Raw genomic sequence first — 60948 nt, 5'->3', positions numbered from 1 at the left:
CACAGTTCATGACATATGACATATCTTCATGCCCCATCTTCAATAACTGCAGAGCAGTTATATATAGGTGCATTAAGGGACAGATTCATTCATACAGCATTAAATTAATAAGCAGAGGCATTTTAGCCTAGTATCCTTATTGGATACAAATGCAAGCAAAAGCTAATTCCTACTGTAATAACTTTCTAAACCCTTGGCTGACCACAACCAACCTTGTTTTGGGCACAGAGTACTTAAAAATTCCTCACAGTGATGAAAAACTCACTATTGCCTGCAGCAGGGAAAATGCTTCATATTTACGCCCATTTTAGACACTAAAGAGTCATAATACATGAGGTAAATTTCATTACATAAATCCATAGAAAGCCAGTCATCCCTAGCTCTGCATTCTTCAAGCGAACTTAATAAAAACCTATGTAATAAACTTTAAATAATTTATTCTGTGTTACAAACCAATGTAACTGGAAGAATTTCTAAGTAAACATTACATTATTCCTAAGTTGTTACACTAGCTACAAAACTGGCAATGTGCAACTGTACCAGCAGTTTTACATAAGAAGGTCTCAAATGTAGTGATTTTCCATCCAAAGGGATGTGCATATTGCTTCCAGTGCAGTTACAGTCTAGGACAACTGTTCATTCCTACTCCTTGTTGAAATCTGTAAGTAGTTCCTTCTTGTGATCATTCAGTTAATAACTGGTTATATAGTTAACTAATCCAATGATTTACATTCTTTACATTTTATTTATATGCCCCTGATGCCTAATGCCTGAAAATTGAACTGCTCTTGTTGTGTTGATAAGGATAATGCTATCAGTGTTAGCTGCATTCACAGAGGAGGAGGCAAACAGTCCATCATGGTAATGTTTCACAAAACTGAGTCCTCGGATTTTCAGCCCAGCTGACCACAGCTGTTAATTTAGATTATCCAGAGGAAAATTCCAGATCAGTGCTTAGAGAACACATCACTCATGTAACACGTCAGAATCTTCAAGGCAAGCAGATGAGCACATTAGCACGTATAATCTGATTGAATTCTGATCCCAGTTTCTATCCATGTGTGCTTGCATTTTGAGTGCAACGTATGTACCCTTATCAGTGATTACACAGTTAGGTAATATAATTTGCTTCATAAATTCCAAAGTAGAGGCAGATGCTTCAGAAAAAGCAAACTAAGTGCAGTTACTCTTATGAATGCAAAGTATTGGATTTTTCTTCACACAAAACTAATGATAAGGGGCAAACTTCCTTGTTTACACTTTCATAAGAGTTTGTTTTAATTAACAGAAATTGACTTTTCTACTTTCCTTCTCAGTCTTTTTTTTTATGCAAAGCAAATGACACCATCCCTGAAGTGGACTAACACAACTGACTTTAACATTTCAGAAGCAATCCGAATATGATCAAACAGCTGCAAACACACTGTTTTGTCAGAATACCAATAGTGTTTGTGAAAGACGACTCAGCAATCTGAACTCCACTTCTTAGGCAGACAACTGCTGTAGAACAGGCAACGTAAGCTGCTTCTAGATTTTCCTGCCAAGACGCTCCACCAGTAGGTCCTCTAAAATCTGGTTAGGGAAGAGAGGATCTTCTTCCCCGCCCTGTCTGTGTTGCACATGCTGTCAATAGCACTGAAAGCAATATCAGAAGTGCTAGAGGTTTTCCCTGTATTCATTCATTCAACAGAGACATTACCAAACTCTTAAGTTCATAGTTTGCCAAAACTAATCCAGAGGTCACTAGAGATCATTACATGCAAACCCATGTGACAAGATTTAGGAAGAGATACAAACACCTCCAGAACATGAAATAAGCCATTTAGGCCACCCCATCCAAGTAGATTTGGCCAGAAACTCCTGAATTTAGTGGCAGATATGTTCATATGTACCCTTATATTAGTATATTGTCAGTTTTCCCTCCTTTTGAAAATTACTGCACTGATGGATAAGAGCTTCCAGCCTTGTATCCCTTCTGTGTATAAATCCACTGCTAGGATTTGTTAGAAATAAATCCATTTATAAATGAATAAAATTCATCTGAAAAAAAATATAGAAGGACAGGTCGCTCCACAAGCAGCAAAATTAGCTGTTTGGCTTCCTATGGATTTAAAAATACCCCTCTGCAGGCCACAGTAATCCCAAGTACCCATCCTTTCATGGTTTTCCTTTCTCATCCCTCTTACCAAATGCTGCAGCTTTCAGAAGTAGGAATGCACCATTCAGCCCCAAAAGCCTCAAAGAAAATACTCAGCTTGCCCTGAAACTTTTTTCCCAAAGGATATTTTCATCTGAGTTCTGTCACTCAACAACTGCCAGCTTTCCTGAAGAACTTGAATTGTTGTTGAGCTTTCTACCTCTGGGCCCATTTTTCTGAAACTGAACGGTGGGCTTGAAGTGGGTCTGACAGATAGACGGACAGAGCACACAACAGTTTAAATCTTGTTTCCTTTGCAAAAGAGGCTTGAAATTCTGCAGCATGGAAGGAACTGTCTATAAGAAGCTCTGAGACAGAAAATAAGGCAACTGGTTACAGAGAAATTAAAGCTGTAAGAAAATTGTTTATTATTCAGACACAGATATTGTTGCTCTGGCCACCTTAAAAAGACAACCTTTACATTTCTAGAACCAAGTTAATATATTACATATGAGCATACCTGCAGTCTTGAGAAACAATGAATTTTAGTACAATGAGACTAAATAGAATAAATAAAGTATTAGGATCTCAAGAGTAAAAATTTATACCATAAATATGTCTGCACATACATGTATTTATATGTCCTCTATTACCACAGTATCTAGACTTTTCAAAATAGTTAAACATCTCTTCCTCTTCTCAGCTTTTAAGACATAGCTTCATATTTAAGAGTGTGTGTGTGCACATAAGCCTGTGTGTTTGTGTTTATACTTGCGTATATATGTAAAAATCCTGGGAACAGGCAGATGAAAAGGTTTTGTTTATTTGCGAATGATCACAAGCCTTGTCCCTCATGCTTTCGGGGTGCGTGCAAATGACAACGCTTAACTCCTGTCTCTGCTAAAGTTCATTACAGCTGTCCAGGAATGCTCTTTTGCCCAGAATTTTACAGCTGCAGCAGAATTTAGAGGGATATAATGACAATCAGGTGCTTAAATCCCATTTCACAAAAGGCTTTGATTATCAGGACAGACTTTGAAATCAAACTCTGCATTCAGTGCATGGCCAGCTGAACTCCAGGGCAGAGTTATCACCATGACCTGTTGCTAAATACATACGGCTGCTGTGTTTTACAGCTGCTGAAGTTTTTATAACACAGGGCTTTGTTCCCGAGTATGAGTTGCTGCAATGAAATATGAAGGTCAGTGATGCAAATATTGTGGAGGTCAGGAGTGAAGCTGATTGAAAGGGACAAAATGTACAACTAGTTATGGAAAGCACATTTTTGCTGTCAGCAGATTGAAGAGTGAAAGAGAATCCCAGTGCTTACTGTTTGACACAGGTGCTCTGTTGTGAAGCATTCCCCTTTTTCTGAAGAAAAAAATTCAGTCCCACTTAAGCTTACTGTCACCCACATGTCAAACAAGTGCTGATTTTGGCAGCCTATTTAGGATTCAGGGTAATCCAGATGCTAGTTCAACTTCACCTGGATGCTAATCTTGACTGAACACTGAGAATTCTGGAAGAAACTGGTATTCTTCCAACTCCACTTATATGTTCAGATGGGAAGACTGAATTCTAATTTGACTCTTCAGGTGTGATGCAGCTTTTAAGACTGATAAATGATTACAATTACCTTGGTTAAAAAGACTTCAAGATACTTCAGAACAGTGTTTCATCTCTCAGGATGACAAATAACATTTGCTAACCAACAATACACAAGGCAGGAGAGAGTTGCAGCAGAATGATTACAGACATATTTTCTTTATCTTTTGACAGAATGAACAGAAAGCACAAAACATAAATAGCGTTTGTGCTGGGCACAGGCTTATGAATGGTGTGGCAAGTCTTCACTCACAGAGGGCATTACAGCAAATTGATGTTTCTGATTCCTCATAAGAATGGTTAAGTAATGGTTAAGGCAATAGTTTGCGGAATCAATTTTAAAGAGTGACTAAGTCTTTGGCACTGTTGGAATTATTACGCATGTTAGGATGTGTAATATATTAAAATATTTGAAGGAATGATGCTGTTTAGGGATAACTAGAGCTTAGGCAGATGTAATCTCTGATAATTTCACACATTTAAGAGAAGTTTTAATGGAGATATCTGGTTATACTGTACAGGAATTTATTTGTGTCTACCAAGTGGACGATTAACTGTGCAAGAGCTTTTTTTGCATGACTGAAAAGGTGTTCCTGTGTGCAAGTACATACAATTTTAGATCAAAACCCTCATATGAACCTTAGAACTGGCTTGCAGATCTTCATGGTGAGTTATCCCAGTGCTTAGGTCTGTAAAAGGCCAACTGTGGTTCTTTGACCTTTAGCAAAATTCCACAATCAGTATACAAGTCCAGGTATTTTCAAAACAGAAAAAAACCTGTTTTGAAGGCTCATTTCTATAGGCCTTGGTCATGCTAAACTGCCACTCCCCATTCCATTTGTATGTGCTTACAAACAGAATGCTGAATGTTACCACACAATTTTAAATAAATGTTTTCAGTGAAGTCCAATTTAAAGTTTTCCAAATGTATTTTTAAACAACAGAGGAAAGTAACAAATATCCTTCATGTATATTATTACTTCATGGTTATGTGGTCTTATCCATCAATATGATGAATAAATATTTATTCCCTGTGAAACTCCTTACTTCAATAATACATCTAAATAGATTTAATTCTAAAATCTGAAGCCTTTGTAACACTTCTTGAATACTGGAAACCATTGTGTCATTCACGATATTGTTTAGTGGTGGAGTTGTCCATGCGGGGTTTATGGTTGGACTTCATTATTTTAGAGGTCTTTTCCAACCTAAACGATTCTGTGATTCTGTGATCTCAGTGCAAAGCCGCCTGACTGGCATTGTCAAAAGTGCATCTCAAGTTCTTTCTCAATATGTTAAACATAAGGCGTCCCTAAAATTAATCTTTACTTGAAGGTCATAAAGCAAAATGCATCTGATTTTGTCCCTCCAGAAGCTGATGAGTCAGCTTAGACATCTTAGGAAGATGAGTTCCCAGCCGTGCTGTTACAATTCTGGGAGGTGTCATGAGCAGACTACAGACTGCCCGCGGTTCCATCTAGAATGATCTGAAAAAGAATTTTTAAAAAATCTTGCTTACTTTAGTGTATTCTTGTTTTGAAACAATCCAGCATTTCATAATGCCAGATCAGTAGGTTAAAGTCTGGATATGATCAGTTCCTGGTTTAGGTAAATATCTAACAAGATAACACAGGATTATTCACAAATATTTGAGCATGTGAATAGTGGATGAAGCCTGTGACCCCCCCATGTCAATAAGGACAAGTACATAAGCACTACGGAGTCAGATATCTAGATACAACAGTGTGTCTGGGATGCAAATCATCTCACTCTGTATGGGGAACATTGTCTTAACACTTCATAACAGATGCTCAGTTGCTGAGAAATCCAACATATCTCCAAATAACTCATTAGTCATGACAAAGTACCAGGGGTGGTTTTGGTGCATTACTTCTAGGACTATGACTAATCTGCAAAAAAGTAGAAACAGCTGACTAATGCCAGACACATAATACTGCTATCTCAGTATCTGCTTAAAAATTGCTGCTACTATCTGGCCACTGCTAAGTACTTTCTAAAAGTTTTAAACCTCTTACAGGTGAAATGAAAGGCCTTCAGTTTGTCAGAACATTAAGTCTGATCCCTCCACTCCTCCACCCCATTTCTTATTATGTCAGCATTTAAAGCCAATCAGACAGTTGTCTTTTCTTCTCTGCTTTAGAAGCCACTGAGACCTGCTGGTAAGAATATATAAGTTTAAGACTCCAACAAAGAAGTTAATTCTTCACTTTTGCTCAGTTTTATTTACCATCAGGTATATGTGTGTGAGTGTTTGTTAGATTTATGACTGGAATTTCTTAACTATAGGCAAAAATTTAAATTAAATTGACAAGAAATGTCAAATAAAGATAGCAGTTTTTTAGGAGTTGCAATAGTGTTGCTGAAGAGTAGTTCCTTTAAGGACTTTATAAGTACTTTGCTTAAAAATAAAAAACACCTCTTGTAATATTTTAACATCTTGATAAACACCAGAAGATGACAGAGCCCTAATGAGGCCAACATGGGAGGTGTGTGTTTGAGGGTTTAGAAACCGTCTTTAGAATAAAACAAAGGTTGTGCTTCTGTGATATGATGCTTTCCGGCTCTCAACACCAGTAGTCTCCAACATCCATGTAATTCTTTGTGGACCCACACGAGACACATTACATCTTTGCACACTGTGGTTTTCTCTTTAACCAGAGGGACTTCTTGAAACTTACCTAGTCCTAGACTCCAGCATCTTTGAATTCACCCTAACACCTCCTAAAAGAAAATTCCATGCCAGGAGAGAGGACACCTCAATCAAAAGAGAAGAGCCCTCAATCAGGATAAAGTTAGGAGTAAGTTTTAGAGAGTTATTGGTGAGGTGCAGTAAAAGAAATAATGCATAAACCACTTATTTGCCTAGTGACACTGTCATCCTTGCCCCTCACATGTACTTTTCCAGCATCTCTGTTACCCCTTGGGGATAAAAATAATAAAATTCATAAAATAAATAAAATCATAGAAAGGAAAACTGTGGTAATCATAGGAACTGTCCTACCTATAGCCCTATGCTAGCCTATTGCTGTGACTGGCATTTCATGCTCCCCTATGAAAGAAATGCCTTATGCCTCTAAGGAGTAACAGTTCTTTCTAAATACTAACAGATTAAGGGCCTTCAGCTATTTCTGATGATTGTGATTGAAACAGCAGTGGCCTCTACATGTAAACAAAAATTCTTTTGGACTAAGGACAGAATCTCCTTATGGCTATGAAGAAAACATGGAAAAACCTCTTAGAAGTGTTGGAAGCAAGAAGTAACTTTTTCAGAGACATCTTCATCCCTTAGGCGTCTAAGTAGTGACTTCAATCACCTGCTACCAATGTCAAGCTTAGGTGTTGCAGCTCTAGAAGGTCCACATACTGGCAGGGTTATTTTTTGAGCCTGACATAGATACCTTCTTTGTGCCAGCAGTGGAAAGAGATGGGCGCCCTGCAAGAGCTGCATAGTGTCTGCATTAGAAAACTCTCTATCCAATGGAATTTATGGAAGTTATGCATATTAGGAGTGCAAGTCAGTACTCCCATGTGCTGAATTTGTAACTGCTTGTAGTCAAGGTACTATTTAAAGAGGAATTGTTCTGGTTTTCTCCACTTAGATTTACAGAGCAATTTGTTGGTAAAAATATCCAGGCAGTAAATGGTGAAATATGATCTAATTAAAAATATCAGGTACAGTAACTAGATGAAATTAGTATCTCTGCATGAAAGTAAAGCAATTCAATTAAGAATTTAAAATATGTTGGAGTAAATGTCTATACTGAATTTGAAAAAATGGTAGAAATATCTCTTACTACCTCATACACTGTCCTTCTGCAGCATTAGCATCCCATGGATGTTCTAGTGAAGAATTCTGTGCAAAAAATTCTTACAAAAATGTCTTGCAAATATAGAGAATCACTTTAATGTTCATAATACTTCACTTATTACATATATCATATTTGTCTTCTTTTTCAGTCTTCAGCACTAAAAATAATTGCCATCTAGTTTTTCATGTCTTTTACAGTGTTATGAAATATATAGCATAATCTAGGGAACCATGTTAGTTCAGTTTAACAAGAAAGAAGTCGCCTGTTTTAAGAAAAGAAAGAACTATCAGATTTTTTGAGACAAAATGGGTAGATGGAATTAAATAAAATGCAGGCATACTTTCTAATTGTATTTCTTGAGACCTTCTTAACGTTTATGTAGTCTTAAGTAGAGGTAATCTCTGAAACATTCATCAATAAAAAGATGACAAATTATTGATGCACATCCTCCAATGAAAACAAAAGCATAAAACTAGAAGATTTAAACAAATGCTCTTAAATACACCAGATCCGATCCCTTGCATCTAAATGGACATTTCTATCCTAGTACTTAAAACTGACCTCAACCTACTCAAAATCCATGAAGTGTATTTTTCTTCCTGTTTTGGAAATGGGAGTTTCAAGAACAGGCATGTGTTAAGTCTAAATGTTTGCATGCAAAGTGGGATTTGGATACCAGTAACAGGAATCTGTGCAAAATTACAGACCTCACGGCTCTGAGAATAATAGAAGAGATTAAGATAAGCAGGAAATGGCAGAAGTTATCAAAAAAGTACTTGAAAGGGATCATCAGAAATGCAGTCAATAACTAGACATAAATGACAGACAGATGCTTGAACTAAAAGGTCAAGAAAAACACAGCAGCTGACACTTATATCTCAGAATCTGTTTGCTGGCTGCCATCTGCATATTTGTATCAGAAGCTTATGCAAATCAAAATAAATATTTAACCTGTTAATCTGTTCTTACACTGCTCTGACATTCCCTTTCCCCTCTTTTTTAATTTCCTTAAAAGAACAAAGAGTTCTTATCGTCATTAATTCTGGAAAAGAATCAAGCACCATACAGAGTTTTTAAGTTTCCAGAAACTCTCTGTAAAGTCAGTAGAGTTTATTTAGGAATTACAGAGGCAACATTTGATTATCTGGGAACAATCCAAGTTGATCTCACAGCTAAGAATTTTTCTATTTCCTAAACAGAAAAAAAAGTACCTGTGAAAAAATGTATAAATGCATCATGCTTTCTTTAAAGCACTAAGTGCTGCTGGAACGTAGTTAAACAACGATTAGTAACAGGAACAAGCACTGTAAACTGGGGAAAAAAAGACTTGTTTCCTTAAGGAAACAGTCATAGCTGTTGCTGGTACATGGTGCAATTCCTGTTGAATAGTTGTTCAGAGTAAGAGTTTATATTATAAAGGGCAATATGTTAGTTGTAATGCTGTGAGCAACAACTCAAACACGCCTCCTGTAGGCCTTCTGTTACAAAACAACGCAAATGTGAGCTACTCTATCCACTTTAGCAGTTTACCACAAGGAAATTAATTTGCCCCAGAAACATGACTTGTTTTTTGCTAAGATAGAAGTTTTAAGTCTGCCTTGCTTTCTGCAAACGGGACCCCAGACTTGTTGTGAACTCCATTAACAGCTTCTCGAGTAGGATTAAGCAGCTTCTTCGTTTTAGTTGCATTCTTCACTTTGACCAGCCTACATTTTTGTTATGTTGAAGAAAGCTAGCAAAACTGGGGTGTAAATCTTTGGCTGGAAATTTTCCAGAGAGGTAATTGTTACAGCTGATCAAGAACCAGTGTTTTAAATGAAGTTAACCACTGCAAAATCAATACCTTAGTAAACACATTCATTACGCTTCAAGCCATCAGTAACTACCTAAGTGATGATATGAAAGGACTCAGCTTTCGCTTACTCAAGTGACAACTAGTATCTCAATACCTCTAGTCATCTATGCTGAAATATAATGAAGTAACATTCAGGCAAAGCTTGACAATTCAAAAACTTCCCAGCCTTTTGTTAAAAAAGCATTCCACTGCTACAAAGATGTGTAGGTACTACATCTGGCAAAATCTTAACAGTAATAAGTCAAAATACTAAAATTAATTACTCTTTTCTATCTGAGAAGGGGTGTCTGCAACAGATGAAAGTTATAGTTAGCATGGGGGGGAAAAAAAAGGTACAATTTTCATTGCTTACAAGAAAATACCCTCAAAGGATTACAGCATTCTCCGGAAAACTTCTGCTTACCAGATCCACTGCTGCTCACTTGAGTTATTTTTTCATCATCTTCATCATCACTGTCACAGTTAAACAGCTGAAACGCTATTTCTGACTCCATGTCTACTTGATTAGTATCTGGCTCTTGCTCAGCAAAGCTTCGCAATGCCACAAGGCGGTGATGTATTGCTGCATATAGGCATCCAGTGTCTTTTGAGCCTGCCTGCAGAATATAAAATGTATACAACTTCTAACTGAGAAAACCCTCCTATTTTTCACAGAGAAGCTAAGAAATTTTCACAAGTATAGAAAGAGCTGTGTTTTGTCATGGGTAATCAAACAATCAGTTAAAGATTCACAATTAAAAATTCATTTCAGAAAATAAATCCAAATACAAGAGCTGAGACACTTCAGTCTGAACAGAAAGATGAGGAAGGTTTTCAAAACTGTAAAAGTGTGGGATGAAGAAGTGATGGATGAACTGAATATGGTTCGGCTGTTCATCAGACCACACAATAAACGCACTGGGAAACGCTTCATGAAAGCAATAGAGGATTAGTGTAACAGAGAAAGAACTAGAATCTGCTGCCTCAGGAGACAGGGGGCCAGACAGTATAAACTGAAAAGAACAGGCCAAGAACATGGTAACAGAAGTTTTTTTAAAAGGAATTAGTATAATTCAGGGACAATTACTTCATAGAACAGATAGCAAAGGAAACAAGTATGAGTGCATTTTCTCACAGCCTAATGCAACACTGAGGGCTGATGAGCTGAACAGACCATACAAAGTGGCCATGCTTGCCTGTGCTTCCTAAAAGCACTGCATTTCAGCACTGTCAGAAGTGCCAGCAGAGTACTTCTGAAGTTCTTATGGAGCAAATAATCTTCCAGAGGGTAACTGAATTTACTTGGTCTTCTGTAGCCCAGCTCTCCAGTTCTATGCATCCTGTGGAGTATCTGTATGACTTGGTAATAGAAAGAAATGTGTCTTGCTTGGACTGGAAAAACACATTTCAGTGTGTATAGGTGGAAAAGCTATGTGGGAAGCAGTAGCAGATTTAGGTTGCCTTTTGTGCAAACAATTCCATCCCTACAGCCAGGCAAAGAAGAAAGCAGTTCAGAGGTGCAATTCTCAGTGGAAAAATCCAAGCTCTTAGGTTAACACAGGTTTTCAGGAAAAGTATGGTCATAAATATGAAAAAGACATCTATTCAGTATGATCATTTTTAACTGTAGACTTACACTGATTCATTCAAAAGCCAGAGTTCCTCTGTCACTTTAATCTGATACGGCCAAGTGCAAGGTCCTGCACCTGGGTCAGGGCAATCCCAAGCACAAATACAGGCTGAGTTGAGAATGGACTGAGAGCAGCCTTGAAGGATGTGCAGGTGGACACTTTCACTTTCCAACCTAGTACATACACATTATTTATTTGCAAATAAGTCCACCACATTTCCATCCTCAACTTATCAGCCTTTGCTAGACAAAACCAGGATTCTCAGGACTACTGTCTAAGACATGTCTGTTCTCCTCAACTGAGAATTGGAGGTGGTACACTGGATGGATTATTGGAAGATGGATTATTGGTCCTGTGTTGAGGACCACGGCAGAATGCTGCTGCCTTGTACCAAAGTAACTTAGGAACACGTATCTCTCTGTTTAGAGATTCTTTCAGTGTTGCTTCTGTAAGAAAGATTAATTGCTGCGTTTGACTCTGGAATGATATCCATTTCATCAGTAGTATGTGAAACAGAGTCTAGAGATGTCTGTGCTAAGGCCATATCCAACCTTCACACCGTTTTTTTTAAATATCAAGGGATAATACATCTGACTAATTTCATAGTAAATGCCGTGTAACAGCTAAGCACAGCCTGACAAAGCATAAAAGGCCATTTGCTAAAAACAAAGCCTCAGTAACTATTCAGAATCCTAAATGAAATGGGGATTTGGGTGTAGGTTTTACCTCTTGCTTACCTGAATTAGAAATACTTGAACAGAGTGGTCCTCTTGGTTTGTTGCAGTGAAGCACAGGCTCTTGCTGTTTGCTCTTTTAATAACCATTTGATCCCAGAGTCGGGTGTTGAGAATCAATCTCAAGCTGCCTTGATTTCGCATAACTAAAATAATAAGGTTTATATTACAGGTCATTGGAACCATTTTCTTTTTTACTGCAGCAGTTTTTTTCTACCACTCATATACAACTAATATTTTCATTAATTACTCTTTTACAGTGGGCCTAAAACCTGACATGGTGAGATATTTTTAAAATTCTTTTTTAAAATACAAAAATATATTTGTTTATTTTAATACAGCTGGCATACAAGGCAAATAATCTGCTGAAATGGTGCAATACAGCATCAGAAAATGACAATACAGTAAAAACAACATTCCAGAAGTGACCTGAAACAGTGCTCCTGGAAAAGCAGAATCAACAAAGATTAAACTGTGAGACTAGTGACTGAACTAAAGATACACTGCAGTAAGAATGCTTGGAACCTAACAAGACAAGCAGGCATGTGTGTACTGAGTGAAAAATGCCCAGTGCTTCAGTCTGTAATGCAGCTAACTTCATCAAGCAACATTAAAAAGACGCTTGGCAGCGTGACTGAAATAGAGCTAGCTACTCACTTCAAATGTTCTGAAACAAAGTTATTCTGACCAGCAATAGCACAAGTCAGTTAGCATTTTGTGTATGAGTTGCTTTGTTATTTAATTCTTACTCAGCCTTGACTGCAGCATTCCACATTTATTGCTAGAAGTGTCATTAAGCCTCAGGGATCCTCTGCCTCTTTCAATCCAGGTTAAAGAAAGCTTATTAAATACAAAGAGCTTGCAGTTGATCTGAAAGAGAAATACATGATAGAAACTGCCATTCAATGTTAATTTTAGTGATTCTAAAACTTTGTGTTTTTAAACCTTTTTGTATGGCTTTTAATACATTCGTGCACATTTACAAATATAGATACACCACGATTACTACTTAAAATGAAATTGCTCCCAGATCTGTGCTAAGCTTTCTGTGAGCCATTTAAAACATTCAGTATAAACCCTAGTTTATGTTGTCAATTATTTCATCTTCAATAACTCTTCAGCTGTGATATCCACTAGCACAGCTGAATCTGTTGCAAGTGTTGTACAATCTTATTCCCTTGCGTATTAGGAACATTATGCAGCCCAGGATACCAGTACCACTACTAGGAGAGTACTACTCCAAAGAGAGCAAAAAATCCATGTTCTGACAAGAGAGAATATTTATTAAATTACACAATAATGTAACTTCCAATGTTAAGATTTTTAAAATCATATACACAGTTGCTATTTTCTGGGAAAATAACAGTTTGAAGATGAAGAATAGCAAGATACATCCTGCAGGGCCAGGAAGATAATTGATATTTTAGATGAACCATAAAATTAATTACTTTGAAAACACATGCCTTTTTCCTCCCTCAAAAAGCCTTTGTAATTAAAAAATTTTTACTCAAATCACTTCCAATTTGAAGTTTTAGTTACAACTTGTATATGTGTAGATGCTTACAAAATACAATTGTAGAATGAAGTTCTGAAGCAGTTATTTACTGATGGGGACTATAAAATAAAGAAATATGGTATGAAAAAGAAAATATCAGCCTACAGTAAAATGGGTTAGCAGAGACATATCCTTTAAAACTGAAAATTTAAAACGTAAACTGAAGCTGTTTGCAGATTACTGCAATTTGTGATAAATCTAGATTTCTCTTCAACAACAAAACTGTTCTTTATCAAGGCTTTATGAAATACACACCTGTAATACATTGTGCTCTGCTTCTTCTCCAGTTATAACTTCAACTTTATCTAGCAGAATTTTCTCCACTGGTTTGGAAATACAAGCAGCTGCCGATTCAATCAGTGTTGCATTCCCCAACAAAGCTGTTTCTGTAGAAAAAAAAAAAAAGTAAGTCAGGAAATCCTTTCTGTACAGAGAATACTTTCAGGACAACAACACTAGCACACAGGATGGCCTGTGACCTCAGTAATCCCTGTAGTTTCTCATATGATTTAGTGTTATTAGTAAGTTTTTGGCCGAAGTATTGCATAGAAGAGAAAAAGAAAAAGGCTGGCATACTGTGAAATGTCTCACCCGTTCTGTCTCATTTTTAATTTAACAGGTCTCTCTGCAGTTGCAGAGCTTTGCCAAAAGGAATAACTTGTAGAAACAAGCCCTAAGTAATTAGAAGTTGATTTTCTAAATTAAACCGGTGCCTCATATTGAGGTGCAGACCAAAAAATACTGAAAAGCACATGTCCTAATATTTGAATAGTAGCACATATAAAATGATTTGACAGGAACAACATTGAACAACAAGGAACAACATTGATACAAAATTTTGTATATTTGCGTAATTGACATACATTTTCCATATGCTTTAATGACTTTTGTTTTCATTTGTAAGAATGTTCATACAAAGTACAAGGATGCAATACCTCTATTAGTAGAGAGGGATGCAAAGACAGGTGCCTACTTGGGATTCCCTCACAATCTAAGGTTATGTGACTTGCATAGTAGAAAAGTTCATGCCAGAATCACTAACAACCCCTGGACTCAGTCTGTATGAGTTTCAGTTCTACAGTTAGCATACAAATTCGGCAAAGTAATTTATAGGAGCAGTCACAAAATACAAGGAGTCAACAGGTTAAAACTGCAGTTAAAAACAGTCCAAAAGGCATTCACAAAATTCACTGCATTTTTTTTTTCAAATAATAAGCAATAACCTGTAAAGCTCTATCATTTCCCGAGTACCTTAGATCATTCATTCTGAAGTTAGTCCCGTTCAAATGTCATAACCAGTAGCTAATTTCTGAATGCAGATTTTGGCACATACTGCAAGTGTACTAGTGACTGGATAACTTGAGAATAGATGACAATTACTGACCACCACTCATTTAACATCCTCCAAGATAACAGTAAAACATGTAATAACAAAGCTAGCTATAGTGGTTTGCTGAGTGTTCTTACTTGTTTGAGGACTGATATGAGAAGATTCTGTGCACATGGATGTTATTTGTCCTTTATACAAATTGGCTTCATTACATGGCTTGGGATGTCTTTCATGACCCTAGAAAAAAACAGGAAATAAAAATTCCTATTTAAATAAAATGGCTAAGTTACTTCATATCAAGCAGAACACTGATCATTTAGTGCATGATAGGCTGAAGATTAGCAATTGTAATATCTTAAAAGTAAAAACTGCGCCAGATGATACTGTTTCAGTCTCCAATGGAAGTATCTTTATTATCATAAAATCACTACATCATTCTTCCACCAAGAAGAATGGCCTCTTTGTATGGATCCTGGACTAGGATTTAAACACGCTGAAAGACTTAGATGTTTAATTACCAGTTAATTTCCAGTTTAAGCACTTAAGCCCCAGAAAAATAGCTTAAAGTTCCCAGACATCACAAACTTAACCATGACCTTCAGGTTTTGCACATGTCTAAATAAATGCTTCTGGCTCCTAACAATGCTCAGTGGCTCAAATCCTACTTTGTAATTAAATCCTGGTCAGAAGTCATAAACCTAGACCTACGGTGGCCAAACTGTTTCACTGGCAGATATTCAAGCTGTTTTCATTCAACTGCTCCTAGAAACTGAATTTCAATTCCATTTTAAATGGGAATTAACTTGGGAACTACCTTTTTGTCTGAGTTTCCTTCAGGACTTCAACCATTAAGCTGTCTCACAGCATGCACAATGTAGTTTCACATGGACAATATCTACGATGAGTGTTCAATTTTTCCCTCATACTAGTTTCTCCCATCTCATAACAGTTACGATAGGAACTACTAGAGCAGTGGGGACCACGTTCTTTTACCTTCTATTGTGGCTGTCCCACTTAGCATAGAATATTTAAAAAATATTTTTCACATCAAAAAATGAGCTAAAGGATAGTGCATATTGGTATGGGTTAGTAATTTGAGCACTCATCTAAGATGGGGAAGAAAGGGATGCCTATCCCTCCTACGGCAAATACTCAGATATTTTCTCTGAAACAGTCATTGGAATCATATATACTCACATCTTTAGAAGAAGAGGAGGAGCTAAATAAAGCAATCTCTGAAAAAATATACTCATAAGTACATTAACCTTGATAAAAGGTTTACCAGCATTTATAGATCTTACCAAAACTCTCTCGACCATGTTTTCTCCAAACACAAAGTCAGAATTCCTGCTGTTTTGTAGACTTCTGTCTTCAAAAAACGGACTTCTGTGGGAACAAAATAACATAAAAATGTGATTTAGAACTACTTACAACTTTGTGAAGAATAAGTTAATGCATCTGCGTTATCACACCTTACATTAAACAAAAAATGATCATTGAAATAATTCAGTTCTTCAACAGAATCTGAGACTATTTCCTGCATAACATTTCTCACAAGGAGTTGAGAGTGTCACACTGTATTTCATGAATTTTACTGAGAATGTTCCTTAAAAGCAAAGACAAAGAAGAAAAACAAGATCCCTCCTTCTCCTCAGGGAAGAGTATTACTCCAGAAATTTTCACGAGATATTTTTGTTTCCCTGTCACCTTTTGCTACACCAGTATACTACCAACAACTAACAATCATCCCTTCCTGTTAGTGCAGTACTAGCACCCACCAGAATAATGTACTCCCCAGTGCCTTACAGGCACTCTGTGATCATCCACCTCACATCTTGGAAAGGCAGAGAGGTGGTGTATTCTAATGCACACACTTCAAATTCACATAAATACTGCAAATATGTTAAGGCATGAGAGCAGATGGCTGATGATGACATGTAACTAAAACAGGAAAGCAAGGTCGTCTTCTCATTTTTCAGTGACTTGTTTCACAAATACACTTGAAGTCAGAAGTAAAGAAAACTAAATACTTGCAGTCATTTGGTACTGGCCAAATACAGTTCGGTGATACAGATTCGAGAAAATTTCACACAGTAGGTGAAACCCTTTACGTTTAGGATCTGGAGTTCTTTGAGTATGACTGGGTTTGGCAGAAACCTTATTAAAACAGCGCTTGTCCTTCTTCTCTGCTGTGCCTTTTTCCTTCTTAGTGACACAGGTTTTCCAGATAAAAGTTTGTTTGTTCGTTTGTTTTTATATTGGCACCATAACGGCTCTAAGAAGGTAGATGCATGACATAGTCACATCTTGTAATAAGTATTCTATTTGTGTATTATATTCAAGAATATTCTAATACAAGTAGACTTGCAAATGTGACCCGCTAATTATATAGCCACGTTAAATTAACAGATTCCATTTTTTTATAAAAGTCACTAGAAAGTCCTTGTATACTTCTTTGTGTGGAAGCTGTTCCTGCTGTTGTGGTTTTGGGGTTTTTTGGAGAGTTTTGGTTTTTTGTTTGTTTTTTGGTGGTTGTTTTTTTTTTACAAAAGGCTTATAGGTTGTTCATGCTTTCTGTAGAGCTTAATTATTAGATCTCTTGCTGGCATTGGCAAAACAACTGAAGTTCTTGTCTCTTTCTGTTCCAGAAGAAGAAATTAGCAGGAAGATGATTTGATGTTCTGCCACAAGCTGTATCCTTCAGCACCACTTATCTGCTCTTCCGTATAATTTATGACCCATGGGAGGGCTACATGGCATTTAAATCATGCAGAGGATATTCCTGTTAATAAGCTGAGTTTCTTGCCAGAACTTTGATGATTGCTTTGAAAACTGAAGTGCTTAGGGATATGATTTAGTAGTGTACGGGTACAGTCAGACTCAAAGATCCTTTCCAACCAAGGGATTCGATGATTCTATGATTCTGTGTTCACAGCTTACAATATTCTTAAAATCCCTTCATGTAGAATGAAGGAATTCCCAAGTACAACCTCCATTTCACACTTAAGGAAAAAAGCATTCCTTAACATTCTCATGCTTGATGTGTTGCTAGGACTAAGAGCAAATAAGAAAGAGGCTATTAGGAAAAAAACTTCTCTTTTCAGCCTTTAAACCTTCCACACATGTGTTGGGCCATGAACAGGGAATCTGAAGTGTCTTTAAACTAATAAGTTTCTTATCTTTAAGAAAACTACCCACTAAAATTCACTGAATTGTGATCAGTTTCCAGCCTGAAATTTCATCTGCTGATTCTAGGCTGCTCTGAATGGTAGCAGCAAATCAGTAAAGTAGCACTCCAGAAGAGGTAAAACCCAGAAACTAGAGCTCTGAAGAAATAATGTGGGAAATGGATTTTTATTATTTTCAGAAGCATAAGGAAAAAGTAATCAGTGCAGGATCATTCTTTTTCCAGACAGTTAACTGTAAGTGCCAACTAACCTCAAAACCCATTTGTTGCCGCAGGGCAATAACAGAGTGTGCCAGGGATGGCATTGCCATGGTGATGCAAAACAGAAGTATTGAATTTAGAGAATGACCACGAAGAAGAAAGGATGGGAGAAGGAGAAATGTGGATAACATACTGGAAAAGGACTGGAAAAGGAGTAGATCCAGGTACTGTCCTCCTCAGAGTGTTCAGAACGGTCTGAGTAGATGCCAGTTCCAGTGCTGGCCTTGAACCACTGCAGTTTTCTAAGCAGACCCCTGTGAAAAGCTGAACACATGAACAGAAACCTGTCTTTTCCCAGCATTATGTTTCTGTCACGACACAATCTCCTTTCCAAGCTTCTATTCAGACTCAAGAAAGTGCAAGTTCCTTCTTTTCAGTGCATTGCTACTGCCAGTTCAGGAAATGGAACTGTTGGTGGTTTCCTGGGACATGGACAGCTGCAGCAACTGCAGAGGGCTAACATGCCATTTTCATTATCTCTACACAGAACTATATCACACATAGAAGAAGAGGTGGAGGAAGCAAAGTAAGAGCGAAGTTTGCAGGCAGCAGCAACCCCCGCTGATGAATCTCTCTGAATTTTGTGAACAAATGTCAATAGCTACACCATGACTGATAATTAAAAACAAATCTAAAAAATTGTTTTCCTAGCAATGAACAGGTCTGGCTACACTCTTCCCTACTGTTCAGCAACTACGAGGTTCGACACAAAGAAACGCCTGAGAGTATCCCTTTAGCTCAGCAACCAAAAGTTGAGGGGAAGAGACAAGGAGACAGTTGTAGAACTTGTTCTAACCTGTCACAGTAAGACACGGCACAACTCAATCACTTCAGTCAGTGTGAGTACATGCATGTTCAAACAGACATGTTTCCTTACCCTCAGTTGGAAAATGTTGTTGTGCAAGGGTGAACAGCAAATTAGCACAAAGTTTCTGGTGAAACTGAAGAAATCTGTGATGGAAACTCTTCAGTTACTGACTGAGGCTTACAGTGAGGAGATCCCAAAGATCCAGTCCATGCTCAAAGTTACCCATTTTTTTGTCTGTAGAAGATGTGAAAGCAAAAATGACAGAGATCCTCAAACACCCTTTCAGAAAGTGATGTCCAGAATTGCTTTGAAAGTTAGCATGATTGTGTGCAGCTGTGTGTCAACTCAGAAGGGAACTATTTTGAAGGTGATTGTAGTGGGTATTCTTAATTAGTTAAATAAAGAGTTAGAAGTGCAGTCTCAGGTTTTCTTGTGTTGGACCTCATATATGGAGTGTTTATCTTGTTAGTTTGAATACTTACTGTCTAGTAATCTATGAGAAAACATTTATGCCAAAAAAAAATGTTACTGAAGTGTTTTAAAGCACCAGTCAATATGGATCAGAAGAGTGGCACTTGCACTCTCCTGCAGTTTCTGAAGAGCAGTATGTGCAGTAAGCACCTAGTTGCATTTATTTTCATTTTCAACTTGTCAGATAAACCAAAATTTACTACAGCTGTGATACACAGAACTACGGAGGCACAAATACCACAAGCAGATTAGCAATTCCTCTTTAAAAAAAAATGCCATAAACACTTTTAAACCTTGTAACTTGTCAGCATTGAAATGCTGCACTACATTTCTCTGAATACCTCCTTTGCAAGAGAAAGCCATTCACCTAACTTTTCCTAGGTATTGTGCAGATGACGGAAGGTTACATGAGTTGGAATATTGATACCAACTGATTTTGAACTTAGTACTATCTTCCCTTTGGCTTTTCCAGTTTATGCATCACCACCACTCTGAATATGCTAAAAATCCAGTGTGCTGTGTGGTACCATGTTGTCCCCACAGGCTGTCAACACAGCATTATGTGTGATAGAAAAGGACAGGCTGGCTCTTCCAAAGTGCTGTGAGCATCTACCTTCTAATAATGCTCCTGTTGTTGATAAGGATTAAGAATCTAAGTTGTTTGTACATGTAAAATACATCATATTTTTAGAACCCCAACACTGTGCATCCCAAATGTTGCATGCAGGAACCTTTATCTGTGGCCCGTCCAGGCCTGAAGAGGATTGTATTAGACTCCTTTGCAGCTAACATGTTCTCTGCTCTTCAGGGGTGAGGAAGAAAGGAGGCAACATCACAAATGAGTTGTCTGTGGCCCTAGCAATTACGGAATGTCATTCTCTCATCCTAACTACTCTCCGTTCTATTCCTGATGCTCCAGTTTCCAGCTAAATAACCGTCATCAGCCATCAGCAAGCAGTACTAATATCCACAAGACAGTCTGCTGACACTAGGCTGGCTACCTACAGACTGAACATTCTCAGCATCCAGAGAGGGGCAATAACATGCTTTCCACCAGATGAGCTCTTTCAGCCAGATACAGGGGCAAGGGCATGGGACAATGCCCTACTCCAAAGAAGTCATCTTCCTTATGCAGAAATACTGAAGTCCACACTGCTCAACCCATATCTGCACTAAGAAGCCACGCTGTCACAATCATCACTGCTAGTTGCTCATACCAGAAATTCTGGAGTGTGTGCAGAAGTAGAGCTTCAGTTGCAGCATTCACCTTGTCTTCCAAATCAGTCCTGTATGGTTTTCTTCATGTCTCCTGTGTCCAACATGATGACACATTTTGGTAATTCCTGAGTTTCCCTGCATCCATTTCTGAGACAGCAGCTACACAATCAGAAGAGAGTTCTCCAAAGGGACACAAAAATGACTGTAAACATTCAAAACTGGGGCATATTTTGAGCTACCAAAGCTTCAGGAGACGGCAAACCAAAACAGTTTCTGGCGTGGGGGTTGCAAATGAGAAATAAACAGTCCTACAGAGATTAATTCACGTCAGGAGTCCATTTCTTATAGTGTACGGAGCTCATGTTGGCAGCCACAAATCCTAGCAGCACATGCAAACACCAGTGAGCACTGTGTGGGTGTAGATAGCATGGACTTAGTACCATGTTACAAATGTTGGACAAAAGGGCATGCCACAGGCCAAGTGACAAAATTGTGTATAAATATAATAAATGAAAACTTACGGTATTGTTTTACAGCTAGAAAGATTCGTGGTAGTAGGTAACCTCACAGCTGTTTTGGACCTTACTGAATTCTCAGCTGAGGAGTAACAGCTGTCTTCAGATGGCTATGAACAATAAAACCAGATTACTTAATTAGAGCAAGCTTATCTTCTACTATAAACAGGTTTGCTATAAGTCCAGAGTCACTGAGGTACGTGGACGTATAGCTATACGGGGTAGTTGGCAGGACTTCCTCTGGCTGTGTACTAAGCTGGTGCCCTTAATCAAACTGCTAAAATGTCACTTTTCAAATAAACAAAATCTAGAAGACCCCCTAAAACTGATTTTCACATGGAAACTTCATATCTGAAAGTTCAGACAGGCTGCAATTATGAGACATTTTTTCAAACACAGTCAGCATCAGTTTAACAGTTCACACCATGTCAGTGATCCATCAATTCCACTGAAACTGATACGGGAACTTTCTAGAAAATCATGCAGTAGAATAATTAAGTGCTTTCAAACAGCACTGTTTGTTGACTTGGTTTTTTTTAAATTTGAGCTCCAAACACATATTAGACAGTAAAATTACTTTTCTTTTTACCTGAACACGTGCTTCTTTCTTAGTCACAAGAGATACTACAGGATTTTCAGGACAGGTCAGAGCTTGTGGGGGTTGTAAAATGGCAGGTCTAAGGACACTCCGCAACTGACTTTGTGACAAGGATCCTTGGAAAAAACAAAGACAAAATGTTTAATGAGATTTTTTCTTCACATTATCAATAGTCGTCTGAATGTGAGATGTCAGTGCGCCCAGATGGCCAACAAGGCCAACAGCATCCTGGCTTGTATCAGAAATGGTGTGACCAGCAGGACCAGGCAAGTGATTGACCCCCAGTACTCAGCACCAGCAAGTCCACACCTCAAATCCTTTGTTAAGTTTTGCATCCCTCACTGCAAGACAGACAATGAGGGGCTTGAGCGTGTCCAAAGAGGAGCAACAAAGCTGGCGAAGGGGCTGGAACACAAGTCTTATGAGGAGTGGCAGAGGGAACTGGGATTGTTTAGTCTGGAGAAAAGGATAATGAAAGGAAACCTTATCACTCTCTACAAATCCTAGAAAGGAGGTTGTAGCTAGTCTGTACTGGTCTCTTCTCTCAAGCAGTAAGTGGGACGAAATGGCCTTAAGATGTTTCAGGAGAGGTTTAGAGTGGATATTAGGAAAAATTTCTTCACTGAAAGGGTTGTCAAGAACTGTAAAAGGCTGCCCAGGGAAGTGGTAGAGTTGCCATCCTTGGAGGTATTTAGCAGATGCGTAAATGTGGTGCTTGGGGACATGGTTTAGTGGTGGAGTTGGCAGTGTTAGGTTTATGGTTGGTCTTGATGATCTTAAACAATTTTTCCAACCTAAACATTTCTGTGATTCTGTGATATAATTCATACCCATATGTCTTGTTGCTTTAATGGAAAGTGTCAAAACATATTTAAATTACTGTTATTGTTTACTTACTACATATTCTGATAAACTTTAATCCCTTCTAAACTACAGAACACTTTAAGGACATCAACCCATTCACCTATCAGAATAAGCATGTAATGAATTACATACATAAATATACATATTTATAAAATACATTTGTATTTCCATATTTAACTATATCTTTGTATTTATACTTAAATTTAATGCTTTATGTTAAATCTGTCTTCTGATATTCCAAATTTAATGGTGCACCTGCAGACACCAAGAAAGTTCCTCATTGCCTTCTCCAGGAGCAGCGTTATTCAGTTAGAAATGTGAAATGTCACTATTCAAGGTTATATTCAATCTACTCAGGAAAGTGGTCAAGGCAGAGGCTCAGAACAGAGCTCACACAATATTTGCACTGTCAAACAAATAACTTATGTATTTCATAAAAATACTTAGTGTATCATTCAGCACAGAAAGGAGTTGTCATTTTTATGCCTTATGTATCTGTTAAGAACATCTTTGTGGAACAAATAATGCAATGACAGTTACCTTCTTTTGAACTTTTGATCAAGTCAGTGTTTCTCTGAAGATGGGCTGAGGTCATGAATATGTTATTCTTCATTACTACAGAAGAAGGAATTTAAAACTTAGTAATGAGTAATGCAAACTTCTATTATTAATTCATGTTTCTGTAAACCCTTCCTATTCTGGTAGTACCTGATCAATACTCCAACCTATCCACCTAAACAGATCTCTGAGATAATTATTACTATCTCCATTTTATGGGTGGATAGACGTAGACACAGAAAACACCACGGGTTTTCTGGTATGTCAGAGACAGAAGTCTTTTCAATATTAATGGATGTTTTAAGCTCAAAAAATCCTTCTTCAGCTTTGAAAATCAGGTGCTGCTGATTTGCAAAAGCTGTTGAAATGGCAATGCTGGTCCAATTTTAGACATTTTTAAGACGACTAAATGAGGCCCAAGAACATGGGAATAAACTAATGTGCCCTGCCCTGTTCTGGTAAAAAGGCTTTCATAACTTACAAGAGTGACAGCAGCACACTACTGATGCTTTCTCTGTTTTAATAAAGATACCAAACAAGAGCCAGAAAGTGACGGCAACCATATACCACATCCTGTAAAATGAGATAACTGATGCTCTACACACAATCACAGCTTTTCATTGCAGAAAGAGTGTGGTTTGTTCCTTTAACAATGTTGTGTCTTCTTAATATTGTTTAGAAATCCTTCATGCCAACATCTGTCAAGGAATTGTCTCTGGTAGGAGACACACACTAGGCTTCAAGGCCATCATTCCCTTTAGTTTTAAGTGGGAGAATTCTTCCAGGGTCTCTAGTTAGGTGGAAGACAGGCTCCTAGGGCAGAAAAACATATTTCTGTAGGACCTATCACTATTAAATTGCAAGCAAACTGATTAATGTAAATTCCTTAATTCTATTCTGTTTTTTTCAAGTATAATTTATACCACACTTGTTTGTTTGCACGTTTGCAAATTATTCAAAGATTCCACCCCAGCACTGCAGGATTCCCTAACAACAAATGCAAAGAACATTTCTTGTATTCAACTGCTGGTCCTTCTCTTAAAACATTCCTTTACCCTGTCCAAATACCAGCCTAGTCCAATGCACCCCAGCACTGGCCTGTAGAAAAAGTACTGACATACACCTATCTATTTTAGCTAATATCTGCTTTCCTACATAAATATTTATTGGCTTTGTAGATTTTTAAATTACCTGGCTGGGAAGGAGGGAAGGTAGGAAGGACAGTAAAGGAAGATGATCTCCCTCTTTTCTGAATAAGAGTTAGACCTGAAAGAATAAAAAGCTGAAATTATCATTTGTTTGGAGAAAAAAAAAAAAAAGATTAATTTTCAGGTTAGCCTATTTGATGTCATGCCTTCATTTGCAGCAGAATAAATTATTACCTGCTAACTACCAGCTTCCTGAAGTAGCCCATTAGGTTATGCCTGTACTGCTGAATCGGAAGCATCTCTGAGGCCAGCAGGCACAGCCTGGCTCAGACACACTGCTTATTGCTAGCCCACTCTGTAACAGTCCTGCCCTGGAGACCAGCAGTTGGAAAGGTTCACACATAGCCAGGGAGCGGGCTATCTGTTAAGTAGCATGGACGATCAAGAGGCCAAACACTCAAGATTCCTCCTGCATCCTGCTTTATTTTTATGGCATAGTCATACCTTTAAATTTCTACTACATCCGTGATTCTTCTGTTTATGATATCAGTATAATTTACAGAGAAAACCCAACTTAGCTTATCTTAAATCCTTTTGGCTACATTCAGATTTGTCACAGGACTATATAAAACAAAATATAATGTACACATACTAATGCCTAAATTCAGAAGTAACTTTCTGGTTTCATCTGTTTGTTAAAGAAACACTGTAAAAGCCAGTCATCCATCCTCTTACACAGCAGCCTCAGTGTCTTATATGCATTTCCCATGGAATCAACACACAGTCCTTAAGAAGCCTTCCCAGTCAGCTGTCAGCTGGATGGAAGGAGGGACCCTTCTGCAAACCGCTTCGCATTTTCAGGGATTGCTCAGGGAACACTTGATCTCTTACACAAACCAGGGAGCCTCATTCCTTTCCAGCCCTCCTCCTCCCTTGACTGTGTGAGCAATTCAAGGAAGCAGTATGTTACATACAGATCTTCCATGGCTTTATGTAAGTATTGAAAAATATATTTTTTTTCCTAAAAAGGGATCTTTTGGAAAATACCAGCAAGTTTCTATCAGTGTTTATTTTTTCATGACTTGCAGCATTTCTACAGTGCAGAAATGTTTCTTAGACCGGAAAATTCCCTCTCTTTTTTCCATATGAGAATACAGAACTACAATAATTAAAACATGACTGGAGCTAAACACCATACCTATGTTAGACCAAGAGTCAGACTTCTGGAAAGTAAAAGATGATGATCTTGCACGCTTCCTGGAACAACTAATGATATCTAGAGGAAAGTAAATACAATGTTTTGCAGGGACAGATTGGCAGGAGATTTCAGCACGATGTTATGAAACAGAATTAAAACCTGAACATGATATATTCTAGGAATGACTTACAGGAATAGTTTTAAGGCAGAACCTAAGAGCACGAGGGCTTCAGAATCTCAGTCAACACCTGGTACAAAGCCTTAGGGACTCTTCTTTATTTCTACTAAGTTCAGGGAACCTAAATGAAGCACTTACATTTTATTCAGAGCCCAGAGGATCAGAAGACACTAAGGTTGATAAGTTCCATTATAATATATCCAAAACAAACAGAAAGGGGCAACTAGGAGCTCATACAGATGTTAAATATACTTGGCCACTTTTCAGGGCTTCTGGACCTTGGTGTTCAGGTAAATATAAGAGGTAAGATTGAATGGACTTAGGTATTAAGGCACAGTAGGTGGCTCTACACCCACATAGTCTTAGGCTACTAACAGCGATTTGTCCCTGCTCAAACAAAGTGAGGGATGAAACACTATTTTTACAGGCAACAGTCAGACCAATGAACAGTCCAGTGTATTATCATACTGTTTCAAATGAGGTGGTTATTACCATTTTCAGCTTTGCAAACTGGGTCTTCTGCAGGCCGCTGGAAAAAAAATATGTGTGGAAAGGTCAAGGAGAATATAACAGTCATTTTCTAGACCAGGACACAAAGTATTTAAATCCACATTTATGCATTAAAAGCAGTCTTGTTTCTAGTTTCTGCTTTTCCTTGCTCTATTTTGAGATCATGTATTACAAACTTTACCCTGGGAAAAAATTCTTCACTACTGCTAGGATCATGATCTACAGATTCTTCATTTCTTAGCATTCTTTATCAAATATGAAAAAATAAGCTTTTTACCTTCAAGGGATGGTCCTTCTTTCCAAAAACAAATGTTGGTTGGGCAAGCATTGATCTCTCTGTAACAGAGAAGTGATCATTTTTACTAATAATTCTGTAATAACACTTCTCAACTACAGTTCTCGAAGTAACATGTAATAACAAACAGGACTTCATTTTTTATTTACAAAGGATGAAAATATAGAGCTGCAATGATATACAGCACAGTCCATAAATGAAAAAAAAAACCAACAAAGTTAGAGTTCACAAATCCCACTGTGAATTTTGTCTAACTGGATGCCAAAGGTTTTTGCCTCATTCTTTTTTTACTGCCAACTTCAGTTGACAATAAATGGAACAATTAAATAGCAAAGAAGCAGAGACAAATAGATTATTTTAGACCACTACATACAGAATTCATCTTATGTTTCCTTGAGATGTCTGTAACACGCAGTTAATCGAAACAATGAGCACCTGAGAATGAGCATCTTTTAGTTGTGGGAGATTATAAATAGAGACCTGAATCATACAATCACAGAATTGTTTGGTTTGGAAGGGACCTTAAAGATCTTCTAGTTTCAAATGCGATGCCATGGACAGGGAGACTTCCCACTACATCAGATAGCTCACATCCAGCTTGGCTTTGAATACTTCCAGGATGAGGCATCCACAACTTCCCTGGGCAGCTTGCTCAAGCATCTTACTCCCCTCACAGTGTAGAATTTCTTCCTGATATCTAACCTAAATCTACCTCTTCCAGTTCAAAGCCATTATCCCTTGTCCTGTCAACACATGGCCTTGTACAAAGTCCCACCCCAGCTGTCTTGTAGCTCCCTTTAGGCACTGGAAGGCCACAATAACATCTTCCTAAAGCCTCTTCTCCTCCAGGCTGAACAACCCCAAATCTCTCAGTCTGTCTTCACAGGAGAGATGCTCCTTCCCTATGATTATTTTTGTAACTTTCCTCAGGACCTGCACCAGCAGGTCCATGTCCTTCCTGTAATGAGGACTCTGGATGCAGTACTCCAGTAGAGTCTCACAAGAGCGGAAACAGGAAGAATCACTTCCCTTGAGCTAGTGGTCGTGCTTCTTTTGAAGCAGCCCAAGACACTGTTAACATTCTGGGCTGTGATCGCACATTGCTGGGTCACATTGAGCTTCTCATCCACTAACACTCTCAAGTCCTTCTCAGGGCTACTTTCAATCTATTCTGTACCCAGCTCGTATTTGTGCTTGCGATTGCCCCAACCCAGGACCTTGTACTTGACCTTCTTGAACCTGATGAGGTTTGCACAGGACCCCCTCTCAAGCCTGTCATGGTCACCCTGGATGGCATCCCATCCCTCCAGTGTGTTGACCACTGGAGGTTTGGTGCCATCAGCGAACTTGCTGAGGATGCACTCAATCCCACTGTCCATGTCAATGACAAAGATGCTAAATAACACCAGCCCCAATAGAATCATAGAATCATAGAATAACCAGGTTGGAAGAGACCCACTGGATCATCGAGTCCAACCATTCCTATCAAACACTAAACCATGCCCCTTAGCACCTTGGCCACCCGTGCCTTAAACACCTCCAGGGAAGGTGAATCAACCATCTCCCTGGGCAGCCTCTGCCAGTGCCCAATGACCCTTTCTGTGAAGAATTTTTTCCTAATGTCCAGTCTAAATCTCCCCTGGTGGAGCTTGAGGCCGTTCCCTATTGTCCTGTCCCCTGTCACCTGGGAGAAGAGGCCAGCTCCCTCCTCTCTACAACCTCCTTTCAGGTAGTTGTAGAGAGCAATGAGGTCTCCCCTCAGCTTCCTCTTCTCCAGGCTAAACAACCCCAGCTCTCTCAGCCGCTCCTCGTAAGACCTGTTCTCCAGCCCCTTCACCAGCTTCATTGCTCTTCTCTGGACTCACTCCAGAGCCTCAACATCCTTCTTGTGGTGAGGGGCCCAGAACTCAACACAGGATTCGAGGAGTGGTCTCACCAGTGCTGAGTACAGAGGAAGAAGAACCTCCCTGGACCTGCTGGTCACACTGTTTCTGATACAAGCCAAGATGCCATTGGCCTTCTTGGCCACCTGGGCACACTGCTGGCTCATGTTCAGTCACTGTCAACCAACACCCCCAGGTCCCTCTCCTCCAGGCAGCTTTCTAGACAGACTTCTCCTAGTCTGTAGCTGCACAGGGTTGTTGTGCCCCAAGTGCAGGACCCGGCATTTGGCCTTGTTAAACCTCATGCCGTTGGACTCAGCCCAGCGGTCCTGCCTGTCCAGATCCCTTTGCAGAGCCTCCCGACCCTCCAGCAGATCCACACTTCCACCCAGCTTAGTGTCGTCCGCAAACTTGCTCAGGGTACACTCGATGCCTTCATCCAGGTCATTGATAAAGACATTGAACAGGGCTGGACCCAGCACTGAGCCCTGGGGACACCACTTGTCACTGGCCTCCAGCTGGATTTCACACCATTTCCCACCACTCTCTGGGCCCGGCCAGCCAACCAGTTTTCCACCCAGGAGAGTGTGCGCCCGTCCAGGCCAGAGGCTGACAGTTTCCTGAGCAGAATCCTGTGAGAAACTGTGTCAAAGGCTTTACTGAAGTCCAGGAAGATACATCCACAGCCTTTCCCTCATCCAGCAGCCGAGTCACTTTGTCATAGAAGGCGATCAGGTTAGTCTGGCAAGACCTGCCTTTTGTGAACCCGTGTTGACTGGGCCTGATCACCCGGTTCTCTTGCATGTGCTTCATGACAGCACTCAAGATCACCTGCTCCATGACTTTCCCTGGCACTGAGGTCAGACTGACAGGCCTGGAGTTCCCTGGATCCTCCCTGTGACCCTTCTTGTAGATGGGCACAACATCCCCCAGCCTCCAGTCCAGTGGGACTTCCCCAGTCTTCCAGGACTGTTGGAAGATGATGGAAAGGGGTTTGGCCAGCACATCCGCCAGCTCCTTCAATACCCTAGGGTGAATCCCATCCAGCCCCATAGACTTGTGACTGTCCAGTCGGGCTAGCAAGGCTCTGACCACCTCCTCTTGGATCACAGGAGCCTCATTATGCTCCTCTAGCTCCTGGGTTTGTACACGGAACAACTTTCTTTACAGTTAAAGACTGAGGCAAAGAAGGCATTACGTACCTCAGCCTTTTCCTCATCCCCTGTCACTGTTGTTCCTTCTGTGTCCAATAGGGACTGTATGGTCTCCCTAGTCCTCCTTTTATTATTTATATATTTATAGAAAGATTTTTTGTTATCTTTCACAGACTTTGCCAATCTGATTTCTAGTTGAGCCTTAGCCCTTCTGATATTTTCTCTACACAATCTCACTTCCCTCCTGTAGTCCACCCAAGAGGCCTGTCCCCTCTTCCAGAGCCCATAAATGTTTCTCTTCTTCTTGATATCACTCAAGATCTCTCTGTTCAACCAAGCTAGTTTTCTCCCCTGCCGGCTTTTTTTCTGGAAGATGGGGATGGCTTTCTCCTGAGCTGCTAGGATTTCCTTTTTGAAGAGCTCCCAGCCCTCATGGGCTCCCTTGCCCTTAAGTACTATCTCCCATGAGACTTTGCCAACCAGCCTTCTGAAGAGTTCAAAGTCTGCCCTCTGGAAATTTAACGCTATTGTCCTGCTAACCACCCTCTTCACTTCACCTAGAACAGAAAACCCTATCATCTCACTATCACTTTGTCCTAGGCGTCCTCCTACTGCCACATCCCCCACAAGGCCTTCTCTATTCTCAAACAGCAGGTCCAGGAGGGCACCTTCCCTTGTTGGTTCATTCACCAGCTGTGCAAGGAAGTTGTCTTCCACGCACTCCAGGAACCTCCTAGACTGCTTCCTTTCTGCTCTATTGTACTTCGAGCAGATATCAGGCAGATTGAAGTCTCCCACAAGAATGAGAGGCATCTATCTAGAGATTAACCCCAGCTGTTTGTAGAAGAGCTCATCAGCTGCTTCTCCTTGGCTGGGTGGTCTGTAACAGACTCCCATCACAAAATCTACCTTCTGGTGGGCTCCTCTGATTTTAACCCACAGGCACTCAACCTCCTCATCGCCACAATCCATCTCAATGGTGTCCAAGTCCTTCCTTACAAAGAGGGCTACCCCGCCTCCTCTCCTACCCTTCCTGTCCCGCCTGAAGAGTTTGTACCCCACCATAGCTGCACTCCAGTTATATGAGTTGTCCCACCACGTTTCCATGATGGCAACGACATCATAGGCTCCTTGCCCTACGACAGCTTCCAGCTCTTCCTTCTTATTCACCATGCTGTGTGCATTGGTGTAAATGCACTTCAGCTGAGCTGCTGAGCCTTCAGCCCTCTTAGAGGGAACAGAGTTCGTTCCCAACTGCCTGGTAACTGGAGTAGCTAGCTCCAGAGTGCCCATATCTCCCTTAGCACCCTCCGGTGTGTTCACCCCTACTTTCTGTGTGGTGAGGTACTGGTGGCCCACACCAACACCCACTCTCCAAATCACAATTGCCCCATGTCCAGGCTCGTTCCTGTCTAGCCTCGGCTCAACCCCCTCCCCCTTCACATCTAGTTTAAAGCTCGATTTATGAGCTTAGCTAGGTTTTTAGCAAGGGCTTTAGCCCCCCTAGGAGACACACGTGTCCCATCCTTAGCAAGAAAGCATGGGGGTGCGTGAGCCACCCCATGATCAAAGAAGCCAAAGCACCTCTCCTCACACCAGGCTCGGAGCCAGGCATTAATGGAATTCTTCTTCCTGACTTCCCGCTCCAACCTCTGACAAACACCATTTGTGAGTGGTTGTCATTTGGACACAGAGCTGTTAACCGCTATTCTTTGAGTGCAACCCTCCAGCAGATTCTTTACCCAAGGAGTGGTCCAGCTGCCAAACTCATGTCTCCCCAATGCAGAGAAAATAATGTTATGTGGAACAGTGTTGAACACCTTGCACAATGCAGGTAGAGGACATCAGTTCCTCTTCCCACATGCACCAGCCCTGTAGCCCTGTTGCAGAAGGCAATAAAACTTATCAGGCATGATTTGCCCTTAATCAATCTATGCTGGCTGTCACAAATCACCTCCTTATTTCACATCAGCAGAGTGCCTTAGCAGAGTTTCCAGGATGATCTGTTCCATGATCTTGCCAGATGCAGAGGTGAGACTGACTGCCCTGTAGTTTCCCAGATCTTCCTTTTTTTCCTTTTCTAAAAACAGGGGTTATGTTTCCCCTCTTCCAGTCAGTAGGAACTTCACCAGACTGCCACTGCATGTATTTTTCTCCATGGGTGATAAGGACAGACTAGGATAACTAATGAGCTATATGTCTGCCCTTTAGCCAGAGAAATCCCACACTTGTTATCTTGTTAATTGACACTTGTCAGAGTATGTTTTATGTGCACACTATTTTTATATCATTGGCGTCCTCTGTTATCTGCTTAGAAAAAAAAGCCCATGTGAAAATACACAGATCATTATTTTTATCTTGGCTTGAACACTTACCTGTGACCAAACCACTCTAGCACTGTTGTTGCTTACTCAAAGGTTTACTAAAGCAAACATAAACCTATCGTGCATAAGTTAAAATTACTAAATAAATACATGCTCAACAATCAAGAAAAAATTAAACATTGTTAAAATAAATGCTGCATGTATGTAAACAGGGACAAGAAGCACAAAACTATTACTCAAACCCAGTGATACACAAACACAGCAGTAACAACTAACACAGTTTTGCCGTTGCTTAATTTAATTTTATATTTACTCAGGTGTGCAAAGTACTGAATTTAGCAGATTTGACAGGCTTTGCAATGGTTTGGTTTGTCCTTAATAGGAAAAGCAGAATAAAAGTTCACACTGTTCAACTTCAAAAAAGATAGCTCTCTGTCACTGAAAGCTGAAGAAAATTTCCATCATCTGGTTATAACTAGGGGTCCATGGCACGGCATGAGTCGTAGCAATTCCACTTCTATTCACTGGAGGGGAGTAACACACATAAATGATAATATTTTGCTAAAATACAAGGTCTGACAGAAAAAAACCCTGAGACTAGCTGTACAGCTCAGAACTAAGAATGAGAGAGGAGAGACAAAGAGATGGTTATATGGTATATTTTAACCTGTCACACTGAGACAAGGCTCAACTCGATCTCTTCACTCAGTGCGAGTGCATGCGTGTTCAAACAGAGGCATTTTCTTACCCTCAGTCGGTAAATGTTGCTGTGCAAGGGTGAACTCTGAGTTGACATCAAGACAACACACCAACCCACAATGCTTTGTCTGTGAAGCAGTATTTAGCTCCTAACGATGTCACTGTGCTTGAGCACCCTCTCAGCTTCCGTGCTCAAAGGAACCCATTCTTTGATGGCTGAAGATGTGAAAGCAAAACTTACAGAGATCCTCAACAGCCTTTCAGAAAATCACGTCTGGAATTGCACTGAACGTTAGCAGCACTGTATGCAGCTGTGTGTCAACTCAGAATGGAAATATTCTGATGGCAATCATAATAGATTTTCTTAATTTGTTAAATAAAAAGAATTACAAGCACAGCCTCAGGTGTTTTTTGTGATGGACCTTGTATATTTTAGAACTAGTAGGCTTTTTTCCTGTCTTTTTTTTTTAAAAGGTGACTTTTATTCTTATTGAATGAAGGTAAAATGCAAAAATTAAAACACGGCTACATAAACTTTTATATTCTCTACAGTACCTCTCAAAGCTCAGAAGCTAGCAATATTTTTAAACGTACACTTACTACTTCAAAGCATGGAACTAATAAAGAGTAAATCGCAGTGAAAATGGAACTGACTTTCTATCAGAGCTAACTTTTGTGGGAGCTAAAAGGCTGTAGGGAGTTTGAAGGAATTAGGAAAGTTCACTATAATATAAACAACAAGAAAATTCCAGTAATAGCTTAAAATCCAGAAGTTTCTGAAGAAAAATTCTTAACTGGTTGATTACCAACAGAAACATGCAAAGCTAGGGTATAATCACACCTCTTAAAGACAAATATTCATATCTTGATGCTGCAGTAAATATAAAAGACATATCCCATCAACTCCTTTTGAGACAAAGGGAAAAATTCCTTGCTGTCAGTAGATTTAATCAGAGTTTGCAGATGCTGTTCTGGTTATTTATTATTTTTATAGTTCTGTGCTGCCTGTACCCAAATCAAGAAAGCTTTTTTGTAATTCCTCAAAAGTATTCCACGTTGCTCATCAGTAAGATCCTCACTCATCAATCAGGCCATTCATAGCAGAGTTTTAAATATATATTTGTGTTAACTAGACATGCATCCTATGCATCAGCTTCCGATTTTAAACTTCTCAGATATGTAAGCACAAAATATCTGCAGCTGATCTTCACAGAAAAAGCAATACAGAATTACTTTTGTATGTAAGACAAGGCCATGAAGAAGTTACCACAATTATGTCAACATGCGAATTTTAATACTGGGAAGCAACTTTGGATTTCACCCCTTCCTTTTCTGCCACTAAATTGCACCTGACTCTGTCCCAAGAAAGCAGCAGCAGCAGAAACTGGGGGTAAGCAGACGCAGAGGGACTGGAGTGGGGTGGGCTGGGACCACCAAAGGGACAGTCATACACAGCCTGGCTAGTGTCTAGTTAAGAGTGGGACACTCCAGCCTTCAGCAGCTTGGTACTTGTGGATAAAGGAGGCTGTTGGAAAAGATACCAGAAGAACCTGCCAAATGGGCTGCTTCTGGCTCCAAAGACTAGAATAATCCACCAGTCTCAGTCAAGAGCCCAGACAGAACCTGTCAGTCAGCCCATGAATAATCATCATGGATCAGACTCTCTTCCTCACTACAGTCACCCTTGAAGCTGCTGAATTAGAGAGGTCTTGGTCTAACGTTTGCTGCATTCAGAGTTCAAAATAAGCCTGGAAGAGACACTGGAAGTGTGCGATTCCCTTGTCTGAGATCTGCATGGCTCACTGGCTCCAGCTTTCTGTCCTGCACAGAAGCACCATCAAACATGCTCTGACTGGAGCTTCCTGACATGGAAGGCAACCGGATCTCAGACCTGTCTTCTCTGCTCTGATCTACTCATCCAGTGCGGGCATCCCCCCACGTCACCCTGCTCGGCACCCTGCCTAGCACTTGTACAGACAGGCTATTGGCAAGTTACAGCCATTCATATGCCCAGATGGAAACCGCATTTATAAGAGTTCCATTTGGAAGAAAATACAGAGATGCAGTTTGGGGGAAATAATTGCTGGCTGGTGCCTAAGCCTAGAAAGCACTATTCAGAATGACACACAGCAGTAACGTAAAATTGCTCTCACTGGCTTTGCTGGTATCCCTAAAGCCAGCACTGTCCTTGAGGTGTAAGGGTCCTTCAGCCTTTGCTGAAGAAACTCAACAACTGTAGAAACTTAACAGCTGTAGAAACTTAACAAAATAGATACATTAAAAAACAAGCCAGACACTGATGGATTTGAAAACTGTAGAGATGTTGTTATTACTGCTCCATCTTGTCCAGATAACATCTAAATGATCCTTAACCTTTGAGGATGTAAGACCAAATCTCTCTCCAATTTTCAGTCACATGCCTGATGTCATAAGTGGCTGACAGAGCGGTGGCTCTCATCTGGAGAATTCATGTTCTCACTGTAGTACTTTATTTCTGACCTTTAAACAGTTATTTTTTACCCTTTCAGATTTCAAATGAAAATAAATTCTGTTGCATCTTCACTTGTCAGAAGTCTGAAAACACTTTACTTCATAGTCATGCCAAATACTTTCATATTTTTTTATGTGAAATTAGGAAACAAGCTTGTAAAAATGTTACATTTTCCTCATAATTCCTTAAATTAAAATAACAACTTATACTTCTTTGGTTGTTCTAATAAAGTCACTTGTACCTCACAGGAAAACTTTTAATTCTAAAACAGAAACTACAATTTTTATTTCACATACTAAAAAAAATAAAATCTTAATCATGATTCCCAAATAATGTCACTGACTTACATAACCTCTAAGTGGATCCAGCTTTCCCTCACAACATCCAAGTAACCATTACACAACACACAAAAACTACTACTTGAAAATATATAAGTAGATCATAATTTTATCCTCTGTCATGGTTTAACCTCAGCCAGCAACAAAGCATCAGACATTTGCTCACTCCACATTCCCATCAGGATGGCAGGAGGAGAATCAGACAGGTGAAAGTCAGACAACTCCTAGATTGAGATAATATCAGTTAATAATAAAAATGAATGAATGAAAACAGTTGTTCACCACCACCCTACTGATGCCCAGCCAGTCCCCACGCAGTGACACCAGGTGCCAACCTTCCCTCCACCTCTAGGGGCTGAACATGATGTCTATGGCTTGGAATATCCCTTTGGCCAGTTGGGGTCAGTTGTCTTGGCTGTCTCTCACAACAACTTTTTGTGCAGCCCTAGCCTAGTCGCTGGCAGGGCAGGCAGCCCAAGGAGCAGAAAAGGCCTTGACTCTGTGTGAGCACTGCTCAGCATTAACTAAGATTTCCTCTTATCAACAGTGTTTTCAACAGAAATCCAAAACATAGCCCCACATCAGCTGTTTTGAGGAAAATTAAGGCTATCTCAGCCAAACCCAGCACATTGTATCAAGAGATATATAAAAAAAAGAGACCTTTGCCTCTGTCGCTCTAAAAACTCTAAAACAAAATATTGTGGCTATATGCATGAAGAAAAAAAAAAAGAAGGCAACAATGGACTAACATGTAAGTGGAAGCCATGGATCCAGAAATTAGTATACTTCCATTCAAAAAAAGAATCAGAATTAAACTATGTACTAATATAACCATTTTTTGTTCATTATGCTGTAAAAAAAACCACAGAAAACTGCCTGTATTTAGATAATAAAAGCACAAGGCATAAGAGAAATACATATAGTGAAAATATACAGTATGATAAATTCGTAAATACTTATCCAATCTCAGAATCATATTTAAGTACTGTTTCTGGGTTTTGACACAAAAAGACATTTGTTTGTATTTCCAGAGATGGATGTTTGTATTTCCAGAGGTGAAAAAATAATAAAACCCTTCTGGTTAAGAACAGGATTTGCCAAACCTGCAGTTGAAGCTCAATTTCTGTTTTATACTCACTGAACTTTGCAACATAGAGCCCTTCACAGCCAAGCAAGAGTGCAACGAGGCTGCCAGCCAGCATCCCAGGGCCCTCAGTGACCTCACTACGTAAGCCAGGCTTTCCTCTGCCAAAACTCATCTAAGGAAGAGGGTACAAGGCAAAACAGGGATGCCATAGCACAGTACATCAGGGACCTAACATAATGAAATTGATCAGCACTCAGGTGTATTGAAAAAGCTTTTAAGAATTTCACATTGCTGAGTAACAGCTCTGTTTCTCAAAGCACGAAGCAGATGTGAACTCCACTGGAATTCAAACGCACAGCTGGCTGTCCAGCACCTCTGACAAATCAGGTCACTTACTTAAGACTCTAAATATGGACCTGGAAACCTACTTTCAAATTTCCATTTGTTATCCTTCACACTTTTGACTTCTGCTTATGAAGCATATTCAGCACTCCCTAGGACCCTTAAAAATTAAGATCAGTATTAAAGCCAAGATTTTTGAGAAAGCCTTTAATTTTTTTGAGAAACGATGTTGTTGAGAACTTTATTTCTAGAGAACTTGAGCATGTAAAACAGACATTTTGGCTACCTCGCCATGCCTGCACATAAACGACTGTACTTCAGTGGCCCATGGAGAGATTGCTGAACACAGCACAGCACACAGTTCAAACACCCCATATTAAATGCAAAGTGTATATTCCTTATCTTTAGTTCAGACAGCACCCTGTAAATACAGCTTGGGGAACTGATAAATGATTTCCCACTCCCACATCCCTGTTTGGATCAACAGAGAGTACATCGTCAAAGCACTGAGCTTCTGTTTTGTTGTACTCAGAAAGAGGAAAAGTTCATCCAACTGACTATTGTGAAATAAAACTTCTGGAAGAAGCTCTACTGTACTGTCAAGACTTCAATCTTGTACATTCTTTGATATACAAATACTTCATAAATATGGGAAATATTTATGGGAAATACTTCCCATAAGTCATTTCTGTGTCTTCATTGATGCCAGAGATGAGAGCAAGGATTCTTCTTACGGGCACAGTTGCACAGAATCAGGCTCTGCCTTTTTAAGGCATGTTCACCCGCTCTTCAGTCACTCTCCTCAATGCAACAGATTCTAAATAGTGTGGAAAGGGTTCTTTTACACAATGATTCCATCTACTACTCCTAGCTTCCACTGCGGGTTTATAGCATGCCATATGAGATTTGAAAATTAACATACTTCTTTTCAACCGTGGAAACTCAGCCTGCAAAAGTGTTTATAAATACAGCATATGTCACACCCATTCAACTTGGTACAGCATAGTCCTCATCTTTATGTGAGCAAGACATAAATAGGCATTAACCCCAAACCCTTATGCCAGCAATCCTTTAACATGATTTCTGTGAGTTGGCTTTATTTCAAACACTAGAGTGAAGAAAATATTTTTGGGGCTCTCATCACTACAATGTAATTCTACCAATGATGCAACGCCAGAAGCGACAGTGTCACTAGACTAGCAGGACTGTGCCAAAGTATGCAACCAAAAATTGTTTTATAAACATAGAAACTTCCAACATCCCAGCATTTTTAATCTGTCGTAAAAGCCTCTAAAATACTCACTGTAAGTGCAATTAAATTCTTAGGCATATAAAGCTTTACCATTTTCAGGCTATTTTACCAATATTCAATTCAATAAATCTCTACAAAGTAGCCAAGAAGTAAAATTCTGGGGAGTTTTGTGCAGAAATAAAACTGTAAAGGTAATAAGGGTATGATGTGAAAACACACACACATCCTTAAATTTTAGGCATGCAAGTATATTGGATACTTTGTGCTCAACACTTAAGCACAAACTGAAAGGCTGGTTGACTGCTAAGTCAGCCCAGTGACTCTAACCTGCATCAGTCACAGCATCAGCTAGAGACCTTGAAAGCAAATGCTCTCTCTCGCTGCTTTGGGTTTGTTCACCAACCTGAGCTGCAGAAAATGTTCGGTGTTATTAATATCAGCACCGTTTCTTTATGCACCCTCTTAAAATAACGTTACTATCACATTTTGTGTACGTCACTCTCAGTTCTTGGCCCATCTTGCTACCCAGATGATGAAGATTTGGCTGTCGGTGTCTGCAGGGAGGCATCTCTCTGAAGAAATAGACTGAGACAGTTTTTCCCTCCGTGCCCAGACGCACAGGGCAGGGCAGGAACGGCCAGGAAAGCACGAGCTGCGCCCAGGGCTGTCGGGGATGGCATTTTGTAAAGCTACACAAAGTTTAGCCGGTTCCAGGGGAGCAAACGCTCTCAGGAGCTCACGGGGGCGGCTTTGGGGTGCCCTGCAAGCGAACCCCCAGCCACACACCGCCTGGCAACGTCTTTTCCTTGCCTAAAACACAAACTGGAGATCCCTGGAGGTTTACAACTAGCGCTGAAGACACTGGAACCAGCCAAGCCCTCGCTCCGCGCCACCTCCCGCTCCCCAACCAACCCCCTCGCAAAAGCAGCAAAACGCACCTGCGCAGCGCCCCGCGCCGGGGTCCAGCGAGCCGGGGCAGGGCCCCCGGGTGCTCTGCCCTCGGGACAGAGCCCTGGAGCCGCGGGGACAGCCTCTCGCTGCAGCCTCAGCCCCGACCCCCGCGGAGAAAACCTCCGCTCCGCCAGCGGGGACCGGCCGCTGCCTCATCGCCAGGTCCTCGGAACTACCTTTATATATGTACATGTCACCACACAGACATCACATACTATACAGAACCCGCTTGCACGCTATATAAAAGCCGGCCACCGCTCGGCCGCAGCAGCCGCTCCCCGTCGCCCTCGAGCAGCCCGGGGGCGGCGCTCCGGGCGAGGGGCGGCACGGACAGACACCGCACCCCGCACCTCCCCTCGGCCCGCACAAACCTCTCTCCCCTACACACACGCCTTCCTCTCTCTCTGCTCACAGCCCCTTCGCTGCGCGCACCGCCTTGTCCGCGCATGCCTCGCTCGCCTCGCGTTTCTCCCTCCCTCCCTCTCCATCTCCCTCTCCGGGCTAACCTCCCTCTCTCCATCTCCCTCTCCGGGCCAACCTCCCTCTCTCCATCTCCGTCTCCCTCTCCGGGCTAACCTCCCTCTCTCCATCTCTCTCTCTGGGCTAACCTCCCTCCCTCCCTGTCCATCTCCCTCTCCGGGCTAACCTCCCTCTCTCCACCTCCCTCTCCAGGCTAACCTCCCTCTCCATCTCCCTCTCCAGGCTAACCTCTGTCCATTTCCCTCTCCGGGCTAACCTCCCTCCCTCACTCTCCGTCTCCCTCTCCAGGCTAACCTCCCTCCCTCCCTCTCCATCTCTCTCTCTGGGCTAACGTCCATCCCTCCCTCCCTCTCCAGGCTAACCTCTCTCCCTCTCCATCTCGCTCTCCAGGCTAACCTCCCTCCCTCCCTCTCCAATGGCCTAATCTGTCTACATCTGTCTGCAAGACATCTTTTCCATCAACAGGACTTGCCATTTTGGATCATCAGCAAACTTGCCAATGGTGCATTCAACTCCTGCATTCAGGCCATTCATTAATACATTGAACAGAACTGGCCCTAGAATTGAGACCTGAGGAACACCTCTGGTGACCGTTCACTAACCAGATGTAGCCCCATTCACTGCAACCCTTTGAACCCTACCTACAGCCAATTTTTCATTCAGTGCACTGTGTTCCTGCTCATCCCACAGTTGGACAACTTTTCCAGAAAGATGATGTGAGAGACAGTATCAAAAGCTTCACAAAAATCCTGAAAAACTGCATCCACCTCCTTCCCTTCATCCACTAGGCAGCTGACCTTATCAGAGAAGGATATCACATAAACTGAATAGGACTTCCCCTCTGTGAACTCTTGTCAATTGTGCCTGATGACTGTATTGTTCTTTAAATGTCTTTCTTCCCCCTCTCTACCCCCAATATGCTACAGACTAGGTAGGAGAAGTCTGTATAGAAAGCTGCCTGGAGGAGAGGGACCTGGGGGTGTTGGGTGACAGCAACTAAACATGAGCCAGCAGTGTGCCCAGGTGGCCAAGAAGGCCAGTGGTCTCTTGGCTTGTATCAGAAACAGTGTGACCAGCAGGTCCAGGGAGGTGATTCTCCCTCTGTACTCGGCACTGGTGAGGCCACACCTTGAATCCTGTGTTCAGTTCTGGGCCCCTCACCACAAGAAGGACCTTGAGGTCCTGGAGTATGTCCAGAAAAAGGCAACAAAGATGGTGTAGGAGTTGGAGGACAGGTCTTCTGGGAGGTGGCTGAGAGAGCTGGGGTTGTTTAGCCTAGAGAAGAGGAGCCTGAGGGGAGACCTTATCACTGTCTACTGAGAGGAGGTTGTTGTGAGGTGGGTGTTTGACGGAAGAAAATACGGGACAACACACACCGATCAATGTGATCCAAGTGAAGCCGTTTTATTTAGGGTTCGTTCTGCTTTTATAAAACTGTTTAACTTTAGCCCGCCTTCAACAGTTACCTTCCTAATTTGCATAACACAACAGAGTCGTTGTAACCTTTTATAACCTTGAGGACCCTGGCTATGGCTTCCCAGCTCCTCCCAGCCACAGTGCTTGGGTTGCTCATTGTGTGTTGCTACCCAACAATTCCCCCGTTTTCTTTTTGAGCAACCAAGCACTACAATACTGGCAATCAAGATAAACAATCCTTGCTTTAAGGCTCCAACAAGCCACTTCCTTGACTTGTGACACAGCTTCAAGAGCTGCAACTCCTGGGGCTAATAAACCGGCAAAAACTTTTTCCTCAAAACTCCAAAACCGAAAAATTTTTCCTCAAAACTCCAAAACCGAAAAATTTTTCCTCAAAACTCCAAAAACATATTGTATCCTTGGTGTAAACAACGTTAACTTTCCCAAATAACAAGGTCCACCAACTGGTTTGCTGGGTATTCTGCCCCCATGCTCTGTCACCACAGATTAGAAAATATCCGGGTTGAAGAGCCTTTTCAGAACCGTTATTCCAAATTCCCTTTTCTGTCAAAAGACCACCCCAGTTTCTTCTTCCGATGCGAGGTCCTCTTGCTCAGTCGTCTTCCTTTCTTTCCAGGGCTTGATCCACTTTTGTGGCACCCAGCGAGGTCCAGTATCTGTTAGGACACAAGCATAACCTCTTCCTGTCATTTTTAGTTCAACAGGTCCTTTCCATTCACCTGAGTCCCAGTCTTTGTATTGTACCTTGATACCTTGCTGGTCCTGGTTATTCAATCCTGATTCTAGTGATCGATGATGAATTACAATTGGAGGGCTATTCCTAGTTCCAGTAAGGCGCAAAAAATTTAACACATAAGTCGCTTTTGCAATTCTTTCACTAGGGGGTAATACATCTCCTCCCCCTTTTTGTTTTTGCAAAAGGGACTTCAAGGTTGCATGAGAACGTTCAATGATTGCCTGACCCGTTGGAGAATGTGGGATACCCGTGTTATGACGGATTCCCCATTGAACACAAAAATGTTTAAATTTTTGAGAGACATAAGCTGGCCCATTGTCTGTTTTTATCATTTGAGGTATCCCTAGTGCCATTATGGCAGCATACATGTGTTTAATTACATGTTTTGCAGATTCCCCAGTCTGTGCCGTGGCCCATATGGCCATAGAAAAAGTATCTACTGAGACATGCACATATTTCAATCGCCCAAACTCTGGAATATGGGTCACATCCATTTGCCATAATTGTAAGGCTTGAAGCCCTCTGGGTTTTATTCCAAATCCTAATCCCATACCTTGTTTTTGACAATCTGGACAAGAATTGATTATACCTTGTGCATCAGACAGAGGAATATTAAATTGGCGTTTAAGTACTTTAGCACTTTGGTGAAAAAATTCGTGCTTGCAAAAAGAGATTTGTTCGAGGATCATTCCAAACTGCAGCAACAAGGCGATCGGCACGATTATTCCCGATTGCCAGGCCAAAATTAGGTTGATGGCTTCGTATGAGTAATAAAATACTTATGCTCTCGTTGTTCCAACAGGTACAGCAATTGTAACAGTAAGGCATACAAAACTGCATTTTTAACTTCTTTTATCATAGCCCTTTCTATTCTACAAACAGTACCTACAACATATAATGAATCAGAAACTATATTAATAGGCTGTGATGTATATTGTTGAAATACCCAAACCACTGCTCGTAGCTCCATAGTTTGTAGTGAATCACCTGGATGTGTAAATATTAACTTCTGGTTCCATTGCCCTCGCTTTTGCCAGGTGATAGCAGCCCTACCAGATTTCTTTCCTGCATCTGTAAAAAATGTAATGCCTTTCACTGGCGTTTCAGATCGCATCGGTATCTGTTCAAAGGTTTGGTCTTGTATCAAAGGAATCAATTTGCTAATTGGATATGTGTTGCTAATTTCTCCCATAAAATCTGCTAATGCGATCCCAATAGGTTCCGAATGTTCCATAAGCCAATCCAAATATCCCGTATTAATTGGCAGGTAAATTCGTGAAGGTTCAGTCCCAGACAATTCCAAAGATCTTTTCCTGCCTTTCATAATCAATTGACCAAACAGCTCAAGTCTAGTGGTTATAGTATTTTTCGGTTGATACGGTAAAAATATCCATTCTATGATTTGAAATTTTTGTTCTGTCTGTCCCAAAAGGCCAAAGGATGTTTTCGATCTTGAGCAGAGTTAACCAATACTAGCTCCAAGGGCTTATCTGCCACATAACGAGTTACATTAGCTTTTAAAATTTTTTCTATGATTTTGTCCAGCTGCCCATCAGCGGTCGCTCCCCAAAATTTGATACCAATCCTGTCCCCATTTGAGACAACACGTCTTGTCCTAATAACGCTCTGCTGAGGGAGAAAGTAGCCAATAAATCCCCCTGTTTGTTTTTTGTGAGCAGTGCAAAGTAAGCCCAGTGGCTGCTTTTTGGCTAGGCTAACGATAGCTCCACTGGTTTTCTCAGCCTGGGGGGGCTGGTCCTCTTTCCAACAGGCGCTATGGTAGCAGCTATTACTCCCTTTGTCCAAGCGGCTGCAGGCATTTTCTTTTCTCGAATGGGGGGGGCAGCTTTTGTCTGGGGGCTGCCGCTTTTTTGCCAACCAACGTAGGTCAGATAGGGGCAGGCCAGGCATTAAATATCGGGGAAGCTCCTCTGCTATTCCAGGAATAGGGATTTCAATCTCATCATTCTGCTCCCAAAATCTATTTCCTCCACCCCAGCAGAATCCTGCTTGAATCACAAAGCACAGTGCTCCCTCAAGCTCCTGCAATCCAGCCAGCTCCCTTAGGGCACATGCATTTGCTTTCCCTACAGGAGAGGTTTCAGACTTCGCCCCCTTATCAATAACAATTGGGGGTTGGAGTTTGAAATCAGGATCTGCATCAAGAGCAAGACCAGGTTCTGCCACCCCGTCATTAATAATGATCAGGGGCTGGAGTTCGGGATCAGAATCGGGAATAGGATCCGATTTCATCACCCCGTCCTCCCAAAAACAATGAGCCTCAAGCTGCGAACTAGAAAAACCCGTCTGACAACACTCCCCACCGCCGTTAGAAAGCGGCGATGTGATGCCTTCTGTTTCACCAACAGGACCCGCTCGAGCCACCCGCTCGGACTCTGGGGCTGCATCCAACGGACTGTAAGGTCCCTCAAGTTCTTGCTGAGAAACTCTAATCCTGTCCTCTCCCTCATAAGCAACCTCTGTTTCAAACAGGGGTCGGAGCTCAGGGTCACGATGAGGCCGCACCCTCTCACCCCAACAATCAGTGGCCGCTTCCTGATCACACAAATGTTCCCAAGCTTGATAACAGGCAAGGCGCTGAGATGGGGATAACGTTAACATAACTAATTGCCGAATATCTGCAGGACAAAGGGTATGACCCATAAATATAAAATCTAATAAACCCCGTGTAAATGGTGATTGCAAACCATATTGTGTACAAGCAGCCTTGACTTCTTTTAGTAATTTCCAATCGAATGGTTCCCATTCACTCGCTCCTGTCTGTGTATTTAACACTACAGGATACGCTTCCACAGTTACCCCTTCTAAAACCGCGTCCCTAATTACCCCCTGCCAACGCGCTCCCGGCCCCCGCCACCTGGTCCCCCCAGTCCCGGTATCAAACCCCATCGGTGGTAGAGCCGGTGCAGTCGGTTCAGGCCGTGACTGCATTCCTGGGTGATCGGGCGGAGGTGGTTGGCTCTCCTTTTCATGGCGAAGTCGAATTTCTTCCAGCTTTGCCAGCAGTTTATCAAATTCTTGTCTGAAATTGGAGCACTCAGGAGAGGGTGACACAGGACGTTCAGAGTCCTCACTAAACGAATCCTCAAAGGAATTAATTGAAGGACTTTCTGGAGGAGGAGGCCGAGGAGGAGGCCAAGGAGGACCTTTACGTCCTTCACCTTCGGTAGCGTGAACCTCCTCATGTTCTTCCACTGGGGGAAATGGAAGAGAAGGCCAATCTTTGGAAGGTGGTGGTGGTGGTGCCTTCGTGGGTAAATTACTTTCACGGAACGATAATGCAGATGCAAATGAACCACCACTGTTCTCTTGATTCCTATGCATAGCAGCATAAGCCGATGCCGCAACTTCTCGCTCGACTTTCATATCACACAATGTCTCTTTAACTAACCGCCAAAGAGTAAGATACTGCCAAAGGCTCTTATTTCCTTTCGAGCATTCATCAAACAGTCTTTGTCCCATTCTCTCCCAAGTTTCTTCTTCGAATAGGGCAGTGGTCGTTGTTACAACGCCGCTTTTATAAGCCCATGTTAACATAGACTGCATCGCAGCTTTTTCATAAGTAATTCCTCTCATTGAGAGCATATGTTGGAGGAGCTTCTGCGCAGATTCTATCCGAGCCTTGTCCTCGGAAGAAAGCGCCTGCCCCATCTCCTCCCCGACCGCTCGCCTGGCCAGTGGCGAGTTTCCTCAATTCCTTAAGCTGCGCAGCTCTGCCAAATTTTTTCCCGAGTGCCGGGGACAGCACTCACCTACGGGCGGCTTTTCCGTACCCCCTGCTCTGCGTCTTCAGTCGTTCAAGGCAACTTCGGCAGGCCATCTGAGGGTCCCTGTTCGGGCGCCATTCGACGGAAGAAAATACGGGACAACACACACCGATCAATGTGATCCAAGTGAAGCCGTTTTATTTAGGGTTCGTTCTGCTTTTATAAAACTGTTTAACTTTAGCCCGCCTTCAACAGTTACCTTCCTAATTTGCATAACACAACAGAGTCGTTGTAACCTTTTATAACCTTGAGGACCCTGGCTATGGCTTCCCAGCTCCTCCCAGCCACAGTGCTTGGGTTGCTCATTGTGTGTTGCTACCCAACAGGTGTTTGTCTCTTCTCCCAAGTGGTAGGTGATGGGATGAGAGGGAATGGCCTCAAGTTGTGCCAGTGGAGGTTTCAGATTAGACATCCCGAAAAATTTCTTCACCAAAAGGGTTACCAGACACTGGCAGAGGCTGCCCAGGGAGGTGGTTGAGTCACCATTCCTGGAGGTATTTAAAAGATGGGTAGGTGAAGTGCTCAGTTACATGGTTTAGTAGTAGGCAGGTACAGTTGGACTCAATGATATCCAAGGTCTTTTCCAACCAAACGGTTCTGTGATACCAAGCGATATCATCAGGGTTTGTTAATGAAAATCCATTTTGCCTCTGGAATATCTATAAATGCGACGATAACATATAGAGATTAATTTCTTGTTATTTTTCATCTATATACCTCATCCAACTAATCTATATTACACTATGTTGACAGCATCATGGCATTACAAAGCATGAAATCAGACTGTGTGACACTGTGCTGAATTGTTGCTGTTTCAATACTGTCTTCTGGTGTAGGCCACGTGATGAAATAAGTTCAATTCAATGCCCTGGAAACTTTCCAGTGCTTCTGTAATAGATATTCTAGGACACTGGTAACATTACTTAATGTATGTACAACAGGCTTGGTTTTAATTAACCTGCCTCTGGTAATTATTGAAAGAAAATTGAAGGAGCAATGAGAGAAAAAATATCCTGCTGTGCTCTGTGGGACAGGATCAGCACAAATGGTCTTGTTTGCTCTTCCAGAGAAGAAGACAACTTGAAAATGTCATCTGTCTGCTCTATCAGCTGACCTTAAGCCACAGTAACAGTCATCTAAAAGATTTCTATAGGAGTCCAGAGATGGAACTTAAAGAATGAAAAGCAATGAAGAAATATTTAGGAAACCAAGAGAAAACTGGTTAAAATGGAAGTTAAATGAGTATGTCATAAGTCTAGTAATAAACAGAAGTCTCTGAGATTGATTATAAAGTGCTTTTCATTAGTAATAGCCAGTATTTGCCTTGCTGCTAACAAGTCCTGTGTTATTTGTTGGTATCTGGGTCTGCTTAATACACTGCTCTTTCACTGAGTTTTCATTCTCTTCTCTATTCATACTGCACTCTCTTTCCTCCTGGAATAGGAAATAGGCTCATTACCATCACACCTCTTATCAAATACAGATGCACAATGACCTAGAAGACCCACATGTATGTCTATAATGCTGTAATTTATACAATAAATGTAAGTTTATGCTGTAATTTATTTATTTGAGATCTCTGTAAAATTTTAAATTCTAGGTAACGTTTCTTTTGAGTAGCAGAAAATTCACTAATTTAACAGGACACTTAAGACTACCATGAAGAACATGTCTTAAAGTGAAACCATATCACTGTTTGCAGTAGGTTTGTGACTTTTCTTCTTGTCTAGAAAAGAATTTTGGAGGCTTTTTTAGGTCATTTGCAAATGAAAAATATTAAAGGCCAGGATTGAAACCCTTAAGTCTTTGAACAATCTATGCTATTATTTAAAAAACTGTGAATTAAAATGAAATTTTCCCTATCACTTATGTCCCCTTGCTATAGTCCAGAAATCAAAACTGCTTCAGAGTGAAAACTTCTATAGCTCCTCCCTCAGTGCTCTTAGTGCACTACAGGTACTTCAAACTCTGATTTGAATTGTTTAAATACTACCATTGTCAACCATATTATTTCAATACCTTATACCTAAGCATCCTTTGCTGTCAAATTGATGTAGATTAAATGCACAAGCTGTTTTGCTGTAGCCTTAATGTTATAGAGTTTATGTTAGAAAATTAGCATCATCTATGCTTGATCAGTAAGTAAAAGTCGCTATATTAAGTGTTTTGTGGCTTTTATTAAACACAGTATACCAAGATATTAATCTATGTATTTAGCCAGCAAAACAGGAGCAGAAGTACAGACTGGTTGTAGTAGTGATGGTGTTAGAAACTTGTTTGACTGCCTAGTCAATTCCTTATTCAATAAATGGTCCATCTACCACATCACCTCTCTCCAATTTAGAGAGAAGGATGTTGTGTAGGACTGTGTAGGATGTGTATGGGTTGTATATTTCGATGCCAATCAAAAGTTTCACAGATAACAAATATCTAACAATTACTGCCTCTGAAAATCAATTACAAATGCACTATTTCATTTTTTTAATAAAATATCCTAAGTTTTACTGATGTAAAGAACACAGATCATGTGTACTGCACAGGTGTCGATGCTGAGTATTGCATGCATTATAAACAGTAGCACCGTGCAAAACGAAAGATCTATCTCTTAATAGCTCAGATGTATTACAGCTGCAGGAATATGCATAGGCAGATACATTCTACTTCTCTACAGGTTAAAGCTTCCTTGGGTGTTTTTGTACACTTCACACAACTGGGAGATGCTTTCTTAATACTTCAGTGAGTGGTTGTATTGCTACTTACACAACCTAATGCTAGAAAAAAATTGCTTCCACTGCTGATCAAGGGAATTCAGGAGGAAACTGCCATGGGTGTCTTAGAATTATATATGCTGATTTGAGGAAATGCGAAGGGCCAACAAGGCTTAGTTTAGCTTCAAACAAAATAATGTTGATAAATAATGGATTTTATTATACTGCTAATATAATTATGCCTTGAAAATGAAGACATTTAGGGACAAGAACACGCAGAGTAGACATCCTATCATCTCAGTTATCTGTCAAGACAAAAGCAAATGGATGAATTTGGTAGAAACAATTATTTTCTATTTTACCATTTTATTATGTCAGAGGAGTAATTTCCCAAGAGAACCACTCCCATCACTGAAAGACAATTACACCCTTCCTATTTTCTGAAAAAAAAAAAAAAAGAAAGAAAGGCTAGAGCCCTCTGTGGTCCTGGAAGGATTTCCATGTGGCAACTCAGCTACCAAGAGAAATCAGGAGATTATAACTCAGTGGAATGGAGACTTTTGTTGATTACTTCATACTTCAGGCAAAACTAGGGTTTATTATCAGTTGCTTTCTCTTTCAAACATCTGCAAATTAAATGACTGAATTGTAAGAATTATTCAATTGTTTTGTGGTGTCATACTAATGCAGTTTTATGTGATTTCTTTTGGTTCTTTGCAACTACAAAGTGACTTCCTGGATCACAAGGAAAGAATGACTGAAATTTTTTGCCTGCACTATGCAGGAGGTCATGAAATGTTCAGAATGATCCCTTTTAGCAATATAATCTCTAAATCATTGAATAGCAAAATCTGCTCCAGCTGTCAAGACTCCTCTGCTTGTAGCACATGCAGAACAATCACATCTCACTTTGCTTCTGGAAACATTCAGAGGAATTTCCCAAGTACTCTTCTGAGTAACAAAAATTGTATTACTTTGATTATTCAAATATGCTAAAAGTAGTACTGCTTCCCTGGTAGGAAGATAGATGTATTCTTCCACTCAGTCCTCATTTACTCGTGAATAGAATCGCAGAATCACAGAATGGTTTGGATTGGAAGGGCCCCTAAAGTTCATCTACGTTTCAACCCCCATGCCATGGGCAGGAACACCTCCCACTGGACCAGGTTGCTCAAAGCCACATCCAGCATGATCTTGAGCACCTCCACTGATGGGGTATCGACAACTTCTCTGAACAACCTGTTCCAGTGCCTCACCACCCTCACAGTCAAAAATTTCTTCCTAATATCTAATATAAATATATCCTCTTTCAGCTTAAAAGTATTCCCCCTCATCCTGTCACTGCACTCACTGATACGAGTCCCTCCCCAGCTTTCCTGGAAGAGGAATAAGCTGTAAGGTCCTCGTCTACTAGTGCAATGAAGTCAAATCTGGATATGATCAAACCAACAACGTATAGTGCCCTTGACTAAGTCTGATGCTATGTTTCAAAATCTGGGTATAAAAAGAGTCTTGATTTGACAGTACTACAGAATGGCCAAATAAATGAAACTATTTCTTTAAAGGTGTTGGAATAACACTTACCCACTTCAAAGGTGATTACTCAGTTATTTTACAAAAGCACAAGAATTACATGTCAGAAACACAGAAAGCAAAATCAGCCAGCTAGCCATGATCAAAAGCTGATGCTTCACAGGAATTTATACTTGGATCTGAGGCATTTAAGAACCAGGACCATGTAAGTTCTATTAAAGTCAGGGAGATACATTTCAACCAGAGCCAGTTCAAACCCTTATTAAATTCCATTAAACTTATTAAACTGTACTTCACTGTAGCAGGTAACCAGACTGTTTGTGATGTGAAATATGAGGTTTTATTAATATTTCTTTCTTACCTTGCTTCAATAGTTTCACTACCTACTGCTTTAAAAATAAAACATATATACACTGGTTTTTGATGAATTGCTGCATCACTGAATTCATCAGGCCTATCTTGTGCAATTGATTTCCTTATATATAATTCATATTTCTATATTTTTGGACCCTGTACCCTTTGGAGTCCATTTGAAGCTGATACTCGAAGTAAAATTTGGGCTGTTTAAGCCTAAATTGAAAGACATGCAAAAAAGAGCTTAAACAAGCCATGTGGAATGCAAGTGTTGTATTACACACTGATAAATACTGATATACACCCATTTTCTTCCCGTTTTGGGGTAATTTCAGGAATGTGTTGTATGCTACAGTAGTGTGAACAGTAAGCAAATGGGCAGGTTCCAGAAAGAGGAAACAGAATTTCAGTCATTGCTGCACTACATTCATATGCGCTAAAAGTGAGAAAGTTTCCTTTGCAGTCCCTGTCATGCAAGTGTCAGATGTGGCACAGGACTGGCTGGTTTTAAGCCCAGCTCCTCTGCCTGTCTGTGAAGGGTTTCTTAATGTTCAACATGAAGGAGAGTAAGAAAGTCACTTCCCACATCCTGCAGTGGATGATGGATGTTGCTGACGCAGAGACATGGCAGGGCTGCGTTTTGGTGCTCTGAGCTTCCTTCTAATGAACTAACATTTATGAGGAGCATCTGAGAGAGCTGGGGTTGTTTAGCCTTGAGAAGAGGAGGCTGAGGGAAGACCTTATTGCTCTCTACAACTACCAGAAAGGAGGTTGTAGAGAGCAAGGAGTTGGCCTCTTCTCCCAAGTGACAGGGGACAGGACAAGAGGGAATGGCCTCAAGCTCCACCAGGGGAGGTTCAGGCTTGACATCAGGAAAAAAATTTTCACAGAATGGGTCAGTGGGCATTGGAACAGGCTGTTCACGGAGGTGTTTGATTCACCTTCCCTGGAGTTGTTTAAAAGACAGCTGGATGAGGTGCTGAGGGGCATGGTTTAGTGGTTGATAGGAATGGTTGAACTCGATGTTCTAGTGGGTCTTTTCCAACCTTGTGATTCTGTGGGCAAGGAAACTTCATCAAGCCCCACAAAAGCTACTGTGCTGGTATAATCTCCCCAACAATGAGTAACTTGTTTTGGTTTTCATTTTATTATCAACATCTTTATATTAGTTTACATTTGTTTGTACTAGTATATAGTTGACAAAGCAGCTAACCATTCAGAGCTTCCAGTTCATAGTATATTATGGTAAGCAAGACCCTAAAGGAAGTAGCCCCGCGTATATTTTTGTGTGATAGATTGTCATATAATACATTAAAATTACTATAATTTACATTGCTGCAGTGGAAGCTGTTAAGGTGAGGTTTTCATCATTAGACAAACACTAACAGGAATGAAGTTACTGTTGCTAACTTTTTATCATCATTTATTCCAGGAAAATCAGAAAGCAAAGAAGGCTTATGCACAAAGTAAGGGCTGAAAACAAAAGCTACGGCTCAAGGTTAGAGTAAATGTAAAATCTGGAAGCCTGAAGTGCATCACTGAGTCTGATGGCAAATGCAGCGACTGAGAGAATTTCTTTGGATTTTGTGTAAGAAACCAGCAAGTTAAAAGAAAATCAGGGAGAAAGAGAAGCATCTGTACTCTTTTGAGGGGAAATGAGACAGAACAAGTTCAAAGTAAGTTGTTTTATGTCTCGTCATCAGAGATGTTTTATCTATTTAATCCTTGCTTAATTAGAGTTAATAAGAACAAGAATAGTGGGTACTGACAGACTTCAGTATTGTCCATAGAAGTTTAATTCATTATAGTGATTGCAGAGCTCCTTAGTGTGACTGGAGATAAGTTGCCAGAGAAATTAAAATTATAAAAACACAGTTTCTGAGGCTGAATAAAAAGAAAGCATTGTTAAATATATAATTGTGGCCTTTGCTGCAGGAAATGTAATGACAGACACCTCCCTTTTGTGTTTGGTCTGTGAAATAAAACATGCTTTCATACTCTCAAAACACAAGTAATTACATGAGTTTGCCTCCCTATAACTGGATTTAACTTCATTGAAAACAATTATAGAGATAATTTTCTTGTGTCAAAGTAGTGAGAAATGAGAACTAGCCAGTGTTATACCTTTTTGTGCTACTACATTAAAGTAGTTCAACCAGTAAATTGACTATTCAATCAAATGGGAAAGTCACCCAAGTCAGAATAATAGCTGTGTACAATACAGAGCTGACAGTTCATGCACCAAGCCCAGCTCAGGTAACAGCTCCTTATCCTGAAACTGCACAATAAAAAACTTAAAGCTGAGAAAAAATGTTCTTGACAGAATGGACAAAGAGAATTCTCTGCCACAAGAACTATTTTTAGCAATGTATTAATAAGAGTGTAAAATATACTATATACAGGAATAACACATTATATAGACTGATGAAAGTAAGGGGTAAATTCTCATGACCCAATATATAAACCATGCAATTACAAGAGGTAGGAAGAAATTCCCCATTGAGATATCATGAAGTTGCACCTTCCTCTGAAGTTAAGTCAAGCCATTTTCATGGACAGAATAACAAACCATTGATCTCATGTGTGTCTAAACATCTTTAGTATGTGTCTAACAGCTTTAATACAGGATCTAGTTTCTTTAAAGTCCTGCATTTGTGTGATGCATGTTGGGAAACACTGGACTTCTTTTGATTTGTAAATCTGTGTAACTTGCCCACCTGATGTTAAGAACAGGAACATGGTAGTCAAACAATGTCTTTCCTCATAAAGAAACTATTTCTGCTTCTTAGCAAAACATGGATTCTCTGATACCATGAATTTGTTACTATTTATTTCCTGATTTCATTTTCCAGTTGACTTTTACTAAACACCTGAGTGCACTCACTTAGGTAAAAGGATTAAATAACAAGGTGGGAAGGTGGGAAGAGTGGGAAACAAGTCAACTGATGAAACCATCTGCACAAACGTACCTCCTCAAAAGCAATTCTCCCATAAGAGAAGGAGAAAAGCAAAAGGATGCTGAAATAAAGGAAAGATTTGGAAGAAGAAAGAAAAACAAGTCAAGATACGACAATGGAATGAAAACTAGAAGTTTATAAGCAAAGAACCCAGGTCAAGGTCACAAGTCCAAGTACTAGGGACCACTGCTTCACTCTACTCGCACTCTACTAGAGAACAATGTCATATAAGAAGCCCTGAATTTGTGCTCCATCAGCTGGCAAGGTTGCCAGAGAAATAAATGGAACTTTAGAATTCCCAAAGGCTTATATGGTGTAACTATTTGAAAAAAGTACACATGGAATCCCAGTAAGAACCCAGGCAGGTAAGTTCTGCATCAGCATGGTTCAAAGAATTTGTACCCTTTTGCTATGTCTCTTTAGGTGTGCATCCAATTCCACTTTTGTGGGAAACAGTTCAGGTTCCACAATGAGTATAGAATATGGACTCATTCTTTCCTGGTTCCTTCTCTGTCCTTTTTCACACCTCCTTCTCAGAGAGAGAAATGGACCTGTACTCAGAACTCAAAGTCTTACTTCTTCAAAGGAAGTAAAGTTGACTGATTGATTTCACGTCTGGACACAGCATTACAAACCTGAATTAAACAAAGAGCTCAGTCTAGGAGCTATAAGAATATCATTAGAGACCTGCTAGGCAAATTAGATATTTATAAGTCTGTGGAGGTGGATGGGATTCATCCGAGAGTATTAAGAGAGTTAGAGGAGGTGCTTGCCAAACCTCTTTCCATCATCTACCAGCAGTCCTGGCTGACTGGGAAAGTTCTACTTGGCTGAAGGCTGGCAGATGTTACACCCATTTACAAGAAAGGTCGGAGAGAGGGTCCAGGAAATTACAGACCTGTCAGTCTGACCTCAGTGTCCGGGAAGGTCATGGAACAAGTCATCTTGGGTTCCATCTCACAGCACACACAGGACAGGCCCAGTCAGCATAGGTTTATGGAATGCAGGTCCTGCCAAACTAACCTGATTGCCTTCTGTGACAGAGTGACCCGCTTGATGGATGAGGGGAAGGCTGTGGATATAGTGGATCTGGACTTTACTAAAGCCTTTGACAGCGTTTCTCACAGTAGTCTACTTGAGAAACTGTCTGCCTCTGGCCTGGACAGGTGCACCCTCTGGTGGGTTAAATACTGGCTGGATAGCTGGACCCAAAGAGTGGTGGTAAATGGAGTTAAAGCCAGCTGGAGGCTGGTCACAAGTGGTGGTTTAGCTTTACTCCTGCATTAAGTACAACAGCAAACCACTGGCTTTGTGAACCTGTTTTGAGAGTGCCTACGTGCATGTTGAAGTGTATTGCTGGTATATTCCAGTGAGATGGAAACAACAGTGAAGATCTATGCTATGGCTAAACAGCTTTCACAACACAATTGCGATTATGTAGAATCTGCTTGGGCTTCTCTAGAGTGTGGTAGTTCATAGAGATAAAGCCTATAACTATATTTTCTTTCCCATCAGTGTTAATGATCTGAAATTTTTCCATAGCAAAACAAGCATATCCTCTAAAATGCATTCTCATTCAAAGTTACTACACCAATCATGCTGTAGTCTCATCAGTTACTCTCTTCTTTCCATTGAAAAGGAATTGCCTATGAATACAAATTATGCAGTTTCTGTATTAACACAAATACCTGGAGAGTCAAGATCACAAGAAAAAAATGAAATAGATTGGTAGTTTCCCAGACAGGTAATAAGTTAGCATAGCACATAATTTCTTGCAATTCATGTGAGCCAGGGAAATCCAACTAGCATTGCCAACTTCCACTGCCTAGAAAAAGTGACTGTTCAAATATTCTGAGATATTAAAAAGGATGTTTAGGATCCTTTATTTTTAATATTTGACTTTTATCTTTTAAAAATTAATGTATTTAGTTTTATTATGTATTTTATAATCTATATTCACTGTGTTGCTGAAAGGCCAGGAAAGATTTATTTGAATTTTCTGTAGCATTATGCATTTTGTTTTATTTATATATTGTGTTAAAAGATTTCAAACTATTTTCACATGAATATTTTTAAAGGTAGCTAGGAGAGCTCCTTGTCTTCTTTGAGTAACTTCTTAGCTCCCCAATGAAATATTAAAAGCATCAGATTGATTAATCATTCAGTTTCATCAGAAAACTCACTTCTGGTGAACAATAAATATTCTGTATTTCTAAATCTGCCTGGAACAAGACCCTTCTTATTTCTGCTGTGACAAAGAGACCCACTGTTTCTACTTTTCAAGATGTGCTCGTGTTCCCTTTAGGAACCTCTGAAATCCATTGGGTCGTACACATTTAAATGGGTTAGGCTCCTTTGAAATCCAAGCCTCTGATTATGAAACAATGACTTGAACAACTCTTTGGAGAAATAATTAACTACTATATCTACTGCTCAGTCTTGGTGTTTACAGTGAGACTACAGGTAGTCCTAGGATGTAAAGATATTTACTGGGAATTAAAACTGTAAGCTTCATTAATTTTATTCAGCTCAGGAGTTCCCTAATTTTGAATTCAGATACATATATTTGATTTTACACTAGCTGGTTTTTTATTTGGTTTGTGTTTCATTTTTAGGAATCAGAAATAAGACTATGCTTATCCCAGTACATGTATGAGACACCTTTCCACTAGAGTTTACAAAGCAATATCTAGTCTGTACTTTTTAAATGCTACACAAAACTGTTCATTTTAATTTAAATTTCATAAAGTGAAATCTAAAAACCACATTTCTTAAGGTCTTGGTCCTAATGAAATTTCTGTTACCTCATCAAATGGCATAAAAATCTACTGAATGTCGAACAAATTTGTATTGGGAGTTTACCTTAAAAAGAAGAAGATGAGTAAAAACTACGTAGAGGCTTCAGAAATCTGCAAAAGATTTCTTTACCCAGAGAACAGACTAGTAGACCTGGTTAAAAAACCAACCAACTAAAACTAAACTACCCAAGAGGCTGGTATGTAGTCATACGGTTTGAAAAATATCACAGTGATCCAGAGTTGAATGTGTTATGTATCCTCTAAAACTGAAAAATCTGTTCAGATTATTTTGTCATTATTTTCATAAATATGTTCTCATTTAAACTGGTAGTTGTTTTTCCTAAGTAAAAGTTGACAAGGTAGGCAGGCTTACAGGAAAAATGGGTATGGAGGCGGAAGGAGAGAATTGAAGAGGCATGAAGGAGTGTGCTTGTTTTGGCTGGGATACAGTTGATTTTCTTCATAATAGCTGATATGGGGCCGCATTTTGGATTTGTGCTGAAAGCTATGTTGATAAAAGGCATGTTTTTGTTATTGTTAAGCACTGCATGCACAGGGACAAGGCCTTTTCTGCTTCTCACACCACCCTGCCAGACAGCAGGCCGGGGATGCATAAAAAGTTGGGAGGGGACACAACTGGGGCACCTGACCCCAGCTGACCATGGCATATTCTATACCATATGATGTCATACTCAGCAATAAATTAAGGGGAAGTTTGGCTGGGGGTGTGTGCTGTTCAGGGACTGGTTGGGCCTTGGTTGGTTGGTGGTAAGCAATTATTTTCATTTGTGTCACTTGTCTCCCTTGAGTTTTATTTCTCTCTGTTATTTCCCTTTTCATAGTTTTTGTTATTATTACTGTATTTCAGTTATTAAGCTGTTCATATCTCAACCCACGAGCTTTTTCACTTTACCTTCCAATTCTCTTTTGCCCATCCTGCTGGGGGGACAGCTGTCTGGTGCTTAATTACCTGCTGCAGTTAAACCATGACAATGCTTTTTGACACCCAGTATGGGCCTTGAAAGATTTGAGATAATAACAGATTGACCAGATTGTATAAGAAGGGATAAACATCTGTTAACTGTTGTGGACATGATCTTGGTTCGTCTGTTCTTGCTATCAGTTCATCTGATCTGCACCAAGATTTTTATTTTATTTTTTTGCTGTGTATGTTAAAGAGTGGTGTTGGCTTTTTCAGTCTGCTGTGCTCTGTAGTGTTAAGTGCAGAGTCCTGCACCAAGGGAGGAAGGATCCCATGCACTGGTTCAGGTTAGGGGTTGACCTGCTGGAAAGCAGCTCTGTGGAGTAGGATCTGGAAGTCCTGGTAGACAACAAGTTGATGATGAGCCTGCAATGTGCCCTTGTGGCCAAGAAGACCAATAGTGTCCTGGGGTTCATTAAGAAGAGAATGGCCGACAAGTTGAGGGAGGTTCTCCTCCCCCTCTAATCTGCCCTAGTGAGGCTCCATCTCAAGTCCTTTGTCCAGTTCTGGTCTCCCCAGGTCAAGATGAGTAGCTACTGGAGAGAGACCGGTGGAGGCCATGGAAAAGGTTAGGGAACTGGAGCACCTCTCACAAGGAAAGGCTGAGAGACCTTGGTCTGTTTAGCCTAGAGAAGAGAAGACTGATTATAATATAAATATCTAAAGGGCAGTTGTCAAGAGGATGGGGCCAGACTTTTCTGTGGTGCCCAGCAAAAGGCCAAGGGGCAGGATGTGCAAACTGGAGCACAGGAGGATCCATCTTAACATGAGGAAAAACTTCTTAACTATGAGGGTGATAGAGCACTGGAACATGCTGTCCAGAGAGGTTGGGAAATGTCCTTCTCTGGAGGCATTTAAAACTCACCTGGACACATTGCTGTACAACCTGCTGTAGATGACCCTGCTTTAGCAGGGGAGTTGGAGTGGATGATCTCCAGAGGTCCCTTCCAACTTCGACCATTCTCTGATTCTGTAACTGTGATATTTTGCGTGGGAGGTTTGTTATTAAAAAAAATTGAGCTTGGACTTAGTCTAGTATTTGGGCTCTGTACTGACCCCATTACTGTACTTCAGGTACCAGCTTATGGAGACAATTCATAATTATACTTCTTCCTCTGAGAGATTCTTCATGGAGGAAATACAGAATGGCGCCTTCTAACTTCTTCTGTAATGTTTTGTCCCTTGTTCAGTACTTTCTTAGTACCTTGAACATCATAGGGTAGTTCAAATATTTCTATTGGTATTTCTTAGGAATATTGCTCTGGTTTTTGTCAAAAGTTAACAAACAGTTGAGGAATATGGCCCGAGCTCTGTGAGAATATGGTCTTGGTTGGCACAGCATGTGGGACAATATGGGCAGGTATCTAGAGAACTTCTTACTTCCCGTGGTCAGGAACTTTGAAACAACTACCACATAGTGATAGAATGTTTGAAAAAAGAGTCATTCATATTCCATAAAGACACAACTTACCACACTGTGCTGGGCTTTACTCAATATTGTGGAGCAATCCCAGGGAAAAGAGAGGGAGAACAAACCAGCAGACTCTATAGCTAAACTAGACACCATGTCAGATATCCCTATAACTTAAAAAGAGCAATAGAAGCAGAAATCAACTTGTTTAGTAAGGGATCGAGGAGTTTCTCCTAAGAGGGAGGAAGAGAAAGAATCAGAAGAGTCAGCCAGTTCTTCACCAGGGCAGTCACAAGATCAGTAGGAGGAAGAAACATGTCCAGTTTTCACTAAAGGTTGAAAGCAATTTAAAAAATCTGTAACTAATTCTGTAACCAATAAAGTATTCCATACCATATACATCACACTTAGTAGAAAGCTGAGGGATCATAAGATCCAAGCCCTCTTATTGATTGCTGTCCACTGAGGTCCTCATCCATCTGCCTGCTCCCGATTGCAATCTATGCATTCCTGGATACAGTTACTGAATCCAGCTCCTGCCTTCCACTGAGTCCAGTCCACAACCTTCCCTGTGCCTGTCCTTCAGCATCAGCAGTCATGTAGTCATAGGGGGAGTTTGATTTGGGTTTGCATATATTTTATTATTTTCTTATTAATATTATTATTTTCTTCATATAGTTATTGTTTCCTGACAGTTATCTTACTTTTAGTTTCCAGCCCATGCATCTCTCTCTCTCGTTTCCTTTTTCCCTTAAACTGGAGAGGGTGTGTGTATGTGTGTATGATCTGGCTACAACTTCCTAGAGTTTAGCTGCCAACCAGGCTGATGAGGGTACTAAACCAGGGAAAGATTTATCTTGAAGGCACCTACTGAGTATTAAAGACTTTGATTTGCCAGTGGCTGTATCTTAACTGTACCCATAGGTATGCAGAACTTGAAACATCACAGGTGTAAATCCCAGCAGTTCTTTAGCTCTTACTTTGTCTTCAGGATAGCGATCAAGTCTCCAAATTCATGCAGCTATTAGGGGGTATATTTTGCCAAGATTATTCACTGTGTCTGTATTATTAAGGGTGACAAAAATAATGTGATTATCTTCTCATGTTAACTCATCTACTGTGGGACCCAAACCAATGAACAAACACAGCTGACAAAGTTATCTCCATCTTTGGTTTGGCCCATTCCTGATACAATGGTGGCTGTAATGTTTGTGAAGCAGCTGTATCATAAAGCAGCTGAATTAAATGTCGTACAGTGCTCCACAGCATCAGTGATGGCTTTGCATGAAGTGTAAGGTAAATGATGCAGGCCTAGCAATGGTAAATTAAATAAGCCAGTAACTCTCCACAGAAAGGTTGTGTCTGCTGCTGGTGAACTGTGCTGGTTTGAGCTCTTTGCGGGTTCACCCACAGTGAAGACCCGTCCTCAGTTGAAGGAAGATTTAGGATTTCAGGAAGAATGGATGTAAGGCAGGAACAAAAGTCATATAATGGTTCCAATGGACCCTCCAGTGAAGATAAACCCAGTGAGGTAAAATGTCACTCATGGAAATACATATTGGAATTTAATTCTGGAAATAATGAAGACTATGATGATACAAAAAAACTTCCCTTGAGGATCCACTTTTGTTCAATATTTCAGTAGAGTGCAGACACTGATAGACCTGAGGTAATTCAGCAGATGGAAACTACATTGGGGATGCGGGGCCTGTACCTATATGACATAGGGGTCTTTTAAGTATTTAGGCTATGTGGTTACAATAATGTACCACAGAGGTCAGCCATGCCCTGACCGTTCCCTGTGATGTTTGTCCAAGCGCTTTTTCTCTAGATCTCAACTATTTCAGAGAGCCCAAGGACTGTATCACAGACGGAATGAAAGATGACCTCATCATTCCTCTCCTTGCACAAAAATTAACAAAATCTGTTAAGGGCTGCAATAGTGTTGTGCCGTAGGTATGAGCTTTTACGAAAAATGGTCTCATTCTTAAACTGTTTATTTCTGGTCCTTTTTCATGCTTGAGTTCTGTAACGGGGAACTGGAGTACTGGTTACTGGTGCTGGTTACAGGTACGCATGGTGACAGGTAAATGATTACTTTTTCTGTATCCCCACCTCAGAGCTGGGGATTTTCCACTACAGTGTCTTTGCTTAAGGAAAGTTTTAAAATGGCAGCAGAGTGTCAAGCTGTCAGATTTTAGTGCTGATAGAATGGTACTTAATTTGCTTGACTAAGGAAGCTGCTGGCAAAAAAATGTTACAAATGGCAATTTACTTGTCTCCATGCATATTTTGGCTCCATAGCAACTTTCTGAAGTTTTTTTCCAGACAAATGCAGAATAATCAGCACATCTGCCATAAAGGCAAATGTGAAGTTGGTGAAAATATTTTATTTACACACTTTGGTACAAAAAATGTAGTTCAATATGTTATAAATGTCAACTCTAACACTACTAGTTGAAACTGTAATCTCATTGTGGAATGAAAATACTTTTCTCATTTCCCGCAACTGTATTCTTTTGTTTTAAATCCAGGTTTATGCTTCTCAGGATCAGAAACCTTTCTCACACAAGTAATACTAAGCACAGGACATCTTATAGGTGTAAATATTTGAGGCCTGCTCCCCTTCTCACCCTCAGATGTATAACTTTACATGATCTGTTAACATCACAAAAAATCATAGCTCTAAACAAGATTCATCAATGCCCTTATGAAATGCCTTCTGAACACAGACCACAAAAATGAAAGATTAAAGAAGTCTACAATGCTAAATTACTG

The 60948-nt window shown here is 40.4% G+C and overlaps 1 protein-coding gene across 1 annotated transcript; it reads right to left on the bottom strand.

Annotated features, from left to right (window-relative positions):
* Positions 1-4710: 4710 nt before the first annotated feature.
* Positions 4711-34738, bottom strand: RANBP3L (RAN binding protein 3 like). The gene is made up of 15 exons (XM_069880121.1): positions 34679-34738; positions 26448-26506; positions 26153-26189; positions 25483-25560; positions 24328-24402; positions 23119-23193; positions 21706-21830; positions 21123-21226; positions 15958-16042; positions 14794-14893; positions 13582-13712; positions 12521-12641; positions 11775-11917; positions 9831-10023; positions 4711-5229 (listed from the first exon to the last, which is right to left on the bottom strand). Exons 2-15 carry the CDS (start codon positions 26496-26498, stop codon positions 5186-5188), a joined length of 1362 nt encoding a protein of 453 aa, XP_069736222.1. The 5' UTR covers positions 26499-26506; positions 34679-34738; the 3' UTR covers positions 4711-5185.
* Positions 34739-60948: the final 26210 nt, after the last annotated feature.

Source organism: Phaenicophaeus curvirostris, chromosome Z, assembly GCF_032191515.1.
Source record: "Phaenicophaeus curvirostris isolate KB17595 chromosome Z, BPBGC_Pcur_1.0, whole genome shotgun sequence".
Taxonomy (NCBI): Eukaryota; Metazoa; Chordata; class Aves; order Cuculiformes; family Cuculidae; genus Phaenicophaeus; species Phaenicophaeus curvirostris.
Note: the sequence above shows the minus strand (reverse complement) of the source record. Positions and strands in the feature narration are given on the sequence as shown.

What these genes read in the sequence shown, in the direction of transcription:
- RANBP3L (XM_069880121.1), bottom strand. Translation starts at nt 26,498, where the DNA reads ATGCTTGCCCAACCAACATTTGTTTTTGGAAAGAAGGACCATCCCTTG. An exon ending in AGTTTGCAAAGCTGAAAATG is followed by an intron (nt 25,561 to 26,152) that starts GTAATAACCACC and finishes ACTTTCCTCTAG; the next exon opens with ATATCATTAGTTGTTCCAGG. An exon ending in AGAAAGAAGCACGTGTTCAG is followed by an intron (nt 21,227 to 21,705) that starts GTAAAAAGAAAA and finishes TATTGTTCATAG; the next exon opens with CCATCTGAAGACAGCTGTTA.